This window comes from Mustela lutreola, chromosome 9, assembly GCF_030435805.1.
Source record: "Mustela lutreola isolate mMusLut2 chromosome 9, mMusLut2.pri, whole genome shotgun sequence".
Taxonomy (NCBI): domain Eukaryota; kingdom Metazoa; phylum Chordata; class Mammalia; order Carnivora; family Mustelidae; genus Mustela; species Mustela lutreola.
This window is the reverse complement of record NC_081298.1, coordinates 110,729,411-110,784,886: the sequence shown is the minus strand read 5'-3', so window position 1 is coordinate 110,784,886 and position 55,476 is coordinate 110,729,411. Positions and strand designations below refer to the sequence as shown.

The 55,476-nt window shown below is 48.9% G+C and overlaps 2 protein-coding genes across 5 annotated transcripts; one reads left to right on the top strand and one right to left on the bottom strand.

Moving 5' to 3' along the window:
- The first annotated feature begins 21,896 nt into the window (after positions 1-21,896).
- GPAT2 (glycerol-3-phosphate acyltransferase 2, mitochondrial) lies at positions 21,897-34,685 on the top strand. 3 transcript variants are annotated; one of them, XM_059188437.1, is made up of 22 exons: positions 21,897-21,986; positions 24,643-24,757; positions 24,892-25,005; positions 25,677-25,750; positions 26,161-26,265; positions 26,509-26,637; positions 28,906-29,005; positions 29,389-29,525; positions 29,840-29,939; positions 30,029-30,241; positions 30,580-30,699; positions 30,868-30,950; positions 31,293-31,411; positions 31,807-31,877; positions 31,955-32,213; positions 32,303-32,451; positions 32,637-32,714; positions 33,204-33,335; positions 33,418-33,538; positions 33,629-33,694; positions 33,915-33,970; positions 34,282-34,685. In XM_059188437.1, exons 2-22 carry the CDS (start codon positions 24,704-24,706, stop codon positions 34,396-34,398), a joined length of 2,397 nt encoding a protein of 798 aa, XP_059044420.1. In that variant the 5' UTR covers positions 21,897-21,986; positions 24,643-24,703; the 3' UTR covers positions 34,399-34,685. The 3 variants fall into 3 exon arrangements, with proteins under 3 accessions (XP_059044420.1, XP_059044421.1, XP_059044422.1); XM_059188438.1 differs by having other exon boundaries at positions 29,392-29,525; positions 34,282-34,684; XM_059188439.1 differs by lacking the exon at positions 24,643-24,757 and having other exon boundaries at positions 21,903-21,986.
- On the bottom strand, positions 34,680-43,628 carry LOC131840464 (fumarylacetoacetate hydrolase domain-containing protein 2A). 2 transcript variants are annotated; one of them, XM_059188440.1, is made up of 8 exons: positions 43,430-43,628; positions 40,936-41,204; positions 39,228-39,444; positions 36,566-36,625; positions 36,210-36,372; positions 35,182-35,290; positions 34,983-35,070; positions 34,680-34,877 (listed from the first exon to the last, which is right to left on the bottom strand). In XM_059188440.1, exons 2-8 carry the CDS (start codon positions 41,175-41,177, stop codon positions 34,815-34,817), a joined length of 942 nt encoding a protein of 313 aa, XP_059044423.1. In that variant the 5' UTR covers positions 41,178-41,204; positions 43,430-43,628; the 3' UTR covers positions 34,680-34,814. The 2 variants fall into 2 exon arrangements, with proteins under 2 accessions (XP_059044423.1, XP_059044425.1); XM_059188442.1 differs by having other exon boundaries at positions 40,936-41,183.
- Between the last annotated feature and the right edge of the window lie 11,848 nt (positions 43,629-55,476).

The following is a 55,476-nucleotide window of genomic DNA, read 5'->3' as shown; positions in this document are numbered from 1 at the left end:
CTGGCCATTAGGTCCCCCGTCACCAGATGAAAGGCCAGGGCACAGCGCTGGGGAATGGTGACCCAGAATGCCCGCCTCCTCACCTTTCTCTCCTGGGCTGGGCATCTCTGTGGAGGCGGACAGGGGGCCCCTCCCCAGGTGCAGGCTCGAGGGGGCGGGAGATGACAGTCATGCTGATAATCGGCACTTCTCCGTCACAGCTAATGGCATGTTTAGCTTGCCAACTCCTCTGTTTGCCTGGTGCCTCCCACGGCCAGGAGCCGCAAGTCTCTTAGCTTCTGCTTGGGGCAGGGTAGCTAGGACAGAAAGGCTGTTCCCTAGCCCTGACTGCAGCTAGCAGTCCACCTGGACCCAGCACTTGGCAGGGTGCCCTGCAATTCCTGGCCTGAGCTCTGCTCACCCCAGGTAGCTCCCTCGGGGTGCTGGGGAAATGGAAAGGGCCTCCTGTTCTTGAAGACTCAGCTGCTCCATCCCTCTGAGCCTTAGTGCTTTTTGCATCTCTCGCCCCAACGACCTAGTGAGGGAGGGCTCTGGGTCTGAACGGCTTCCCTGTGTTTGGAGAGGGCCTCACAGAGTGGGCAGGACCCAGGCCAGCCCACATCTACCTTATACTTCCGCTCCTCCTTCCTAACCCTGTACCTCCGCAGGACACCAGGGGACCCAGCTGAGATACAGATCTGTCAGAATGGACCCCCAGCCCCCAAGGCAAGGTCAATGCTGAGCTCCCACTTTCCAGGTTAGTGGAAAAGTTAGCTCACACTCTGGGAGGCTGCTTCTGCCCCGGGCTGGTCCACAGACCCCAGAAGTTCATGAGCTTCCCAAAGGCACACTGCCAGATTTCCCTCCGGCGGGGAGAAGGCCCTTCGGCGGGCTGTGCCCAATGCCCTTGGCCCGCTGCCTCATTGCCACACAGTGGTCCTGGCCTCTGCACTCCTGGACCTAGCACCTTCCTGATGAAGGGCTTCTCCCTTGGCAGTCCACGGCCCTCTGCTGCTGGGCCACATCCTGGTGACCCATTTGCTCAGACAGGAAGGATGCCCCCATGGGCAGCAGAGGGCACCTGGTGCAGGGGAGCTGGGGGTGAGGCACTTACCTGATGGTGTTATGATTCCTTGTTTACTCCGGCTCGCCTCTGGAACGTTCCCTCCAGGAAGGCAGAGACCACCATCCATGGTGGTCTCTCCAGTGCCTAGAGCAGTACTACATGGTTGAGACCCAGTACTGTCACCATTTGTCGACTGAATAAATGGGTACACATTTTTGTTCTCTTTTCTCTTCACCTTATTTTGCAAAGAAATCTCCAGTTTCCCATTTTTTCTTAATAAATAAATAAATATCCTGCCTTATTGACACATCACCCATCCTCTATCCCTTGCAGACCGTTTTGGATGGCTGCAGTTTTGTCCTATTATAAATAATGTTGCTGTAAACAGCTGTGCACAAATAGCTCTTTTCCCCCTTGCAAATTATGTCTTTGGAGGAATTCCAAACAGTGGGATTATGGGGTCAAGGAGCATGGCATATTTATGGCCTTGGTTATGGTGGGACTGGCTGGTTCTCAGCCCCCAGGCTGGCCTCCTGGTTTGTCTCTGAGTGCTGGCCACAAAAGCCCCTTCCCCTTGGTGCCTGAAGAGGGGCTCTCTCTGGCTCCTGGTGGGCCACGGGGCCAGGCACAGGGGTGAGGGAGCTCGTGTGGGGTTTGTGGAGGGGTCAGAAGGAGGTGGCTGTGGGAACAGCAGAGGTGGGTCATGTCCCCCAGTTCCCAGAGCATGGGAAGGCTGCTTCCTCTCACAGACCACCTTCCTTCTCTGGGATCAGCTCTCCCCCATCCTGGGGAACCCATTCCGGTCTCCAAGAGGGGAGTAGGACGTAGCTGGAGGCTGCAAGAAGAAGGGGTAGACTGTGAGGCCTCAGCGATTTCTGGCTTTCCTCCTCAAGGCCCTTTGGTAGAGGGCTGTGTCTGGGGAGGAACAGGAGATGTGGAAGCAGATTTTGAGCAAAGGTCTGCATTGTCCTAGAGAAAGGGTCTGTGATCTCAGGTCTCCCCCCAAATGCTCCGTGCATTTCCCCATCCCTCGGCCCTGCACTTCCTCACCCTCTGAGCTCCCTTAATCCATCAGCAGTCCCCGGACCCAGTGTCCAGGATGGTAGAGGGGGGAGGCTTCACAGCAGATCCTGCTGAGCCCGAGCTTGAATCTGCCTCCTCCAGGCACACCTGTCCAGTCTTAGAGAGACTCACTCACAGTTGGGGAAATCAGCCTGGTCCCTGGATGCCTGCACGTCCAGGGAACCTCTGAGGCTTGAGCCCACTGATAGAGTGGGGCCCCAGGACGAGGGTGTGGTGGGAGGAGGGGCTGCTGTTTCTGAGAGCTGGCTGAACCCACACTGGCAGCGCTGGGCAGCAGAGGCCTGCGTGCCATCAGCACCAGGAGGGAGGGTTTGGGTCTCCCAGTGTCCCTTGGCTCTCCCTGAAACTCTTTCCCGGGCCCTCTGGCTTCCACACCTCTAGTGGCAAGAAGTTCTGGGAAACAGTGCAGAAAGAGCATGGAATTTCTCATCCTGTCACCAACAGGCTGTGTGACCCACACTTCTTGCCCTCTCAGCCCGCAGCTGTCACACCAGGGCACTGACACTCACTCCTGCCTTGTGTGGCTCCTGCAGTGGCTTGGGTCAAGGCCTCAGTGGGGAGAGCCTCATGCTGTAGCTGACCCGACACAGAGCTGGCTTCGAGGCTGGACTCAGGAGGGGCAGGAGTCTGGAAGGGCCCTGCATCCTGAGGTCAGCCGTTGGACTGGTGCTAGAAGTGCCTCTGATGTAGGGGTGTCAGCCCTCTTTCCTCAGCTTCCCCTCCTCTTCCAGCGTCGCACTGTGCTCCACAGAGATGGGGAGCTTTTTGCTGGATGATGAGGGAAACAATGGCTTTGGGAGTGTGTGGGTGCACATGGGGGGGACTGTGTGGGTTGTGTGATTTTTCCCGGACAGGCAGGCATGAGAGGGAGAAGAAATTATTCTGTCTAAAATCTCAGAGACGAGCTCTTCTCCAGATGAGCTGTCAGAGTGATTATTTCATGGCTGGGTGGGGAGATAGGAGATAGGGTGGGCCATTCCCAGAGGCAGGCATAAGGCAGGTCAGGGCCAGGCCCTAGTGAGGATCCCATGGCCATGACAACAAATAAGCATTTATGTTTGCCCAGGCATCGTCACTTGCAAAGAGCCATGACATGCACAAGAGTGGCCGGTTCTCACAAGAATCTACAGGGACTGGAGAGCCAGGCTTCTGAAGCCTGAAGTCCACCTCTGCCTGGCACCCTTCCTAAGTGACCCCATGGAAGCAAGTGTTCTGGAAGATGAGGGCAGTGAGGGAGCACCAGAGCAAGGAGCTACAGCTATGGTTAATGTTCTTGGTCCTCGGGTAGAATGTGCCAAAGGTTCCCTCCCATCCCCCACTCCAACCTGGCCTCAACCTTCAGAAGTTCGTCTTCCATGTTGGCGGTGGGGGTGGGGGGTTGGGTTGGGGAGAAGGCTGTCCTCCTGGGACCTCAAGTCCTAGAGTGTGGGGGGGGTGGGGAGGCCTTGGCAACCCCGGGACTCACAGGCAGTCTCCAGGGATCTGTTGGGACTTCTTGCTCTGCCATGATGATTTTTTTTCTTTTCCCCTCACCACAGAAAAGGAGCCAGGCAACAATGGCTAGAAACTGAATCCTTCCCCCAAGAATCTCTGCCTCCTTTGCTGGCAGCATTTTCTTAGCAGAGGGGGAATTCCTGTAGGGATGGGGCAGGTAAAAGGAGAGTGGGCAAGTTGTCACTCTGGTAGTCGTTGGGGCTGTCCCTTTTATCCCAGGCTCCTTGTGGGAGCTGACTTCTCCACCCACTGGCTCCACCTGACTTGCTCTGCCCAAGAAAATGTCACTGGAAGCATTATGTGTGTGTGACTTCCAGGAAGAAGCTTTAAGAGTCCATGTTCATTGGCCTCGTCCCTTTCCTTGTCTCTGAGGTCCTGGGTGCATCTGTTGAGATGAAGTCTCCATCATCTCGGGCCACTGAGTGACTTTACCCACAGTGAGCATGTTGTGTGTGTTAAGAAATAAAGTTTACTGCTTTAAACCCATTGAGATTTGGGGACTGTTACAACATACTCCTACCTAATCCTGACTGATACAGTCACCAAGCTGGCCAATAGGAACCTTGCCTAGGACCTTAGAATTAAGATCTAGGCCTTTCTCATGGGCTAGACCCATGCTGTGTAAACCTGACTGCTTTGTTTTCCTCCATGGGAATGTGGAAGCAGAGAAATCATTCTTTTTTTTTTTTAATGTATTTTTTTTAGAAAGTTTATTTATTTATTTGACAGAGATCACAAGTAGGCAGAGAGGCAGGCAGAGAGTGAGAGGGAAGCAGGCTCCCTGCTGAGCAGAGAGCCAGATGTGGGGCTTGATCCCAGGACCCTGAGATCATGACCTGAGCTGAAGGCAGAGGCTTAACCCATTGAACCACCCAGGCACCCGCAGAGAAATCATTCTTTAAAGAGAAAGAAGAAAGCAGGAACACAGTAAGGAGAGATGGAGAGACATCTCCAGCATTCTATTTCTTTCTTTCTTTCTCTCTCTCTTTTTTTACGATTTTATTTATTTATTTGTCAGAGAGATAGAGAACATAATTGGGCGAGTGACAGGCAGAGGGAGAAGCAGGTTCCCCACGTAAGACTCAATCCCGGGACCCTGGGACGTGAGCCAAAGGCAGATGCTTAAACCAACTGAGCCACCCAGGTGTCCCACCAGCTTTCTATTTCTTGCTGAAAGACACCCCCCCCCCCGTCGTTAACTAATTAACTGCTCTTTTGTTGTGTAAAAGTACCCCTCCTCCCCTTGCAGTGAAAATACCCTTCCCCCAGGGTTGAATTCAATGTAACTGCTCTTTTGCCTTTCTGTAACCGCTTGGCTTTTAGGGCATGACACTTGACTCCTGTTTGAACAAGATACCCTCTCCTAATAGCAGGGGCATGGTCATGTAGGCAAGGGGGCTGCATGGTCACATAGGTCACGTAGACAGGATGCCTTTCTGCTGAGTAATAAGGTTAAACTTCCCCTCTTTGTTTCCCCTTCCCGCCTTTCTCTTCGCGCGAGGGGGTCTTCCAGGGCCAATCCACTAACACCAAGTATGCCTTTTTCAAAAGTTCTAACTGTCAACCAATCAGTTGCGCCCCACCCAAAACTTGTTTGTACCTGTCTATAAAAACCCGGCACCACCCCAGCCGGGTGTGCTCAGCTAGCAAGAGCTGCTGACCACCCGCAGGCGCCTGCGTAACAATAAAGAACCTCTTGCTGATTGCATCCAGTGGCAGTGTTGGATTCTTGGGTAAGGGGATCCGCGGGTCTTTCATTGCCAAATATCTGGTTGCATAAAAACCTCATGTCCTTCTGATGAAGTTCTAGAACCGAGGTGAGGTTTGGTGGGCTGAGGTCCGGAGCCGATGACCAAGAAAGAATTCTTGAGACATCTTTGGTGCAAAATGGTGGTTTATTAAAGCACGGGGACAGGACCCGTGGGCAGGAAGAGCTGCTGCCGCGGGTTGTGAGGGATGGCAGGTTATGTACCCTGCAGTTGGGGGAAGGTGAGGGGCAGGGAGGTGTCAGTGGAGTTTTCATATGCTAAAGAGGGCCTACAAGGTGCCAGGATGTTCCAGGCCTGCCGGAGGCCTTGCCCTTGCTGCTGGATCAATGTTGTCTTTAGACCAGCCATTAACATTAAGATAGTTGGGAGACTTTTTGGTGGGGTGTCACAATCCTGCTATCAATCGTCTTTGTTAGTGGGATTTAGAACATTTGTAAGCCAAGGGAGACTCCTGTCTAGCAGGATTGTGAGCTCTGCAAGTTAACTATTTGCTTATTGTTCATGGCAGTCAGGGCTGCCTGAGGGATGCTACACTTATGGAGGGGAAAGGGTGAAGAGGGGGTGCAAGGCGCCAGCTTTTGCTTTGTCCTCAGCCAGCCTCCTGCTCCCTCATCACTTCTATGAAACGTTTCCCCTTTTTATTATACAAGCTTGGGTTGGTTTAAGTTGCTTTTGACCAAGAGTCCTAACGTAGAGTGAAAAGGGATTTGGGGCAAGTGTTCATTATTCTGGTGAGGCTCAGAGTGGTCAAATGGCTTGTTCAAGGTTATACAGCCATTCAGGACAAATGTTCACATGCTCCCTTTCTTGGTGAAATAATTCAAATAGTAAACATAAAAATGATGATCTTCCTTTCTTCTTCCAACGCCACCCTCCAAAAGTAACTGTTCACCAATTTGGTAGGCATTTTACCAGAACTTTAAAAAAAAATGTTACCAGCCTATATGTGTACCACACTCAGAGTTTTATTAGAAAAATGGGATCATATTATCCCCATTTTTCTGAACTATGCTTTTTTCACTCATCAGATTCTTGACATTTGCAAATTCTATCTGTGCCTAGCCCATTTGGTGACGTCCCAGGGAGAGAAAGGGTGAATGAGGCCTGGGTCCAGACTCACAGGACTCAGGTAAGAGAACCCCATAGGCAGGGGGTGTGGGTTGAGGGGAGACTCAGCCAGGGTGGGAACCTTCCAGGCACCTGCACAGTCTCCTTGGAGCTGGCTTTACTCTAAGGAGTCTGGTGTTTCGTTTATGTTAAAACCTGCACACACACACACACCACCCTCCAGTAGACCCAGCAGGAGAGGATGTGACCCCCTGAGTCTCAGACTGGGCTGCTGAGGCCCTCCCTGCAAAAGGAGGTTGACAAATGCCAGGAAGATACCTAAAGCTCAAAGACCTAGAAGCAAAGGCCCTGGGGCATGCAGAGAATGGAGAGCAAACAAAGACTGCAGAAGGCTGGCAAGCAGGCAATTAAAGGAGGGGGCCGAGTTTTCAATTAACAGTCTCCTCTGCTAGCAGTGGATAATTAACAGATTAGCAAGGCTGGGAGCACTGCTGCTAGCAAGGATTGGGGCAGGGACCAGGCGTGGGGAAGAACTGGAGCTCCAGATTCCACAGAAATGAAAGGAATCTTCCAGCTCAGGAACCCGTGGACAGCTGAGGGTCCCTGGACTGAGCAGGCTGGATGGCAGGGGAGAGGCCCAGAGGGCGTGGGTGGTGGTGGTGGGGGGGAGCGGTGGTGTCGTCACACTGTCTCCTGGCCTGGCCTGTAAGGGCCCTGGGTTTGCAGAACCCTCTGTCTGTGGAGGGGCTGACGAGGGGATTTATGAGATTATTGCAGAGTCCTGGTGTGGATGCTCCTTGAACTTGGCAATGGCCCTACAGCTCACAATGAGCTTTCAAAGTTGTTTGCGGGCCAAGCTGCATAATATAGGCAGGAGAGCAAAGCCTGTGACATTGGACACTCCTGAATGAAAATCTTGGTCTGGTTTCCTGACTGGGTGTGGCTCATCGGACATCCCTGCTGCTGTCCTAGTCTTCGCAGCTTCGTTCTCATTAGGCAGGACCACACCAAAGCATGGAAGAGCCAGTGTCCAAGCCTCCAGCTGTGTGTTTCTTTGCTGAGCAAAGAGTTTAAAGGTTGAATGTGGGGATAGGCAAGGCCCATGGGATGCTGGAGGCCTAGCCTGCACCCTCCTGGGAGCGGGGAAAGCCAGGCCAGCTCCCTCCCTGTCTGGCTTCTCTAGTTCTCTTCTGTCTGCAGGGCTGAGGGCTGGCTGGACCTACATAGGTAAGTGCTTCTCCCAGAGCTGCTGGTCCCAGCAGGCCTTCCTTGGTTCTCTCAGGCCCCAGGTCTGTCAGCAGCACATGGGTACCCGAGACCCTCCCTCAGCGCCCCCTCCTGCAGCAGCCCCCCCTGGCCTTCCGCTGGCATCCCCTTCAGCCCGCTCCCTGCCAGTCCCCCCTTCCCCCGTACAGCCTTGGAGATAGATGGCTTCTGTGCTCCTCCACTCTGTTTTTGGCCTGTTCCCCACTGTTCCTCTTTGGTCTAGAAGATCAAACCTATTTTTTTTTTTTTTCAGCTGATCTCATTCCTCCCAGAGTTTCTGATGCTCTGCCTCCAAAGGCTGAGCCACGGTTTCTGTCTACTTTCCAAATATGAAGCTGTCTCACACTCTTTCTGTAGCTGGCTCCCTGCTCCGAGTTCACCTGATTCTTCGGAGGTAGAATGTTCCAGGCACAGGCTTTTAAAATTTCTTTCTTAGCCTGTTCATGTTCCCATGGGACCATCCCCCCTACCTCCCCCCATCCCTACCTCCCCCACCACAATCCAAGGAGCTGGCATTTCCCCCCAGCCAGTAGCCACGCCCCTCCTCTCTGGGCCTTCCGGACTGCCATGACTGAGCCCACACAACCCCCTGGACTCTGAGATGAGATGTACAAAAACAATCAGGATGCTCCCATGGCCACTGAAGATGCTGATTAGGAAAGAGTTTGACTCTAGGGTGTCTGACACTGGGGCAACAGATCAGTAGGCGGCCACAGCTTCCCTTGGCTCTCTCACAAATGAGTCCCTGTTATGGCTGTTGCCACCAAGCCAACTGAGGAATGGCCACTATACAGTCCAGATCAGTAGCCTCTGGCCATGTACCACTAATGAGCACTTAAAATGTGGTGAGCAAAAGCGAGATGTCCTGGGATGCCTGGGTGGCTCAGTTGTTAAGTGTCTGCCTATTGCTCAGGTCACAATCCCACAGTCCCGGGATTGTGTCTTCGGCTCAGGTCACAACCCCAGGCTTGATCCTGGGATCAAGCCCTGTGTCAGGCGGGAAGCCTGCTTCTTCCTTTCCCACTCCCCCTGCTTGTGTTCTCTCTCTTGCTGTGTGTCTGTCTGTCAAATAATTAAATAAAATCTTTTAAAAAAGGAAAAAAAGGGGGAAAAAAAGGGAGATGTTCTGTGAGTGTAAAATATACACTGGATTCCAAAGACAGGATGAAAACAGAACACGAGCTATCTCAACTAATTAATAAATTAATTATAATGCCATAAACTATCTCATTACTTAATATCATAAATATCTCTTGTATTTGTATTGATTACATGTTGAAATGATAGTATTCTCAATATATGGCATTAAAACATATTATTGTTATTCTTTTTTTTAGAAAAAAAATTTTAAAAGATTTTATTTATTTGTTTGACAGAGAGAGGCATAGCAAGAGACGGAACACAAGCAGGGGGAGTGGGAGAAGGAGAAGCAGGTTCCTGGCAAAGTAGGGAGCCCGATGTGAGCTCAATCCCAGGACCCTGGGATCATGACCTGAGCTGAAGGCAGACGCTTAACGACTGAGCCACCCAGGTGCCCTTAAAACATATTATTGAAACTGATTTTACCTGTTCTTACTTTTTAAATGTGGCTACTAGAGATGTGAAATTACTTCTGTGGCACACATTTTAGCCCCACTGGCCAGGGTGGCCTCTCCATCACTCACCCCACGTAGCAGGCTGCCCTTGAAATGCCACGTATTCAGTTCCCACAGTTGTGGTAAGCCCTTCCTGCCAACTTAGCGGCTTAAGGCAGCACAAATATCCTATCTTACAGCTCTGGGGGCGGAAGTGTGCCACAGGCATCACTGGGGGAAAATCACGGTGGCACCAGGGCAGCATGCCTTTCTCGAGGCTCAAGAGGAAACTCTGTTTTCTACCTTGTCCAGCTTCTGTGAGCTGCCCGTCCTTGGCTGCTTGTGACTGCCTTCCATCTGCAAAGCTAACCGGGGCCGCTCAAGTCTCAGACCTTCTCTCTCCCACATGGACTTTTCTGCCTTCTTCTCCACATTTCAAGGACTCTGGTGAGTACATTGTAGCCCCCACCCCAACCCCCAATCAGGATAATCTCCTTATTTTCAGGTCAGCTGACTAGCAAACGTTATTCCTTCCACAGCCATAATTCTGTCCTGCCATAGAATCTAGCATGTTCCCAGTTTTCAGGGATCTGGACGTGTAGCCCTTTGGGCTTCATTCTTCTGCCTCCCACATGCCAGTAACCTTATCCATCTGCTTTCTTGTCCCTGTTCAAACTGGCATGTCCTGGAGGTGACTGATGTGGGGACATGTTTCACTTTCCTAGCTTCCTTCCCTACAGGCCCCTGGGAGCTGTTGGGGGATCATGGTATCCCAAGAAGTCTATTCTGTCTCGAAGCGGGGCAAGGGGAGCATATGACCTGATGGCAGTGAAGCTTCAGACACGTAAGAAAATTCTGCCTTCAACCAGCCACTCTTCCCATGGGTTGCTGAGGCACAGGTACAGAGGTCTACACTCACCCCTCCTGTCACCCCCAAGAAGGTTCTCCTGTCTCTGCGTCTCCCCTCCCTTGGCAGAGAGTGCTCTGTTTTGAGTGTGTTAGCCAGCCTCATCCAAGCCCTCTTTACTGGGATCTGCTCTAATCCTAGGGCTGAATTGATGGGGCAAGAGATGGACACAGGGATGAGCTGGACCATCAGATTGTCTCTCCCATAGATCTGAAAGAAGAATGCAAACATGCCATTGATCCATTGTCCAAGGGAACTTGGGAGCTGTTGGCTGAGGAAGCCTCCCTTCCCAGAGAGATAGAGGGTGCAGGTAGCATGGGGAAAAAAACCAAGGCAGGCTACCATGAACCCAGGAGAGCAGAGGGGGCAGCTGCTTCCATCTCCAAGGGCTCTCCAGCTTGGGGTCCAGTCCTTCCTGAGGTCTGACTGCTCCCCTTGCCCTGTGGGTTTGCCACACATCCTCAAAATAAATCCCCACCCCCCTCTTTTTTGTCTGTAGAGAAGTTCAATGAATTTTTATCACTTGAAATCAAAAGAGTCTTGAGTAAGACATCTTTCCCATTCCCAACCAGCCCTAGGTCCCCAAGCTAGTACCCCAGTCTTTTGGGAACCCTCGTGGATGTGGTCTTCTTCTCTCCCTTTGTGCCAGGCCGATGAGGCTGCTTAAACTCAAGACTTTAACTGAATCGCCAGGGTCACAGAGGGCAGCAGCAAGCAGTGCTGCACTGTGTCCCAGGTCTTTTGACTCCAAACTTAGTGGCCCATGTGGCTAGTTGTCCACCCAACAGCCATTCTCCCCTTCCTCTCCCTCAAAGCCACAGTTACACGACCCAGTATGACCAAAGATAAGTGTCCTCTGAGTGGTGCTTTCCTGTCAGACCCAGTGGCTCTTCCCTTTGGTCCTTCACCTTCTCCTCATTCCTCTCTGGGACACAAAGCTCTGCTTGAAAGGGCGTCGGCCATCTTGTGGCCATGAGGACAAAGGCAATTGCCAAAGATGACAAAGTAGAAAGCTGAAAGGACCCTGGTCCCTAATACCCTCACCCCAACCCCAGTGGCCTCCTGCCTCTGGACTTCCTGTTACTTGAGGAAAAAACACCAAAGGCTTATTTGTCAGGTTTCTGTGCTTCTGTTATATGTAATTTTAACTGATCCTTACTTGTATCCTTTGGGAATTTTGGTCATGGGTGGTTTCCTGGCAGGAAAGGAAAGGGCTTCAGAGACTCTCTAGTGTCCTCTCAGGTTTTGCAAGGAAAGATGGAAGGTCATCAGGAACTTGGACTTCTTGGTGTTCTAAAGTTCTAAAGGGTGAATTCTAGGAGGATTCCTTCATCAAAGAAGAGGAGAACCCAAAGGAAGATGGCCACCATCGGAGCCATTCTTTCATTTTACTGATGAAGAAACTGAGCTCTGTGTCAGTTAAGGTATGTTCGGCTACAAATAAGGAGAACTCAACCAATGGAGACTTAAATGAATAGGAGTTTTACTTACATAACAAATCTAGTGGCTTTAAGACTGTCCCACAGCCCAATAAAGTGAAAGTGTGAGGTTGGCAAGTCTGAGATTTTCTTGGTATTTCCCACATTGTTGCACAATGGCTGCCACAGCTCCAAATGTCACATTCTCACTTACTGGTGAACAAAATTAGAAAGAAGGGAGAAAGACAGAGGGGAGAAAAAAGGAGGGGGCTTTCCTTATAGAAGCAAATCTTTTCCAGAAGGATCACAGCAGAGTCCTCTTTCTTTGTCATCGCCTGGGAATGGGTCACATGGTTACCCCTGGTTGCAATGGGGGCTGCCCAGGCTTGTATTTACCAAACAAGTTTACACAATTTTTATCCCTCCTCTGACTTCACACATTGCTACCAAGCCAGATCAGGGTTATGTTTGTAAGGTGTGAAGAGACAGTGCCTGCCAGGCAGGTGACTGACAAGGGGTCTGACTTGTCCAGGGTCAGATGTTCACTAGTGAAGAAAGCACCAGGGCTAGAACCCCAAGCCCCTCTCCCCTGATATCTGATGAGAAGAACCTCTGCATCCTGATGCAACTGATGCTGCTGGAGTTTCATTGGGATAGTCTACACCTTTTAAGCCAGTGCCCTCTGCTGGAGACTGGCCAAGAATGAATGTGGGAAGAAATTCTGGCCAGTGAGATATGATAGAAAAGCAGCTGGGGGGATTCTGGGAAAAGTTCCCTTACTCTTAAAAAGATGTAGCCAAGGGCGCCTGGGTGGCTCAGTGGGTTAAGCCGCTGCCTTCGGCTCAGGTCATGATCTCAGGGTCCTGGGATCGAGTCCCGCTTCGGGCTCTCTGCTCAGCAGGGAGCCTGCTTCCCCATCTCTCTCTCTGCCTGCTTCTCTGTCTACTTGTGATTTCTCTCTGTCAAATAAATAAATAAAATCTTAAAAAAAAAAAAAAAAAGATGTAGCCAAGAAAAAAATTTTTCAAAAAGGTAATCAGGAAGAGGTGACCTCCTCTGCTGTGTGCAATCTTGTCTAGATGTGATGCCAGGAACTGTGGTAGCCATGTTGTGATCATGAGAGAAGCCCCTCTGAGAACAGAGCTGGCCCAGTGAGGACAACATGGGAAGGGAGAGGAAACCTGCTACTCTGCTGATGTCACTGTAGCACTGAACTGACCAGCCCTGAGCTCTCCAGCCTTAGGGCTTCTTTGTGTAGGAAACAACTCTCTTTTATTGTTTAAGCCCCTTTGAGTTGGGCCTTCTATTCTTTCCAGCTGAAAGCATTCTAACTAATCCATACATCTCCCTCTGCTCCATTTCCTGCTCCAGAGGCAGGTGCAGACCAGCAGCAATCAGCTCCATTCTGGGGAAAAGCTATGCTACCTGTTTTTTGCCCACACAGTTGGAGCTCAGCCTCTTACGGCTGGCTGCTCATTATACAACCATGCTGCCCACCAGGGCCATGAAAAGAGCTGAGAACTCTGTTTAAAACCCCAGGCAGCAGGGAAGAGTGGTTTGAGGGGAGGTGTTGTGGGGGCCGCATGAAGAAAGGTCTTCAGATCCCCCATGCCTCCCCCGACCATAGCCCTGCCCAGCCCAGCCCAGCATTGCCCCCAGTGCCCCCGGAGACAATGCCAGAATCCACCCGCCAGCTGCCTGTGGGCCGGATGGGGTAGAAATGTTAGTGGTTAAATGCTGGAGAATCCCCAGGTCCTGGGGCTGGCGCAGAATGGGTTTTTGTTGAGGGATTGTGACCGTTCTGTCTCTGCAGTTCTCCTGGTGCAGGATGAATACAGGTCCGTTAAGTACTTTTCTGGCAACTGATTATATAGATTTGCTTCTATATGAGCTCTCTTTCAATGACCCAGGACCCCAAGAGGGCCCTCCCTCAGCCATTTGTGTTGAAAACACTTGGAACATGCTAGCTAGCCTCTTTGCTTTCTGGGAAAGGGACTCTGCCAGGGAGAATGGCTTAGAGGGAGGATATTTCTTATTTTTTTTTAATTTTATTTATTTATTTGACAGACAGAGATCACAAGTAGGCAGAGAGGTAGGTCGGGGAGGAGGGGGGCTGGGGAGGGAAGCAGACACCCTGCTGAGCAGAAAGCCTGATACGGGGCTCGATCCCAGGACCCTGAGATCATGACCTGAGCCAAAGTCAGGGAGGGCACTTCTTTTTTTTTTTAAAGATTTTATTTATTTATTTGACAGAGAGAAATTACAAGTACACTGAGAGGCAGGCAGAGAGAGAGAGAGAGAAGGAAGCAGGCTCCCTGCTGAGCAGAGAGCCCGATGCGGGACTCGATCCCAGGACCCTGAAATCATGACCTGAGCCGAAGGCAGCGGCTTAACCCACTGAGCCACCCAGGCGCCCGGGGAGGGCACTTCTTGAGGCATTTTCTTTCTCAGAGGAAATGCTAGAGGAACTGAATATCACCAGCCTTCCCCCAGGCCACCCACCACTAACTGCCAAGTGGTCTGCAAATTGCAGATCTAATAATTCTGCTCAGAGGCCTCAGTGGTACCTGCCTCCCCGGGACGGCCCTGCCTGAGCCAGTCAGCAAAGAACCTCAGGTCCTGCTCTTCCATCTTCCTGTTGCTAAGCTTTGACCATTCCCTGTCTCAGGCTTTCCACTGTCCCAGACGATTCTGCCACCCTGGTGTGGCCATCAGAGTTACAGAGATTGCTTCAGGCATGGGCATGTGACTCTTTCCTGGCTTTAAAAAAAAAAAAAAAAGTGTGTTAGTCCTAGGCCTTTTGTAGGAAACTCTGGGCAAGGGACACCCACTTCTGGTTTTGTTAGCTGGAGAGCGTACAGTTGACATTGCTGGGGACCGTCTTTGTCATCCAAGGGGGATCAGAGGAGGAAGGAAAGCAACCCAGAGGAAAGCAGATCAGAAGAGCACCCACCGACACCCTGATCCTGATGACATTCTCTGAGTACCTGAATCCGTCTCTACCTGAAACCTTCTTGTAGACTTTTCAGTGATTTGAGTTAATAAATTCCCTTTATTAAAAAACAAAACAAAACAAAACAAAAAACAAAACCTAGGGTGCTTGAATGGCTCAGTGGGTTAAGCCTCTGCCTTTGTCTTAGGTCATGACCTCAGGGTCCTGGGATCGAGCCCTGCATCGGGCTCTCTGCTTAGCAGGGGGTCTGTTTGCCCCCCTCTCTCTCTGCCTGCCTCTCTGCCTACTTGTGATCTCTGTCAAATAAATAAATAAAATCTTTTAAAAAATGTACCATTGTAGCTGGGCTCTCTGTCATTCCCATTCAAAGTCATTACTCATATAAAGGCATGACTCCCTCGCAGGCAGAATTAATCTCTCCTTCACTGTTCTCCACACGCTAACAGCACTTACCCACACTGCCTGCTCCTTTCTCTCCTGGCCCCGCGGAGCCAGCCCCTTTGGCGGGAGCAGACCTTGATCCGTCTCAGCCCCTGCTGGACCTTGGGTACTGAGTACCGTTCATTATACTCTCAAGTGGAGTTAAATTCCTTGGTGCATTGTAAGCTTTGGTCAACATAAAACCCCTCTCTCGTTTTCTTTATTCTCTTTCATCTCTCCCCCACTTCCATCCCTTCCTCCACAGAGGCAACACACTAATGGGACTCCTTCTTCCACCCCCTTGTCGGTGTTCTTGTAAAGTGCATATTGTCTTTAGGGTTTTTATTTTTGCAGTCGTTCCCATGTTGTTTCTTACATTTTAAACTCAGCATTAAGGCCCATCCGTATTGCTGTGTGTGCATTTAATCTCTCCTTGCTGCTGCACAATTGACGGTGGCTGTCTTTCCCATTTTTTTCTTTCCACTCTCCCAGGAAGCAGTAGCTCTGTTATGGCTGTTCTGGTCTACCCCCACAGCACCACATCCCTGTGTTTCCACGCAACACTGACACTGGTCTTTATCTGGCGAAGTTTGGCCTAATAGATTGCATTAGTTCTCTGCTGCTGGGTAACAAGTAGACTGACAGACTCAGTGGCTTAAAATAACATGCTTTTTTTTTTTTTTTTTTACCCTCCCATTCTCTATGGGTCAGGAGTTTGGGTCTAGCTTAGCTGGATCTTCTGTTCAGCCTGCAAGCGAGGCATTGACCATGATCATCAGAGGCTCCAGTAGACAAGGATCTACCTCTAAGCTCTTTTGGGCTGTTGATAGAATTTCTCTCCTCATGGCTGCAGAACTCAAGTTGACTTGCTTCTTTGAGGTCAGCAGGAGAGTCTCGGACCCTACATCCTTTTAAAAGAACAACTCACCAGATTAGGTTTGGCTCACCTAGGATAATCTCCCTTTTAAATTAAAATCAGTGCTAGGGGCTTTCATTACATCAACAAATTCTCTTCAACTTTTCTATACTGCTTAATCTCATCCTGAGCCGACATCCCATCCCCTTTGTTACATTTCATTGGTTAGAGGCAAGTTTAGACAGTCCTGCCCTTATGCAAGGGGAGAGAATTAAATAGGGCTTGGGCTCAGGAGCTCAGCTTAGAATTCTGCCTACCACATAGGTATAGTGTGATATTTTAATTTTGCTGCTGGTTTTTAAATTGGGCTAAAGGATCCACAACATAAATCTTCCCATCTTAACACTTTTAAGGTGTACGGTTCAGTAGTGTTAAGTACATTCGCACTATTGGGCTGCCATCACACCATCCATCTCCAGAGAGCTTTTCACCTTGTAAAATAGAGACTCTGTACCCATTAAACACTGACTTAGCATTTCCTTCTTGCCCCAGCCCCTGGAAACCACCATTCTACTTTCCGTCTCTATGGATTTGAATACTCTAGGTATCTTATATAAGTGGAATCCTATTTGTCTTTTTCTGGCTGGCTTATTTCACTTTGCACAGCAACATCAAGTTGCATCGACATGGTAGCATGTGTCAGAGTCCCCTTGCTTTTTAAGGCTGAAGACTATTGCATTGTGTGCATGTCATGGACACTTGGGTTGCTTCCATTTTGTGGCTGTTGTGAATAATGCTGCTATATGAACATGCGTGTGCATACATGTCTTTGACATCCTTCAATTCTTAGGGGTATGTACCTAGGATTAGAATTGCTGGGTCAGATGTCAGCTCTATTCTCAACTTCTTGAGGAACAGCCATATGGCTTTCCTAGTGGCCACACCATGTGATGCTCCCACCAACAGATGCACACAGATTCCGGTTTCTCCACATCCTCACCAACACTTGTTTTCTGTTTTCTTAGCAGCCATCCTAAAGGGTGCAAGGTGGTAGCTCACTGGGGTTTTGATTTGCATTTCTCTAATGATTAGCAATGTTGAGCATCTCTTCATGGGCTTATTGGCCATTTGTGTGTCTTCTTTGGAGAGAAGTCTGTTTGGATATCTTATTACAATCTTCATTTCTCTACTATTGATTTTGGCCACATCTTCATATGTTTCTTATCTTTTGGGGGGTTTCCTCTTCCAAAAGTCCATGCTTACAGCTTATGTTCATTTATTTTTCATGCTAATTTGCAGGAAATATACTTGTATACTGAGGTTGTATTAATTTTGTCAATTTTAGGCTTTGCACCTGTTCTCTCATTTTGTCAGCTGTCATCAGGAACAGGTATCTTTCATTTTGACATAGTAAAGTCTTTCCTCCTTTTTTTTGCATTATGGACTGTGCCTTGAAATTTTGTCTACTAAATCTTTTCCTCACTCTGAGTCTCAAAGATGTTCTCCTCCATGTGTTTTTTTTATTTTTCTTTTCTTTTTCTTTCCTTTTTTTTTTTTTTTAAGGTTTTTACTTCTTTCTTTATTTGACAGAAAGAGTGAAAGAGGGAACACAAGCAGGGGAAGTAGGAGAGAGAGAAGCAGGCTTCCCACTGAGCAGGGAGCCTGATGCAGGGCTTGATCCCACGATCATGGGATCATGGGATCATGACTTGAGCTAAGGTAGACACTTAACATCTGAACCACCTAGGCACCCCTTCTATCAATGTTATAATTTGGCCATTCACATGGACTCTTTAACCCACCATTTGAGTACCTACTTTGTATGGGATAATATTGTTTTTCTTTATAAGGTGAGGCAGAGTGTTCTCAGTAAGAACAGGTGGCTTTGGTACACCTTTTGTTGTATATTAAGCTTTCCTAGAACTAGGGCTCCATCTCTACCCTCTCCATGTTGTGCCAATGGGTTGTCTATTCTTTCACTAACATCATGCTGGTTTTCTGTTGTTGTTTGTTCGTTCTTAAACAATGTCACTGTAGTATGCCTGAATATTTAAGGGAGAGAGGTTCCTGCCTACCCATCTTCTTAGGTATCTGTAGAACTTTATTCCTTCTCACACATTTCAGGGTAAGTTTTCATAGCTGGAATTTTTATTGGGATTACAGTGACATTATAGATTAACTTAGGGAGAAGTAACATCACCATATATTTGGCCAGGCCTCCCAAGAGCACGAGATGACTCTGCTTGGAGGGTGTCTACACCCATACTTTTCTCCCACCTAGCAATTAGCAAGCAATGGTTGGAGTTTGCTAAATCAGGGCTAGAGAGGAAATCTCCAAGGAGGAAGAAAGAACAGGTCTCAAATGTTCCTCACCACCGCTCCCTCCATTTCCAGCCAAGCTGGGCAATAGGAAGGAAACACCCTGTTACAGAACCTATGTTCTCCAGGTAGACAAAACCCAGATATGATGGAGGAAATTAATATGGTGGGAAGTTGAGCTTTGCACTTAGAAGGATTTGGCTCCCCTGAGGTGGGACGAGGGGCAAGGGGATCACAGAACAATAGAATAACTCCTGGTTTTCCCCCAAGGTTGCCCTGGCCAGCATCACATGATGGCACTGGCTGGTTCACCACCATCAATGATGTTTGGAGGATTGGTCATGCTTTTTTCCCCCAAACCATCCACTCCACAATCTTCCTGAGCCACATTCTAACCATATGAAGTAGGTAGATTATTATTTCCATTCAGCAGAAGAAGAGAACTATGGTCCACAGAGAAGGAAGTTCACTCATCACTCAACAAAGATTTATCTGGAATCCCCAGTGCTGGGGCCTGGAACACAGCAGGGACCAGACAAATAGTCCCAGTCTACTATTGGTAAATCAGCAGAAACCATGATGGGCATGTTGCTTTTGTCAGCCAGCACCCCCTCCCTGAGGGAACCAACATCTTTACATCCCATTCCTGTGGTGTTAGTCAATCATGGTGTTCTCTCCACTTTGCAAAGTTAGGGAAAGGGGCCAGTGGTCTATGTGGAGCCAATATGGCACCATACTCCCTAGACAGTGATTGGTCCAGAGGGTGGACAGACGATCCACCAGAACCAATCAGAATCTCCCCTGGGCTTTTCATATGGATGGTGGGGGACAGACATTTCTTTCTAAGGTTGCTAAGGCAGGTGGGTATGAGTCTTGGGTTGTTGGCAGTCATCTTGGTACTGGAGAGAGCTGTAAGGAAGAATAAAACTGATCAGACACAAGTAGTACAGACACATGACAATCAGAGACTGACAACATTGTTTGATCACTGGATCTAGCCATGCCTGAAGTTAGCACACCTGTACTTTCTAGTTATGTAAGCCACCCCATCATCTTTTGGCTTGGATTTGAATTACAATCAGTGGAAAGGAAAAGAGTCCCATTGGACAGAGAACACAGCAATAAGTCCAACTTTCCGCTCACTCTACTTGACTGTCATTCCTCAAGATCACCAGACGCTTTTAAGATGGGGCCTTTTTTGGTCCTAATTTCCCTTTTCTCAGAATCTCTTTGAATCCTAATTCTGTCAGCAAATAACCTTTATTCCTTATTGTTTTATGGCATCTTCTAGAATGCCAAATGTGCCTTCTGGGTCAATATTCAAATTGCTGATAAAGATGATGGGTTGGAGAACAGAGCCCTGTAATACAAAACACCCTCCTCCTTCAGGCCATCCACTCCTTAGCTTTTCACACGGTTTCTGGTCTTCACAGAATCCCAGATTCCTGTTACTATACAAGGACTTCATATTCCCACTGCCCATTCCCCATCCCCCACCTCGGCTTCTTGGCTCAAGTTTTCCTCCACAGAGCTGCCAACCTTGGCCAGAGAGCAAGTGGCCTGTGCGGTGAGCATCTGTTTGCAGCTTCCCAGCATCCATTTCCCCACTTCCCAGCCACGAGCACCTAGATTCCTCTCCTCCATTCTCAACTGTGTGCTTTATTGTAATATTTAATAAGACTTTATGGAAGTTTCTAGAATAATGGAAGGAAAGTACAACACAGAGCACAACCAATGGTTACCTCTAAAGATGACTGTGCTGAGCTCCTAGACAGGGGAGGAGGGAAAAGTCATGTGGTAGTAATTTGAAAAAAGGGTCCTTTCTCCAAACCCCCTGGTAAGCCCAAGAGAGAGGGCCCAGAGCCCCTTTGCCCAAATGAATGCCACTCTAAGTATCATCTTTTCCAGATGATACACGGCAGGAAGGCCCACCTCATTCAGGGAACACCAGCAAGCCAACCACCACAGGGAGGGCCTTTGTCTCTGTGGGCCCAGAGAGTCAGCTACATGCATCAGGGCATGCTGGGTGATGTGACCTGGCCTGAACCCAGGGTGAGGCTCCTGAGTTCCAATCCAGGTTGGGTATGGCCAGGCCCAAATGAGCTTCTCTGTTTCTCCCAAGGTCAGGCCAGCTGAAGTCATTCTCCATGGCAGCTGGCCTACAGGTCCGGCTGCATGGCAGCCCCAGGTTTTCTGCACCTTCTTGAAGAAGAGCTCACTGAATCCTCAATACCCCAACTCTGATCCAGGTCTGAGAGCTGATGCTTCTTTTTAAATGTCTAAATTACAGCAAACAACAAAAACAAAACACATTTCTTCCAAAGAAGCAACATCACCAAGAACAGAGCTCTGCTTGCTGACACGTCTGGTTTCCACTGTCACAGTCTGTGCAACTTTCCAGTCTGAAGCATCCTGGGATGCTTGCGGCTACATCTCAACAATAAATCTCCCTCAGAAGGACAGGTGGGAACCCACCTTAGAAAACTGTGAAATTCAACTGCCTATACAGATAGCGTTCCCAGAACGAGGGAGGGGAGTGGTCAGGTAAGTTCAAGTCTGTACTCTTTGGAGGCAGCTCACAACTTCTAAATAAAGGTAGTTTTGTTTTTGTTTTGTTTCAGATTCAGAGTCTCAGGGTCTAGTTGTGGCCAGTGCACCTAGATACAAAAGAAAGCAAGATGGAAAACATGGATTTTGAAAGTGCTGACCCGACACCACAAACCCGGGTTGAAGTCAGTAGACACAAAACAAATATGGTCCAGGTAGCTACACACAAAGTGGCACAAAGAAGGCATTGAGATGGCTGCACCCTGGAGGGGATGATGGGGATGACTCACATCAAGGGCGGTGAGTCAAGGAGGAAAGGATGTGACACCTTCTCTCCTGCCCAGACCGGCTTCCACGTGGTGTTACTCAGGCAGTGTCAACAATGTTCTGAAACCATGGAATTCTTTTGTGCAGCAAGGGAGCTGATTACACGGGGCAGGGGGTTGGGGGAGCAGCGCAGGAACATAGCAGTTTTTCCTTTCCTCACTTATTCTATATGGTTTTGCCTGCTACTTGCTGCTCCCCTGGTATGTGTTGGGGACAGTCGAAAGATGAATGAACCAGTACAGTCTTCACTCACCCGGAGCTTAGGGCTAAGACAGGACTCAGGTATTAATCAATTAACCACACCAATAAACGCATTGGTCACAGGGATGCCTGAAACCCAGGAACCCGGTAATCGCCGCACGTTCCTGGCTATGCTCTAGAGTTCTAACCAAGGAGGGAAATGACACTGGGGAGGCCTGACTTGTTTTCCCATGATCTGTAACCAGCTCCTGATGATTCTCTTGTAAATGTTCCCAACTCGAAATTTTGCCAGACTCTGAACTCCAGCTGGGAGGCCATGTGTATCCTGGGAAAGAAATTCTTTCATTGGAACCTGGTTGCCCATTACTTCTTGTTCAAACTTCGGGTACTCCCAGGTCTCAAGGACACTTCCACAGGTTCCCTTGAAACCTCACGACCTGCCTGGGAGGGCGAACAGGGCCCAGCACACAGCCGGCTGCGGACCTACAGGACCGTGCTCTGCCAACAGTCAGCTGGGGGCGGGGCGGGCCGCCCACAACAAGGGTCACGTGGTCACGCAGCGCACGGAGCTGCGTGGTGAGGGGCGCCAAGGGGTGGGGCTTCGAGCTCGACGCGTGTCCCAATTGGTTAAACGCGGCTTTCTTTTAGCCGGGAACGCAGAGTCCGCCAGCGCGTGCCTTCGTGCCTTCCGGCTGCCTCACTGGCAGCTGCTTTGGCGGGAGTTGGTGGCGGGTGTGAGGTGAGAGCCGTGCGTTTGCTCCCGCGCTCGACCCGGTCAGACCAGGTCCAGGATGGTCCGGGGGCTTCCCAGTTTGGGAACCAGCTCGGACGACTTTTTTGGGGGTTGGCAGGGATTGGACGGAGTGCCAAACTTGCAGGGCCTGCAGAGCAAATTCGTTCCTTTGTGGGGTCCGTCAGGGGAGCCCCGTCAGCCTAGACTCAGGGCAGGCGTCCATGTCCGACATTCAACCCTGCCATCGGTGCAGGCCCCTTTTCTTCTATCTGGGACCAGCTCAGGGAACGCTGGCTAGGAGTGTAGTGAGAGGCCGGAGTTCCGAGCGCCCCCTCCCCCACCCCTCCCCGGCACGCCATGTTCTGGCCGAGGTTCTCTTTAGGGAACAGACATTCCGGACAGGGACCGGGTTTGAATGTCAGCTCTTGATGAAGTGCTGCAGACTCCGCTGCGCACACGGGTGGGCATCAGGTGTCGTTGATGAGGCAAATGGAAAGGCACGTACTGCGGGTCTCTAGCCAGCCCAGGCCCTGGGGGGTGGGGCTGCAAGCCAGAGATGCCTGGTCTCAAGTTTGGGGGTTTGGTTTTGTTTTTATTTTTTATTTCTAAATAGATTTTATTTATTTATTTGACAGAGAGAGACAGGGAGAGAGGGAACACAAACAAGCAGGGAGTGAAAGCAGGCTCCCCGCTGGGCAGGACCCTGGGATCATGACCTGATCCGAAGGCAGCTTCTTAATGGCTGAGCCACCCAGGCGCCCCTTGTTTTGTTTTGTTTTTTTGTTTTTGTGGTTTTTTTTTTTGTTTTGTTTTGTTTAGAGATTTTATTTATTTACTTGACGAACAGAGATCACAAGTAGGCAGAGAGGCAAACAGAGAAAGAGGAAGAAGCAGGCTCCCCGCTTGTTTTGTTTTTAATAACAACAGCTGGAAACCCCTTTTTCTAATAAAACACGCCACTGGTTTTAAATGGTAAGGTTAATTCATCAAGTTTTAGAATATTGTATGGCCAAAGAAAATACATGTATGAACTACATTTGGCCTTTGGGATGCCAGTTTACCAGCTCCGCTGTAAGTGTCCCTGGAGGAGTGGTCATCCAGGCAGGAGCTACAGACAGAGATCCCCATTTTGGGGACTTGAGCGCTAGAAAGATCTACCCCAGAACTGACCTCTGGATCTTACAAGCTGGGAGTAGTTGACTCAGTTGGTGAATGGGCGTTACCCCTTCATGGTTAGCACAGATCTAATGGGGTTAGATTTTGAAAGCGGTAGTTGAGGCTGGGAAGCAGACATCCGTGCAAAGGAGGCAGAATCCCTCAAATTGCAGCCTCAGCTTGGGGACTCTGTGCCAAATGTCTGTGAATGGGTGTGTGAGACATTTTTCAAAGTAGGAAGTGCCTTTGGAATGAGTCTAGCAGAGCTTGGGCACTGTAGGAATTTCGATCTTCCTACCTCTTGGCTTCAGAGTTCTAAACTGTGCTAATTGGGGAGAGGAGGAGAGGACCCAGAGGAATTCTGGGAGGGTAAGTTACAGTCTCATCTAGCACTTCCTGGATCCCTTCTCTGTGCAGGGCTGACTGCTGCACATATGGAGATGTAGCCACTGCAGCCCTTGCCCCCAGGAGACTTTCAGATGATGTGGGGAAATGAAACCTTAGTCCTAGAGGAGGCTTCTTGCCTGGCAAGCTTGGGCTGGGGGAACCAAGAAAGAGAGGGGAAAAACTAGAGGGTGATTCAGAGACATCACGGATTTAGAGCCACGGACAGAATTTGGTGGGATGGTGGGGAAGGGAGAAGGCAGTTCCCCATGGATATTTGCATTGTGTGGTGGGGCAACATAAGTAATTGGATCAGCCTACCCACCAGGGACATGGTGAGAAATCAAGGTAGAGGGGTTTTTAGCATCCAATTTCTAGGCTAAGAGGGGTTCAGTGCTGTTTTTTGGAAAATGGGGGTTTGTTCAGGGGAATATTGTGGTGGGAGGGAGGGCCTGAAGAGATACCAACTGAGAGCTTTTGTGGAGAGTGCTGTACAAAAGGGGATCCACTTTGGAAAAGTCTCTCTAGTCCCCAACCAGATGAGCATTTCTTGGGAACAGGTCTGTGTGGCATTTCTCTGTATACTGACGCTCCAGCTATTCTCCCACTTCATACCCTATACTCACATTCCTGTAATGATTTGGATGGATAAAGTGCTGTCTTTTGCAAGGGAGAAGAGCCACTAAGCAGAACGTGGTGGCCTTGTGGCAGTGGTCCTGTTTCTCTTTGGCAGTCTGATGCCCTCTTCCTGCCAATCCAGCCTTGTTCTTTCCCTGTGCACAGAAGGGGTCTCTGTTCATTACAGCCCCCATCTGTGCTGTGAGATGGCAGGGTGGCTGGTGATGATAAGACAGCTGATCCCCTTCATGTTAGCCTGAGGGAGCCCCTGATCTGGACACGAAAACCTTTTGAGGACATCTGGCTCCTTTGTGGGATCTGTCGGGTATGGGGTGGGGCTTTGATCTGAACCAGAGTCCCTTTAGCTTCCAGCGCAGCTTCTCACCACTGCTGGCTTGGGTGTTGTCTGTCCTGGGGTTGAGGACTTGGTGGTGGGGCTCACTCTGGGAACTTCTGGTTATTTCCCAAACTCCAGTTCTTCCTCCGTCCTTCTTCCTCTCCCCAGGTCGGGTACCTTTGGAGAGAGAGAGGCAGAAGTGGCTAGTTCCCAGATTATATAGGCCCCCATGGTTACCATGTTGGAAGCCAGACTCCAAACCCAGCAGAGGAACAGCCAGGAGGTAGTGTGACCCCTCCCATTCCCCAAATTCCCTCTGTCCTCTCACCTCCCCTTTTGTGCCCCCCACTTCTGGAGCCTCCTTCCCTCTGCCAAGGATTTGGAGTCCTCTAATTTCTTCCTGTGACCTTTTTCCAGACTGGCCTGTGGTCCTCAGGATTTGGGATGAAGCTGGAGGCTGTTACCCCATTCCTGGGGAAATATCGCCCCTTTGTGGGTCGCTGCTGCCAAACCTGCACTCCCAAGAGCTGGGTGAGTGATGGTAGGGGTAAGCCCCACCAGGGAAACTTGTGGGAAATTGACTATGGGAGCCATGGCTCTGGGAAGCAGCTTCCTTTATGTTCAGCCTTCCTTGACCCATGCCTGTGCTCTTGTCTTTCAGGGGAATGGATGCACTGGTGTTGGTTGTGTTGTTGGTCAGTGCCTGGCCTTCAAGAGCTGGGAAGGGTAGTACAGAGAGAGGAGATAGGGCTTGGCCAGAGGGCTGGGGTCTGGCCTGGCCTGCATGGATCCTGTTCAGTTCTGGGGACACTACTCACTTAAAGTCACACAGCACTCAGAACATGGTTGAAGACCTCCTAAGTCCATACCATGTTCTGATGCTGATGAACCCCAGGGCACAGGCAGAGATCCATGCTACACGTTCTCTGCTGTTGACAAGAGAACTTCTCAGAGACTATATGCTACTCTCTAAGAGGGGAATTCTGTACAACATGCAGCACTTTCATTTTGACTGTGGGACCCTTTCTCCTGAGTGAGTCTTGGGATCTGAGAAGTGAAATGCTGTACTATAATTTTGTCTCCTGGTATACTCAATACTCCCATCAGGGAAAGCCTACAGAATATACTGGGGGCAGGGTGCTTTCCTTTGTTGGTTTGCAAAGGCCCCCAAGGACATGCTGTCCCTGGCCCCTCTCTTGCAGGAGTCCCTCTTCCACAGAAGCATAATGGATCTAGGCTTCTGCAATGTGATCCTGGTGAAGGAGGAGAACACCAGGTAGTTAGAACTGGGAGGTACGGGAAGGTGGTGGGCAGGGTCCTTGGGTGCAGAGCTGTAGGGGCCCTATTCTGTGGTGTCATTATTTTTTCCTCTGGTGGAAAAGGGCCCCTGCCCCCTGCCCCATACTCACAGGTGGGGAGAGGCGGGCTTGGAGCTCTCCTGCAATTTCTTCTGTGAGCATTTATGGATTGCCCCCTGTGTGTCAGGCCCTAAATCTGTATCCTACTCAGGGAGAGGGGAGGGAATGGGGCACAGATGGGCAGTACTGCTTCACGATAAGCCAAGTTCATGTGTTCCCAGGCCATGGGATTCAGGTATGATCCTTCCTGGTAGAATGCCCTCTGTAGACACTAGTGGGGTATGGGCCCTCTGAAAGATCACCCTCCCTACTCTGGGGGTTTGTCCAGGTTTCGGGGCTGGCTGGTTCGGAGGCTCTGCTATTTCTTATGGTCACTGGAGCAGCACATACCACCCTGTCAGGATGCTCCACAGAAGATCATGGAAAGCACTGGGTGAGGAAGCAGGGATTGGAGTCTGGCTGGCACTTTTGAGACCCTTGAGGGGATGATCAACGTTCTAGGCAGGGGTGGTTTAGAGGGCTGGCTTCTAGACTGTTAGCTTTGCCTGGGGCCCTTCCTTAGAGATGGAGCATAAATACAGGAGTCTGTGTTCTGGGGATGCTGTGGTGCTGAGGGAAGTTACCTGAGGGATTTTAGGCCTGCCCCAGCCTGACACCACTCCCCCTCACTCCACAGGGTGCAGAATGTCATCTCAGTGAGGGCTCCAGGAGGGGCTGGGGAAGGCCAGGTACCAGGACTTGTGAAGAAAGAGGTACAGCACATCTTGGGCCATATCCAGGCTCCATTCCATCCCTTCCTGCTCAGGTAACTCTGTGCTGAGGGGTGTTCTTTTCTGGGCTGGGGACTCTGCCCTTCTGGAGAGCGAGTATTGGCTACATTTGGGGAAAGACTGGATTCCCCTCCTGGAAGTTGGATGGTGTGTTTCCCAGAGAGCCTGAAGGAAGGCCTTGATCTGAACATTGTGGGTTCTTTCAAGGACGGCTGGCTCCTTGATGGGCCCAGTCAGGTATGGGGTGAGGCTTTGATCGGAGCCCAGGTTCTCAACACTGCTGACCTGGTGTTATCTGTCTGTCCTGAGATAGGGGCTTAGGGGTCACCCTAGGAACCACCACCCTGGTTGTGGCCCAGACTCCATTTCCCTCTCCATCCTTCCTTCTCTCCCCAGATCAGTTTCCTGTGGAGAGAGGCGAGGTGGCTGGCTCCCTCATCTTATAGGCACCATGCTCTCTCCTGCACTCATCAGGCACAGGTTTGAGCTCCTTTTAGATGCAAGGCCTTGTTCCTGGAGAATGAGGGGATGCACAGGGCAGAGTAAACATATAGCTGCAAGAAGGGCAGAACAAGGGTTAAGATTGAAAATAGGTGTGGGGGGAGCAAGAGATTTGTAAGACAGGGACAAAAGGGAAAGGAGCCAAACTTGTGGGGGCAAGGATGGAGGGAACAGTCCTACTAGACGGAATAGCACAGGCTATGGCCATAGGAAATCGGCACTTTTGCTCATGAAGCTGTGGTTGGAAGCTGGTGAGTGAAGGAGAGAGCTGTTGGAAACAAAACTGAGAGTAGAAGGGACAAGATAGGGAGGGCCATTAAAGAAGTTTGGATTTGAATTCTAAGTGCAGTGAAAACCAATGGAAAGGCTTTAAACAGGAAATACCAATAAGGTGAATTGGGATCAAGAGTAGAAAACAGAAGACCATTCTGGGAAGTTTTTGTTAGTCCAGGTTAGATGCCATGATGAGGCATGTGGTGGTGACAGTAGGTTTGGAAAAATGGATTGAAAGACCAATGTGAAATTAACGGGTCACGATGGATTGCAGGTTGAGGGTGGGGGCAATGAGGAGAAAAGGGAGAAATCATGGAAGAGCCAAGGTTTTGGCAGAGCATCCGGTGGTGTGGATGGAGGAGGCAGGCTTGGGGAGGAGTGAGTTTGGCCCACAAAGGGTATTTTGGACATAGAGTTTCAGATACCTCATGTGTCAGTGGAGACACTCAAGAGGCAGTTGCTCATAAGTCTGGAGCTCAGAAGAGGTTGGGGCCAGGAACATAGATTTGCAAAAGCTTGAGCTTATAGATGAGTCACTGAGGCAAAGAAGGCACAGCTGTCTTGAAAGTGCTCAGTGGTCAACTGCTTAGTTAGGACAGGAAGTAGAGGTTGTTGGTAATTTTGACTAGCTTTCCATGTGATAATTCTTTGACTTTGCTGAGACTTCCAGTCCCTTTACCTGACTACCTTTATACCAGCCATCAGCCCCCTTCTTGTCTTTTCTTCTCTCTTGGCCTTGCTTTGATTCCAGAGCTCATCGTGATGATAACGCCCTTGGGAAGGGGTCACTGGTTCTGTTTGAATCCAGCTACTTGCCTTCTCTGCACCTAAGCAGTCATGTGTTTGCTTTGTGAGATTTTCAGAGAGACACACAGCTTCTGCTGAGACTCTGATCCAGACTGCTCCTTCTCAGATTTACCTGCTGTTAACTGATGGTCCCATCTCATGCTTCATGGAGAAGTAGAAGCCATCGGACGAGGGCATGCTGCTTGTCCCCCATATCTCTGTGCTACTTGCGTCTATGCTTCTGTCCTCGTTCAACACCAGTCCTCCCATTGGGCCTCTGGGAGTGCCTCCTCAGAGACTTGGCCCTTTCAGTTAACCCCATTTTGTATCACGAACTCCTTCCTTTGTATTTCACCTTTCCCAGCAGTTTCCAAAGACCAGGTTGGGTTATGCCTGGACAGTCTTGATCCTCTAATTTCTTTTAAGGTAAATGGCAGCAGGGAGATGCTCTGAAGCTGATTTGAGGCAGCTGTACCGTGAGGTCTTAGGAGAGTAACAGCACCTCATAGGCATGGACTTTGGTGTCAGGCCTGTCTTCCAGTCTCTGCATCACCACTTCTTAGCTTTCTCTATTACTACTCAGCCGCTTCTGTAACCTCCTCAAGCCTCTCTTGCTGCTTCTATGAAGTGGGGACAGGAATAGCACTTGCCTCACAGGAGTGCTGGGTAGCCTTCTGAGGTGCCATGGGCCCTGCCTCCTGGGTGGGGCCCTGACATACCTCAGACTGGGTGTCACTCTCCAGGCTGTTCAGCTGGGCACTGCTGCGGTTCCTGAACTGTGTCTTCCTGAACGTGCAGCTCCACAAGGGTCAGATGAAGATGGTCCACAAGGCCACCCAGGCAGTAAGGCCCGCCCTCCATTGGGATGGGGATGGCGGGAACAGAGGAGCAGAGGCTAGGCCAAGTCCTAAGTTGGGACCAGCCCCATCAGCTGGTGGGAAAAATCCACTGCTCTTTGACGACCTTCTCTTCGTGTCTCACGGTCTTGCTCCCTCGGGGCTCCCTCTAACGTCTTTTCATCATGGTCTTAACAACCATTACGTCAGTGCATTACCTTAAAAGTTGTTGACAGAGCTCCTCTACTTTTGGGAAATGTGCTCAGAGAAACAACTGCTCAGCTGAACCCTCCCTCCCTCTGGGGCTGCCCTGGGTCTGGAGGTGCTGGGTTTCAGCTTCCTGCATTTTCAGGGTGGGGGTTGATTGGCACTTCCCTTGCTCTCCCCAAGCAGGGCTTGCCGCTTATCCTCCTCTCTACCCACAAGTCCCTCCTGGATGGGATCCTGATGCCCTTTGTGCTGCTCTCCCAAGGCCTGGGTGTGCTCCGTGTGGTTTGGGACCCCCGCACCTGCTCCCCCACCCTCAGGTAAAAGCCTTGTGCCTCTAGATATACAGGGGAGAAGTCCCCAGCCCGGGTAGGGGTGTGTGGGGATGTGTACAGGGGTTGCTGGTGGCAGTTCCGCAGAGGCCCTCTTCCTGGTTTTTCTGCTCCCGACTCTGTCATCTCAGCCTGTGGGACTCAGCTGGAGGGTCAGTTATGAGCCTTAGAGCCATGCCTGGCTTCACAGTGTTCAGGCAGGACCCAAGTTGACCTTGGTGGGCTGAGGCTCTCACTAGCCTCCTGCCTGGTTCCATCTCCTGCGCCCCTTCTCTCATCAAGCTTTGCCTTGTGCCCCACAGAGCTCTGCTAAAGAAGCTTGGGGGGCTTTTCTTGCCCCCAGAGGCCAACCTCACCCTGGACAGCTCTGAGGGGGTCCTTGCAAGGGCTGTGGTCCATGCTGTAAGTGCCCCCAGTGGTACCAATGGGGTCAGACCAGGGGCTTGTTGCTGCTCTGGCCTTGATACCTCCCTCTCCCAACCCCCTTCCAGGCTATGGAGCAGCTGTTGGTGAGCAGGCAGCCCTTGCTCATATTCCTGGAGGAACCCCCTGGGGCCCAGGGGCCTCGGCTGTCAGCCCTGGGCCAGACTTGGCTGGGACTGGTGGTCCAGGCTGTCCAGATGGGTGTCATCCCGGATGCCATGCTAGTGCCAGTGGCTATCACCTATGACCTGGTTCCAGGTGCACCCTGTGATGTATACCACGTGAGTTCTGCCCCTGGTGACTCCCAAGTGGACACCATCTCTAGAGAAGAAACACATTATTGTGTCCTCTGGCCAGCTCTCCTTAGGGTTAGAGTTAAGGGGAGACTGCAAAGTTCTACCGCTCTAGTCATCATCCTGTGGCATTTGCCAAGGCCCTTATACTTACACAGTCATTTCGTCTTCTAAAGACCCAGTTAGAAAGGGATTTGTCCTGTGTCATGGATAAGAAAATGAGCTTGAAGAAGTCATGGTCATGGACCAGTTTGGGCCCAAGATAAAGCAGAGTAGAAAATAGTGCCCTCAGGCAGTTTGCTCACTCAGCCCCTCCCTCCCTGCAGAGCTTGGTCCCACTGGGGTTGTGGACAGGAGCTCTGGCTGTCCTGCGGAGCCTATGGAGCTGGGGCCACAGCCCCAGGGTGTGTGTCCGTGTGCACTTAGCCCAGCCCTTCTCCCTACAGGTATGTAGCCTGCTGGACAGGGTTGGCAGTACCTGGGGTCTGTCCTGGGGCTTCTGGTGGCCTGGCCCTCAGAGCCCCTGCAGGGATGGCCTTGCCTACTTCAGGGAGGCTGTGTGTAGGTTTATTGGTGGGCCAGGGCAGGCTATCTAAGAGTCTTGTCCTGGGCAGGAATACACCACCAACGCCAGAAGCTGCTGGGGCAGCAGGCAGACCCTGGAGCAGCTGCTGCAGCCCATCGTGCTGGGCCAATGGTAGGGGCATGGGAGTGTGTGGGTCTTGGGTGCAAGACAGGCAGCCCTTCAGCCCCAGCCTGTGAGCTGACACCCTCTCCCCCCATGCCCACCATCATCACCAGTTCCAGCCTTACCTCTCCAGATATCCATGGGTCATGTCAACAGAGCCAGCCACCCCACCTTGCCAGTAATCTGTGGGATATGGCACACGGACCTGGAAAGGGCTAGAATTACATGAACCACCTCCTGCCTTGGGAGTGGGGATGGGGAAACACGCTCCCTTTTGAGAAAGCTTTGGGCTTCCCTGCAACTGTTTTGAGGTTTGGTCCCTTAATCCTGTATTCTGTGTCTCTGTCCTAGTAATGTTGTCCCAGACACTGAGAAGGAGCAGGAGTGGACTCCAGCGACTGGGCCCCTTCTGGCCCTTAAGGAAGAAGACCAGCTCCTGGTCAGGAGGTTGAGCCGTCATGTCCTGAATGGTGAGGGGGAGCTAGGTCTGGGCCTTTTAGGGGAGACTCCTGAGTAGTCTCCCTACTGGGTCAGCCAGTCTTTGGGGCCCTCCATTCCAAATGGGTTTCTGCACTTGACATCCATTCCTGTATGGCCCACTTGGGACGTGTGAAGAGGACTGGAATCCTCCCTGCTTCTGGGAAGCAGGGCAGCCAGGGAGAATCCGAGGGAGCCACTAGATGAGTACATAGGCTGGCTAAGCTGTGGAGGGTTCACTGTGCAGGGGGCAGATGGCTAGATGAGCGCCCTGCTGCCAGGGGGGTATGGGAGGAATGTTTTTGACTAAGACGACTTGCTGGGATGGTGGAGGAACTAGGCCTCTGGCCCTTGGGCCCTGACCAGCTTCTCCCACCCCCGGCCCCAGCCAGTGTGACCAGCTCGGCAGTGATGAGCACAGCCATCATGGCGGCACTGCTGCTCTTTAAGCACCAGAAGGTATGGGACAGGGTGGTAGGGGGCTGGGGAAAGGGTGTGGCCCTCTTCCTCAGCCCCTGTACTGCCTTGCCCCCCAGGGTGTTTTCCTGTCTCAGCTCCTGGGGGAGTTCTCCTGGCTGACTGAGGAGACGCTACTGCGTGGCTTTGACGTGGGCTTCTCAGGGCAGCTGCGGTGCCTTGTGCAGCACACGCTGAGCCTACTTCGGGCACATGTGGCCCTGCTGCGCGTCCATCAGGGGGACTTGCTGGTGGTTCCTCGCCCAGGCCCAGGCCTCACACGTCTGGCACGCCTGAGCGCCGAGCTGCTGCCTGCCTTTCTGAGTGAGGCTGTGGGTGGTGAGTCTCCAGGGCTTCGGCTGGGTGGGACATGTGTTGGGGTGAGGTGAATGGCTTCCCTCCTCGTGCCTGGCCCTTTCCTTCCCTAGCCTGTGCTGTTCGGGGGCTGCTGGCGGGCAGAGTGCCACCTGAGGGGCCCTGGGAGCTACAGGGCATTGAGCTGCTGAGCCAGAATGAGCTGTACCGCCAGATCCTGCTGCTGCTGCACTTGCTGCCCCAGGACCTGCTGCTGCTGCAGGTCAGGCCTCTCCCCGCAGCTCTGCGTGGTCCTGGGCCTCCCCTCTCGGTTGTGGAGATGGGGAGGGACTGGGCAGGCATGGGCCCCTAAATCCCCCTATGGCATTAGGTCTCCCTTGCCCTGCTTCTGATCAGGCCCCTGCTCATTGTCTGATTCTGAGGCCACGTGAATGCTTTTTTCCTCAGCCCTGCCAATCTTCCTACTGCTACTGTCAGGAAGTGCTGGACCGTCTCATCCAGTGTGGGCTCCTGGTTGCTGAGGAGGTAGGCAGGGCAGCTAGAGACAAAACTCAGGTCTGGGGCCTGGCCACCGATTCCCACCCTGAGTGACAGCTGCCCCAGACTGCTCCTGCTGCCCCGACGAGCTGTGGGGGTGGGCGTGCCCCTCGCCTGGCAGACAGGGAGGCCTGGGTGCTGCCTCCACCAGTCTCTGCTTTGGGCTTTATCCCACCAGCCCTATCATGACAGGACTGGACAACTGGACTTCTGAGGTCCTCTGGAGGCCTCCTACCTGCTACAGTTCTTGTCCCACAGAACTATGGCCCTTAAGGGTCAGTGCTCACTTCCTTTCACCCTGCAAGTTGGCTCAGCCAGTGCTATGGTCTGGCGTGGCCCTGGGTGTCCTCTTGGGCTCCCTAGGTCTGCTTTTACTAGTTTCACCTCCACGTGCCTGGTCTGCCATGTACCTGGTCTAGGGAAGTTGGGGGCTCAGGGCTGAACCTGTCAGGGACCAATGGCTCCCATGGCCCCCAGACCCCAGGCTCCCGGGCAGCCTGTGACACAGGGCGGCAGCGTTTAAGTGCAAAGCTACTGTGGAAACCGAGTGGGGACTTTACTGATAGTGACAGTGATGACTTCGAGGAGGCTGAGGGCCGGTACTTCAGGGTAAGTTGGGAGAAGCCACGTTGGGGGTGGGGGAGGCAGGCAGGCAGTCGGAGCTACCCTCATCTGGTATGTGCCCCTCCAGCTCAGCCAGCAGTCACGCTGCCCTGACTTCTTCCTCTTCCTCTGCCGCCTGCTTAGCCCACTGCTCCAGGCCTTTGCACAGGCTGCCGCCTTTCTCCACCAGGGACAGCTGCCAGATACGGGTAAGGCCCACGCTTCCCTGACCAGCCATAGGGGGACGCTGAGCGCTCTCAGGGCAGGGGCCCCAGGCCTACCTCTTTTCTCTCCCACAGAGTCCGGCTACACTGAGCAGCTCTTGCAATTCTTGCAAGCCACTGCCCAGGAAGAAGGGTTCTTTGGTGAGTCCCAGGCAGCCAGCCCAGGCTCCCCAGAGGCAGGGAAGGGTTTGCTGGTGGCTGCTGCCCCCTGCTGGGCAGTAACCTTGCAACTCTGGGAGGGAGGGTTGTAGAAAAGAGGGTCTTTGCAACTAATCCAAGCCCTAGCTAGCCTTGGCTAGTTCCCTCTTTCAGCACAAGAGAAACTTGGGTCTTATAGCCTTCACTTCTCTCTTCCTTCCAGAGTGTGCAGACCCAAATCTTGCCATCAGTGCTGTCTGGACCTTCAGAGACCTGGGGGTAAGAGGAGCCAGTTTCACCATCCTCCTGCTTCCATCCCTATAACCCAACAGGGCTGCCCAGAGAAGCCTAACTGTGCCCACCCTGGGGTTTACCTAGTATCTCGAATAGGCATGGTGGGTGGAATAGTTGAAGGTAGGATGGTTTTCCTGGTCCCTTTTGTTTCCTAAACTTGAGAATAGGATGAGACAGTGGTTTAAGAGGCAGCACTTGCATGCAAGGCCCAAGGGGCTCAAGGTCTCTCTTGCAGTTTGCTGGGGCACAGGCACAGCCTGCAGGGAGAGCACTCACAGCCCTTCCCTGTGGCCTAGGTGCTACAGCAGATGCCCAGCCCTGCAGGCCCCATGCTCTACCTGTCCCCTACATTCACTAGTCGGGAAAATCAGGAAAAGCTGGAACAGTTCATCCGGCAGTTCATCTGTAGCTAGAACTGTGGGGTGACTTTTCAGCCTGAGAATACAGCTGTGTCCTGGAGTCAGAAGACTGAGGGGGCTGCACACCCTTACCTGAACTATAAAATAGTTTGTGCTTCATTGTCCCTTGCTGTCTATTTTTCATCCTTTGGTGTGTTAAATAAGGGGACTGGACAACTCTTTTCCCAAGCCCAGAAGTGTCTTTTTTGGGGTATGTTTTCCCCTTCCCCACCTTGTGAGAAGGCCCTGTCTTGTTCCCTAAAACCCTAAAAGAAGAACTATAGCAAAAGTCAAGCTGGCTGTTTTGGCTGAGAATTTTATTGATGAGGAGAGTAAGCTTTCTCTCCTCTCACTCTACCTGGAAGAGGCTGCTGGCACTGGGAGAGAATGGATGTCCCACCTCTTAAGTCCCAGGCCTGTGTGGAGAGCCCTCACACCACCTTGTTGATGATGATGCCTAGTTCTTCAATTTCACACTGGACTTCATCTCCTTTCTGTAAAACAGAAGGTCAGGAGGCCATCAGTCCTTTGGCCTGGATTTTATAAGCCCAGCAGGAATTCTGGGTATTTGTTCCCTTTCCACCTTTTAGTGAATCTACCTTGAGAAAGACTGGAGGTTTCCTGAAGACACCAACACCTGGGGGGGTCCCAGTCAGGATGACATCCCCTGGGTAAAGAGTAACGAACCTGGGGCAGAAGAGACAGCTGAGACCAGGGGCCGAGGGGGCCAGAAACGGGGCTGGAAGGCTCAGCCCAGCCGCAGGTGGGTAGTGGGAAGTAAGGCCCCATCCCACTTACTGGGAGATCCAGGCTATCAGCTCTTCCGTCTTAAACACCATCTGGTTGGTATTGCTGCTCTGGACCACCTCCCCGTTCACTCGGCAGCAGATCTTTAAGTTGTGTGGATCTGGAAAATGTAAAAGCACCACCTTGGGGTTGTTTTCCCATGAACCCCTCCCTTGACTGAGAAACCAAAGGCACAGGGTGGCTTTGTGACCACAGTGAAAGGTCTCACTGGACGTGCTCCTGGCACTTCCTGCCCACCCAGCACTCCCCACCCTGGAACTTTCCATATGGACACTGGGCTCCTCAGGTCTCCCTGCACATACCACCTAGCAGAGCATCTGCCTGTGATCACTGGGGTGGGTTAAGGAGGAAATGTCCCAGACCCTCCTCTACTCAGAGCAGAGGCTGACCACTGCAGATATGGAAATGACTGGGTATCTGTACTGCAAGAGGGTAACGATTCAGACGGGCACGGCACCTCCTGCACCTGATGGCAGGGGACAGCTTACCTCTAACAGTGTTTTGGTTAATGAGTACCTTCAACTTTTTTGCTTTATACACTCACATCCCCCCTCAGAACAGCTGGAACACAATTTCACGTCACCGTGTCTGCACAAGGGGGTGTAAAGCTGGGGTGCATGGGCATACCCCCACCCAAATGGCTGTGCACTGCCCTCTTCGTGACGGGCCTTCCTCCGGGCTCACCTTGCCCTTGCTGCTTAGAACGGGTGCTGCCCTGCAGCTGTGCAGGTGCTCTCCCTCTCCCCCACTGGGGAAAGGCACAGGCTTTTGATAGCCAAATTCTGATGTTTTCCGACTTAAAGACTCAGGGATAGTGACAGCTAGAGGAAGTTCTCCCACCTCTGCAGTAAGGGATGTGGAAGGAGGCCTGTGGAACTTGTGGCCTAGGCTGAAACTTGCTCTCTAAGGAATCAGAAAAAGGCAAGTCCACATTCCAATTTCCTGAGTGTGGCTTTTTGTTTACTCATGTGTGCATGCAAGAGCAGGAAGAGTCACCATGTGGGCTATCCAAGACCTACCTGCTATACTGTCCTTGGTCACCAAGGCAGGGCCCAGGGGGCAGAAGGTGTCAAAGGTTTTTCCCAGCAGCCACTGTTTTCCATTGCGTCTCATTTGCCAGTCACGAGCACTTACATCATGAGCCACAGTGAAGCCGGCCACATGAGCCATGGCATCTGTGGCCTTTAGGGGACAGGGGATTTGGCCAGATTGGAAGTTAGATCAACATGGTGACACCAACCCTCATAACCAAGACTTTATCCCATGTTAGTCACCAGAACTAGCCAAAGATGGGCAAAGAGTAAGGCAGTCAGGGAACAGGTAGTAACCAACCATTTCCCAATGCCAGAAACAGACGGCACCTCTTCCTCCTTACCTTGATGCGCTTGCCTTTCTTTCCAATGACTACGGCCAGCTCTACCTCCCAGTCCACCTCCTGTAGAGAAAGCAGTGAACTGCCTGGGTTCTGGGGCCTATTGCCATGCTGAGGGGCTGCACACCATTCTTTAGGGCCTAGGTCTCTAACAGTGGGGCTTGGCTGTGGGCCCACAACTGTAATCACTATGAACTACATGTAGTAAATGAGGGGAGAGGTGTGGCTTATAGACCCATAAATGTGGACAGTGGCAGGCAGCTCCACTGTGTGTAGGCATAGCTCCCCACTGTGGGGAGCGCCTGGTGGGCTCAGCTGGTACAGCATGTGACTTGATCTTGGGGCTGTGAGTTCAAGCCCCACAGTGGGTGTAGAAATTATAGGTAAATTATTATTATAGGTAAATTTTTTAAGAAAGACAACAGGAGGGACACCTGGGTGGCTCAGTTGGTTGGACGACTGCCTTCGGCTCAGGTCATGATCCTGGAGTCCCAGGATCGAGTCCCACATCGGACTGCCAGCTCCACGGGGAGTCTGCTTCTCTCTCTGACCTTCTCCTTGTTCATGCTCTCTCTCACTGTCTCTCTCTCAAGTAAATAAATAAAATCTTTAAAAAATAAAAAAAAAAGACAACAGGAGTCTGGGCACTGAATTTACAAGTCACTCGATACTTTCAAAAAAGAATGAATATGGAGTACTAACAGCTAATCCTACTGTGTGCCAGTAGCATCCTAAGTACTTTTACGTATTAACTCACTTAAATGAAAAGAAATGAGCACAGCCACAGAAAAAGGAAAACATGTACAGCCTTTCCCATAATCAGCGAAATACAACTATAAGATAAAACTTAGCCTTTCAAACTGCCTGCTCTTTCTAATGGTAATAGCCAGAGTTGTTCTGAGCACAGCTGACACCTAATCTTGATCTCCAGCATTGCTACCCACTAGACAGAACTGGGTTCCTTGGGGGAAATGGCAAATTCCAGGTCTGAGACAGTACAAGATGAGCCTAGAATATCTTGGTCAGAAAGGAAGGATTCAAAAAGTGACAGGGCCGGGGCCAACTTGAAGACAACCACTGGCTAAACTGAGACCATTTGGCTATCAAAAAGAATGTAAATGATGGTCTACAACATATTGGATAAAAATGAAAAATATACAGTGCTACTAAAGGGACAGGAGTTTAAAGAAAAAAAAAAAAGGAAGCTTTTCTTAACAGAATGGTAGCCTAATAGGAGCAGAAAAAAGCATGATAGAAAAATTGCCTTTTTCTAACTCCCAATACAGTGATGGATTCAGGTGAGGATCCCTGAATGAAAAGCTGTGGTACAATAAGATAGTCACAAGGTCTCAAAGTCCTACCCTGTAGACTGCTTATTAATTACCAATGAAATGTACCTTTCCGATGAGATCTAGTGAACATTAAATAAACCAAGTGATCAAACTTTAGCACCATCTGATAAGCCTCCCAATGGGGTGCAATGTATATCTGTTCCTTCAGACTGAACGCACCCCTCAACCCTGAATTTCATATGTTGAAACCTAACTCCCAATGTGATAATATCAGAAGGTAGAGCCTTTGGGAAGTAACTAGGTCATGAAGACAAAGCTCTCATGAATAGGGGTAGTGTCTTTATGAAAGAGATCCCAGAGAGCGCCCTTGCCCCTTCTGTCATGTGAGAAAACAGCGAAGACCATCATCTGAACCAGGAAGCGGCTCTCCCCAAGCACCAAATGTATCAGCACCTTGATTCTGGACTTCCTCACCTCCAGTACTATGAGAAATAAAGTTGTGGTTTATGAGCCACCCAGTCCGTGGTATTTTGTTACAGCGGTCCAAATTATCTAACACGTATGTGTTAGATAGAATCCTTGACAAAAATGTTTAACTCAAATCTAAACATGAGGAACCAGAGAGTGGGATATGCTAAGGCAACTTGCCAGGATTCTTCCAAAAGTCAGCGTCATGAAAGACAGAAAAGGGCAGGGGTATTGTCTGATATCAGAAGTCAGTAAACTATGGCCCATGGGCCAGATCCAGCTTGCTGGCTGGTTTTCTAAATAGCTTTCTTAGAACACAGTCATATTCACTCATTTATGTATCAGCCACAGCTGCTTTCACTCATCAGGGGCAAAGACGACTTGTTGGAACAGACTCCATGGCCTTCAGAGTCCATTATTTACTGACTGACCCTTTGAGAAAGTCTGCAGATCCCTGTTCTAGAATAAAGGCACTAAAGAGACCAACCAAGTACACTGTGTGGCCTTGACCGATCCTGGTTCAACAAATAAAAAATAAAACAGAATCCAAATTATCATCTTTGGGGGCAACTGGGTATACTCCCAATTGGACTATATATGAGATATTATTCCTGTTAATTTCCTTAGTGGTGATAGTGGTTATTATGGTCATGTAGGACATTGTATTTACTCCTAGAAGATGCATCCTGAATTTTATTATTTTTCCACAATTAAAGTGTATTATTTTTGCAATCGGTAAAAAATGTTAACTTTTTTTTCCCCGAGTCCAGCCTTACACAGTATAACCCCCTGTAGTTTCTGCTGATCACACTACTAAGCAACAAGTAGCTCCTTTAGGCTGGCTGCTGAGTGCTAAGCACCCCAGTGATGGGAAGGTGACTGGGGGCCTATGAGGAGGCACTGACCTGGCTCTCTGGCGGGAGGATGACCTCGTCGTAGGGCCCCACAATGGAGCTGGCAAACTTGCTGAAGATGATGGGCTCCTTCGGCACTGGAACGTTCTGCTCTTTGCAGTGGTCCACATAATTCATTCCCACACACACCACCTTATCTGGCCTTGTGACTGGGGCCAGGAAGGTCACCTCTGACCGTGGTAAGACTGGCAACTGGGCAGTCAGGGCTCTGTAGAGATCAGAGCAGGAGAGAGGGACTGGGTAGGAGCAGGCCAACAACTACTGGGCATGCTGGAGAGGCACTGCAGCAGCTACAAGTTATGCTTTATCAAATGTATTTTCTAGATCTATCAACCATCCTAATCAGTGTGGAAACCAAATCCAGGTATTATCCTTTGATATTAAAGTACTGTTTATTTTTTATCCAGTGTTGATTTCCTTTCCCCCATTAGGTAATACATGTCATGTAAGGGAATTCAAAAGGTGCACATGAGAAGACTGGAAAGGCCTCTCTTCTGCCTCTTCTCCACCCTTGGACACAGCTACCGTGGCCCTGGCCCGTGTAGCTCTTCACATCCTCTTCTCCTCCCGTCCTTTCTTACGCAAATGACTGCACAATGAATACACCTTTTAGAAAAAATACGTATTTTTTTGGGAGATCTCTCCATAACAGCATATACCTTTCCCCTTTTTTGATAGGACTGTGTATACCTGCACAGTACAGGTAGACCCAATTACCTGATGAGGGCATGGAAGTAGTTTCCAATCTTGTGAGACTATGACAGTATTAGAAACATCCTGTTTTGGTGTTTTGTTTGGTTTTTTAAGATTTTATTTATTTATTTGACAGATCACAAGTAGGCAGAGAGGAAGGAAAGACAGAGGAGGAAGCAGGCTCTCCGCTGGGCAGAGAGCCTGATGTGGGGCTTGATCGCAGGATCCTGGAATCATGACCTGAGCCAAAGGCAGAGGCTTAACCCACTGAGCCACCCAGGTGCCCTGATTTGGGGTTTTTTTAAAAGATTTTATTTGTTTGACAGAGAGACAATGAGAGAGGGAACACAAGTAGGGGGAGTGGGAAAGAGAGAAAGTGGCCGATGGGGGGCTTGATCCCAGGACTCTGGGATCATGACGTGAGGCGAAGGCAGATGCTCAATGACTGAGTCACCCAGGTGCCCCTGGACATATACTATTACCAATACTGTGAGCTGTCAAACACTTGCATTTTTGCCAGTTTAATATATTTACTGTTTATCAGATTTCAAATGGCTCCTGACTTCAGGTAAGTCCCTACCTTATCTAGCCCAAACCCAAGGACCATCTCTAAGAACACCTTTTTACAGTTCTCTCTCTTCTAAGGAGCTAAGCGTCCAAAGACTTCCCCCAAGCTTCCCAAGATGTCTCCTAGGATCCCAGATCCCAGACTTCTCAGGCAGACAGAAACTTAATCCCTGGGAAAGGCAGGATGATGAAGCAGAGTACTGGCTCCACCACTGAAAGTATGGCCTTGAAACAGTTAATCACCATCCCTGGGCCCAAGGGTGCTGTCATACAAGATTTCTAAGACTCTCCACTAAGAGAAGAGATGAGAAAGGAAAGGTAGAGTCACCCTGCTCACCTCTGAAAGAGCTACCAGCTGGTTCTGTTTCCCAGGGCAGGGATGGGGATGGGAAGAGGGAGGGGGTAGCAGGGCAGCCATTGTAGCTGCCTGCTGATTTACCTTCTTGCCACTGAGAGAGTGGCCTCTCCCTGCTCTAGGAACTCCATCATCGTCTTGGGCAGTGTGGAGTCAAAGGTGTTGAGGTTGATGACGCCCCCGCCATTCCCTGACTCCAAGCCCAGGTGAGGTCCCGTCAAGTGGGGTGCCTGAAACTGCACCAGTCTCATACTTCTGGAGGGTTGAAAGGGCCACTTCTGAGCGTGCAGCAGAGTTGTGAGCAACCTTCTACAGGAGACCAGCATCAGAACCTATGTAGAAAAACGTGGGTCCTAGGAGACAGAAGGAACTGAGACCACCATCAGGATCCACAGAATTCTCCAAGCTGCAGCCCAAGCCCTCTCACCCCATCAGCCATCCCTGCCACAGCACAGTCCTGGAAGTGGTCCACATTTATTAGTTATTTCATCCTGTTACACTTTATCAGGTGATTGTTTTGCTCAATTCAACACATGTAATGAAACATTTCTAAAGGAGTGACTACCTCATGCCAGGCACGAGTCTAGATGGCAGGGGTTCTGGCATTCCTTGAACTGTTGCTTCCTGCAGGCTTATGCTGTACCTGCCACCACCGAGGCACTGGGCACACTATAGATCAGACACGCGCAGGCCTGCCATCCTGCTCTCAGGGGAGATGGATATTAACAACTGACGTCATAAGTAAGATCCAGCCATTGGGACTACTGATGTGAAGATAAAGGGTCCTGCCTTTATCTAGTTTCTTGAGGAAGTGATGCTGAGCTGAGCTGGGTTGGGCTAAAATAAGCAGGACTAGAAATTAGCTAAGAGTGGGGCCCTGCATGGAGAAGTGACCACTGGTAAAACTGGCTTCACAGTAGTTACAGGCAGTTTTTAAAAATACCAATTTGATCCTATTACCCTTCTATTGAAATATTTCCCACTGCTCACATTACCAAGCCAAAACCCCTACGGGGCTGTTCTAGTCTTCTAGAAGTAGCCCCCACAAACATCTCCAGACAGTAATTATTTCGTTTCTCCTGCTGCAGTTCAGACTACCTGAGGAAAGAGGCTGCAAAGGGCATGTCCTCAGCTTGACAGACTTCACTGGGCTATCTCCTCTCTGGGTTTCTGGACTGCATCTTTCTCTTTCACTGCTGAGTCCACAGTGCCAAGCACTATGCTGGGCACACAGGAGGCTCTACACTACACTCTATTGAATCAACCAATGCCAGGAGCCGCAGCTTGACTTTTCACTACTTAGGAAAGCTTGGTGATTGCCAACATGGCTGTCTTTCCTCCTCAAATCACTTAGAAGATATCAACAGGGCTCAGGTCCTGCTCTGAGCTCCAGGCTTAACTCAAAGACAAACCCCATTCTCTTGTTTTGTTTCTAATCTAAGCCTGGCCTTCATTCCGAACAGTCCCTGCCCTGCATGGGTCCTTGCTTTAAAAAGTGCCCCTTTATGCTCAGGCACATGGAGGTAGTCCCAGATTCCTGGTCCTCATTCAATTTGCCATGTTCAGTTAAAGACTCATTAGACCCAGATTACTGATCTGACCACTGCAGCAGCCAAGGAGTTCCGCCAGAAAATCAGCTTTGAAACTTCCGCCCTCCCATCTTACACAAAGATGCTGTCAAAAAGCTATTCAAGTCAAAATGCACGCACTCAGACACTCCACACACTGAAAAAATAGTTACAGCTCCCATTGAATGCCAGGTCTTATTTTAAGAGCTTTGCCTACAATGTCTGATTCAATTCTCTTGACAATTGTGGAAAGTACGTACATTAGTTCTATTTTACATGGGGGGGGGGGAGGCTCAGAAAGATGAAGGGCTTTGCCCAAGTTCCCAAGGAGAGAAAATAGCTGGGACTTGAATCCAAGTCCAGGTGACACTGAAATTCTTGGCTTGGGCGAAAGTGTCCTAGAGGTGGTGGGGGTTGGATTTCCAAGAGGGTATGTCCTAGAGGTCTGCTGTCAGTCAGGGGAAACGTGGCCACATCCTGGCTGCTGCTTCAGGGATAAGGCTGGTCACCTGCTTTCCAAGATAACTCCAGGCCCCATGGACTATGCCCTTTCCACATGACAGATACATTCCGGTTCTCATTCTGCCCTACAGCAATATCCTCAGGTACAAGGTCCCATTTTACAGAAACGGGTAATGAGGCTTAAAGAAATCATCTGCCAAAGTACCAGTTAGAAAGTGGTCCTGGTGCTTCTGTGGTAATCAGGACGCAACAAGAGCATGAGCTCAATTCAACTCCTGGAAACATGTCCTGAAGCGAAGAGGCTGGGATTCAAGGCGGAAACAGCACAAGCATCGCCGACTGAGGCTTGGGATCGTGTCCCACTATCCACTTGCTTGGCACCCTACACCAGTACCCCGGCTTTGTCTCCTGCACTCTGTGGGTGCTCACGAGTACCCACCCCCCGGGTCCCCGTGGTCGCTGCGGCCGGGGATCCTGGTCCAGTCTTGACCTCCGCGGAAGACCTGCCCGGAGGCTGAGACCCGGCCCGGCCCACAACCTCAACGTACCTGGCCGCCGCGGCCGGTCTTGCCGGGTGCCCTGTGCTCTCGAGCTCGGGCTCACCGATTTGGGGGCCAAGGTCAACAGGCGTCTAGACACCTGCACCGCGTTCTAGGAGCCACGACTCGCCCGGGGATCAGCAGGAGTAGCGCGCCCAGCGGCTCCACTAGGACTTTCGCTCAGCCGGGCGCTCCTTGCTGACGCCAGAGAGCAGCAGCCAATAGAAGGGCGCCTCATTCTGTCCCGGAAGCAGGTCAGGGAGGGGGCGGGCCTAGTGCCGGAGGGAGGCCAGGTGGCTTCTCTAGGGTACCTTCAGGCGTCTTGGCGCACGCAGGGGAGGCCAACCGTCGCCGAGACCAAATTCCCCGATACTCATAGTCCGGACCCCCTGCACCTGCAAGAATCTGTCTGCAAGTGCTTCCTGCAAATCTGTGCTTTGGGCGACTTGCAAGCCTCACGTACGTGGGGCCCTGCTTGGCGCCACATACCGTTTTGATTGTTGGGAAAAGGTGGTGGAGGAGGCCAAATTATGGCATCCTGGTTCGCAGTATTTCGACGAGTATTTTTGTCTTATGATTCTGATATATCACTGAGAAGGGAAGGAATGATTGCACCCATTTTGTATATAGGAACCCAAGGCAGAAGTGTTTTGCTCAAGGTGACACAAGGAGTGTGAATAGTGGAACCAGCATTCTTGACCCCCCAAATGCAGCCCTTTACTCCCATTCTCAAGCAGCCTTGTCTTCACATGCACTGTTTTCGGCCTAGGGCAGGATAGTGGGAAGCAAAACCTCCAGCATCAAAGAACAGGCATTCTTGTGCATAGGTGGTTTTATTAAATAGGCAGTGACAATCCACTAGGATTGTAGGCCTCCGGAACATGGAGACATGTAAAGGGCTCTGGGAAAGATGCCCAAGACTTAACCATAGACCAGATCATCCAGAGCTTTACTTGTCCCAAGAAAGAGTCTGGCCTTTTCTAAGTACACAGGAGACCTCACAAGGAGTGTGCCATGGTTAGACTTGCATTTGAGAACTTCTGCCCAAGCCACTCCTAGAAGGCAAAGTGTCTGGATAAGAGTGGTGCAGGTGAGGGCAATGGTGTAGGTGGCTTGGTGTGTGGCTAAACATCCAGAGATGTTTAGAAGGTAGAACTGACAGCCCTCAATGATGATGACAGGAGGTCCAAGGCCAACTCCTACATCTCTGGCCAGTAAAGGGCACTGCCATTCATGAAGTCAAGGGTTCTAGAGGAACATCAGGTCTGGAAAGAGGATGGTAAGCTCAGTTTTGGATGGGTTGTATTTAATGTCGCTGTGATACATTCAAGGAGGTTCTGCAGGGTGGGCGGTTGGAGACACAGGTCTTGGAACTTAGGGAATTAGCTTGCATGTAGAGGTCAGCATACAGACAGAAATGAAACTTGTGAGGGTAAGTATGATCAGGAGGGATGTGGCAAAGAGAGCTTGGCACAAACCCTAGTCAGGAGACCCATCGTGTAAGGATCAGCCAGAAAGACTGAAGAGAAACAGGGAGACGGTGGAACATATAATTTAGGCAGAGATTCGGAACTGCACTTTCCAAATTTCAAGGAGAGGACTTCTGTTCTTGGACAAGAATAAAACAGATGATGTCTTTAAAGACCATGATCAAAAAAATAATAAGAGGATACTATAAACAAATCTATACACATAAATTTGACAACTTCAATGAAATGGACCAATTCCTTAAAATAGAGCCTAAAACATTTCACCCAAAATGATATAGGTAATTTGAATAGCACTGTATCTATTAAGGAAATTGAATTTGTAAGCTAAAAACTCCTGAAAACCAGTCCCAGATGTTTTTACTGGAGCAATTGTGCCAAATGTTTAAAGAATGAACACCAATTCTACCTAATCTATTTCAGAAAATAGAATAGGAAGGATCATGTCTCAATTCATTTTATGAAGCTAGTATTACCCTGGTAACAGAAAACAAAAGACAGCACAAAAAAAGGAAACTAAAACCAGTAATTCCTATAAATATAGATGTAAAAGTCCTTAAGAAGGGGCACCTGGATGGCTCAGTGGGTTAAGCCGCTGCCTTCGGCTCAGGTCATGATCTCAGGGTCCTGGGATCAAGCCCCGCATCGGGCTCTCTGCTCAGCAGGGAGCCTGCTTCTTCCTCTCTCTGTGCCTGCCTCTCTGCCTGCTTGTCATCTCTCTCTATCAAATAAATAAATAAAATCTTTTAAAAAAAAGTCCTTAACAAAATATTAGCAAATATAATTCAGAAATACATAAAGAGAATTCTCTACCATAACCAAACAGGGTTTTATTCAGGAGTGCAAGGCATGTTCAATATCCAAAAATTACTCACTATAATCCAACATATTAATAAGCTAAAGAAAAAAATCACAAAGTCATATTAATTAATTTATTAAAAATGTGACAAAATTCAACACCCATTTATGACAAATACTCTCAGAGAACTCAGAAGGGAACTTCTTCAACTTGATAAAGAACATCTAACAGAAAGCCTATAGTTAACATCGTAGTTAATGGTGAAAAACTGAATGCTTTCCCCCGGAATTGGGAACAAAGAATGCTTGTTCCTAACTTGATTGATTGATTGCACAAGTGGGGAAAGGGGCAGAGGGAGAGAGAGAAACTCAAGTAGACACCCTGCTGAGTACAGAGGTTGATCCTGGTCTTGATTTCAAGAGCCTGAGATCCTGACCTGAGCCGAAATCAAAAGTAAGGCACATGGGGTGTCTGGGTGGCTCAGTGGGTTAAAGCCTCTGCCTTCGGCTCAGGTCATAATTTCAGGGTCCTGCGATTGAGCCCCGCATCCGGCTCTCTCCTTGGCAGGGAGCCTGCTTCCTCCTCTCTCTGGCTGCCTCTCTGCCTATTTGTGATCTCCGTCTGTCAAATAAATAAATAAAATCTTTATTAAAAAAAAAAAAAAGTAAGACACTTAACTGACTGAGCCACCCAGGCACTCTGCTGCCACTCTTAATCATCATAGTACTGGAAATTCTAGCTAGTGCAATAAGGCAATGAAAGGAAATAAAAGCATATAGATTGGAAAGGAAGAAATAAAACTATACCTTACTTACAGATGAAATGGGTTTCTTCATAGAAAATCCATAGGAGGGAGTCTGGTGATGGGTATTATGGAGGGCACGTATTGCATGGAGCACTGGGCGTGATGCATAAACAATGAATTCTGGAACACTGGAAACACTGGAAAAGAAATAAAATAAAATGGAAAAAAAAAGAAAATGAGGTTAAAAAAGAAAAAACAAATACAGATCTTTGCATCACAATATTTTTAAAAAGATTTTATTTATTTATTTGACACAGAGAGAGGGATCACAAGTAGGCAGAGAGGCAGGCAGAGAGAAGGGGGAAGCAGGCTCCCCGCTGAGCAGAGAGGCTGATGCAGGGCTCGATCCCAGGACTCTGAGATCATGACCTGAGCCAAAGGCAGAGGCTTAACCCACTGAGCCGCCCAGGCACCCCTTTGCATCACAATAAAAAAAAAAAGAAAAGAAAATTCGTAAGAGGGAAAACCTCTTGGGAATAAGTGAATTCAGCAAGGTCACAGAGTACAAGATCAACATAGAAAAATCAACTGTATTTCTATATACCAGCAATGAAAATGTGCATCCTGAAATTTAAAATATAATACTATTTCCTCAGATAAAAAGAAATACTTAGGTGCAAATCTAACAAAACATGTGCAGGACCTGTATGCTAAAAACTATAAAACACTGATAAAAGAAATCAGACATCAAAATAAATAATGAGATATACCATGTTTGTAGATTGGAAGACTTAGTGATGATGTTAATTCTCCACAAACTAATATACAGGTTTAACACAATTCCTAGCAATATCCCATCGAGAATTTTTATACATACAGACAGGACTATTCTAAAATTTGCACTGAAAGGCAAAGGAACTAGAATAGCTAAAACAATTTTTTAAAAGAATAAAGTGAAAATAATCGGCCAACCTGATTTCCAGATTTATTATGTAGTTACCATAATCAAGATCATGTGGTATTGGCAGAGGAATGGACAGATCAGTGGAACAGAAAAGAGAACCCAGAAGTGAACCCACAGAAATATGCCCAGCTGGCATTTGAGAAAGATACAAAAGCAATTCTGTGGAGGAAGGATAGTCCTTTCAACAAATGGTACTGGAGCAACTGGACAGCCATCTCTTTATTTTTTTTTTTAAGATTTTATTTGACAGAGATCACAAGTAGGCAGAGAAGCAGGTAGAGAGAGAGGAAGGGAAGCAGGCTCCCTGCTGAGCAGAGAGCCCTATGTGGGGCTCGATTCCAGGACCCTGAGATCATGACCTGAGCTGAAGGCAGAGGCTTAACCCACTGAGCCACCCAGGTGCCCCCAGCCATCTCTTTAAAAATGAACCTTGAGGGGCATCTGGGTGGCTCAGTGGGTTAAGCCTCTGCCTTCAGCTCAGGTCATGATCCCAGGGTGCTGGGATCGAGCCCCACATCGGGCTCTCTGCTCAGCAGGGAGCCTGCTTCCCTTCCTCTCTCTCTACCTGCCTCTCTGCCTACTTGTGATCTCTGTCAAATAAATTAATAAAAATCTTTTTTAAAAAATGAACCTTGACCTAAACTTCAGAGCTTATACAAAATTTAACTCAAAATGGATCAAAGATTTAGATTTAAATTTTAAATGTAAAATTATCAGGTTTTTAGAATAAAATACAGGAGAAAACCTTTGAGACATATGGCTTAGTGACTTAGTGAAAGGTTCTTAGACATTACCCCAAAAAGCATAACACAGGGAGAAAAAACAAAACAAGCAGAGGACTTCATCATAAGTAAAAACTTTTGCTCTGCAAAAGGATGTTATGAGGATGAAAGAACAAGCTACAGACAGGGAGAAAATATTTGCAAATCACATAGCTGACAAAGAACTCATATCTAGGTTATACAAAAAATCCACAGCATAGAGACTTGTTGCATCACTATGTTGTATACCTGAAACTAATGTAAAATAGTGCCAACAACACTTCAGTTAAAAAAAAAAAAAGACAGACTTGTATCCCTGAAACAAATAATACATTATATGCTAATTTAAAAAAAGAAAGAGGGGATCCTGGGTGGCTCAGTGGGTTAAAGCCTCTGCCTTCGGCTCAGGTCACAATCCCAGGGTCCTGGGATCGAGCCCCACATCAGGCTCTCTGCTCAGCAGCGAGCCTGCTTCCTCCTCTCTCTCTCTCTCTCTGCCTGCTTCTCTGCCTACTTGTGATCTCTGTCAAATAAATAAAACCTTAAAAAAAAAAAAAAAGAAAACCCCTGAAAAATCAACAGAGGGAAAAAACCAGTCTAATTAGAAAATGGATAAATGACATGAAGACACACTTTACTGGAGAAACTATACAGATGGCAGATGGATATGATCACATGAAAAGATGTTCAACATCTCTATAGAGATTAGGGAGATGCAGATTAATACCACAATGAGATATTACTGCCTTATTAGAACAGTTAAAAAAACAAACAGAGGCAATACCAAATGCTGGAGAGGATGCAGATAACTGGATCGCACACGTTTCTGATGGGAATGTCAAATGCATTAGCCACTCTAGAAAACAGTTGGGCTGTTTCTTAAAAAACTAAACATGCATTTACCATATGGCCCAGAAACTGTAATCCTGGGCATTTATCCCAGAGGAATGAAAACCTCCATATGATTGGTCATAGCAGTTTTATTTGTAGTAGCTAAAACCATGGAAACAACCGAAGTGTTTTACAATAGGTGACTGGTTAAACAAAATGTGGTACATCCATACCACAAAATACTACTTGTCAATAAAAAGGAACTGACTTTGAATATTTACCAAAACTTGGATGGATCTCAAGGGCATTATACTGCGGGAAAAAGGCCAGTCTCAAAAGGTCACATTCTGTATGATACCATTTATAGAACATCTCAAAATTACAGAGATGGAGAACAGATTAATGGTTGTTAGGGGTTACAGATGGGCGTTGTTGGTCCTTCGCACAAACAAATGAAAAAAAAATTTTTTTTAAGCCACTGTTCTTTTAGATTCCTGTTACTTGCAGCCAGACATTATCTGAACTGGTAAGTCTCCTCCCATACCACATTTTAATTTCCTTCTCCACCTCAGTCTCTTTTAAACTCACCTTCTTCAGCTGAGAGGCAATGTGGTGGGGGGGTTGGGGGGGGTAGGAAAGGAATAAATCAAACAAGATGGGATTGGGAAGGAGACAAACCATAAGAGACTCTTAATCTCACAAAACAAACTGAGGGTTGCCAGGGGTAGGGGGTCCGGAGAGGGGGGTGGGGTTATGGACATTGGGGCGTATATGTGCTATGGTGAGTGCTGTGAAGTGTGTAAACCTGGCAATTCACAGACCTGTACCCCTGGGGCTAACAATACATTATATGTTAATTAAAAAAATTAAAAAAAAAAAAACTCACCTTCTTCCATCCAACCTACAAATGTTGCATCTCTCAAGGCATGTGCCTTACTGCTCTTCTCTCCACTCAGCAGGATCCCTAAGCAATCTTCTTCGTGTGTGATGGCTTAATTATCACCATAGAATGAAGACTCACATGAACCCAACTGACTGTTGGACATCTCCACTTTGATGTCTCGAAAGGACCATAAACAACATGTCCAAGACTGAGCTTAAACGATTTTTCCACATCAAACACAGTCTTTGTCTCTCAGAAATGTCAGGAGCTTCTGCCCTGCTGGGCAGTTCCCAAACCAGAATTCGGTCTTTGCCCTTCCCACACTCTCACTTCATTTCTAACCCATCCTCATGTCCTACCAACAGTACCTCCCCAAATCTGAATTGTTAGACTTCCCAGAAGCCCAGGCTGAACCACTAATATACCTTCCTGGCTGCCGTACTGATGGGCCTATGTGTGGGCCTCATGTCCACAAATTCTGACACTCCTTCCATCAATAAGAGGTATCTAATTTCTTTTTTTTTTATTTTTTATAAACATATATTTTTATCCCCAGGGGTACAGGTCCGTGAATCGCCAGGTTTACACACTTCACAGCACTCACCAAAGAACATACCCTCCCCAATGTCCATAACCCCACCCCCCTTCTCCCAACCCCCCTCCCGAGGTATCTAATTTCCATTCCCCCTTTCTGTGGGCTGGACTTAGTGACTCACTTCTACTCAACACAGTGTGTGGATGACCCTGCCTGAAGCTGAGGCTAGTCCGCTGGGGCGGCCATCAGAGCAGCTGGCTTAAAGAACAGACATTTGTTTTCTCAGTTTGCAGGGGGGGAGGTGTAGAAATCTGAGATCAAGGTGTTGGCAGGTTGGGGTCTTTGCAGGGCTCTCTCCTTGGCCTGGAGATGACCACCTTCTTACTGGCACGTCACATGGTCGCCCCTCTGTGCACACACCCCTTGTGTCTGTGCGCCCAACCTTCCTCTTATGATGACACTGGTCACACCAGATTAGCGCCCACCCTAACAGCCTCATTTTAATTTATTTACCTCTTTATCTCCAAATACAGTTCTGAGGTACTAGGAGTTGGGACTTCAGCATGCAAATTTTGGAAGGACCCAGTTCAGCCTATAACAGCTAGGTAATAAAAGGTAATACAGCCTCTTCTGGGCTCTCTCAGGACAGCGTATCAGTCTGGGTCCAATCAGGAAAGAAACCACACAGTAATCTGAACAGATTTAAGTTTAACATAAGGAAGTATTAACTATAACAGGGGTCTGGAGTCATGAGGGGTTGCCCAGGCTCTAAAAAATATAAAAGTATCAGATTAAAGGAGAAGTCAAACCCTTAAGACTCAAGGAAAACACCCAAGGAAGAAACCCGCCAGGGCTGAGATCCAGGCCTTGTTGGAGATGACAGAGATGTTTAGTGCTGGGCTGGTGAAACCAACTAGAAATCTGGAGCTCCAGCGAAATCCACCCTCTAGGGTACCGCAACGTTTTGCTACAAGTGCTCTGTTACAAAGCCACTAAGGGAGGAAATGTCAAGGGAAGCTGTTGGCCACAGGTGCTGCTGGTACCATGTACTGCAAGAGCTGGGCCCTGAGGAGAGCTGGAGAAGCTGCCCATGCTGCAGGAGCCAGTCTAGTGAGAATCTGACACCAGGAAGCAATTCCTCCACTGGAGAGACATTCCTCCTGGAATGTGTCTCCAGTGCCCTCCGAAGACAATGCTTCAGTGTCAGCTGGCAAGGAGAAAATATTTAAAGGGCCTGGGTCTGTTTTTACAGAGTAGGCAAGACAGGTAGATCTGGAGCTGACAAGCAATAAATATGTAACTGTATAGCCCAAACTTTTGACCACTCTGCTTCCATATGCACCCTTGACAAATATTTAAATTCTGTACATCAATAAAACAACTCTTGACTGCTATCTAATCTGAGGTTATGCTTCCTAGGAGTAAAGAAGTTCTCACCCTTTCCCCAAGAGTCATGGTATCCATCACAAATTGAGTACCAGCCCTGGATTAGAACATTCTGTTGCCTAAAATGTAAAATTAAGTTTTGATAACTTGTGTATAAAGGAAAATTGGGAAGGAGAGAGGAATAAATGGTTAGCATATCCAAATGTAACAATCAACTAGAAAAGAGACAAAACTTTTCACAGAACTAGAACAATCCTAAAATTTGTATGGAACCACATGAGATTTCAAACACCAAAACAAATTTTTAAAAAGATTTTATTTATTCAACACAGAGATCACAAGTAGGCAGAGAGAGAGGAGGAAGCAGGCTCCCTCCTGAGCAGAGAGCCCAATACGGGGCTCGATCCCAGGACCCTGAGACGATGGCCTGAGCCAAAGGCAGAGGCTTAACCCACTGAGCCATGCAGGCGTCCCATCAAAGCAATTTTGAAAAAGAAAAACAAATCTGAAAGCATCACAATTCCATATTTCAAGTTCTATTATAAAGCTATAGTAATCAAAACAGAATGGGACTGGCATAAAAAAAAAAAGACACATCGATCCATGGAATAGAACAGAAAACCCAGAAATAAACCCACAATTATATGGCCAATTGATCTTTGGCAAAGGAAGAAAATGCATACAATGGGAAAAAGACAGTCTCTTCAACAAATGAGTGTTGGGAAAATTGGACAGCCACATGCAAAAGAATGAAACTAGACCACTTTCTTTCACCATACACAAAAATAAACTCAAAATTGATTAAAGACCTTAATGTTAGACCTGAAGCCATAAGAATCCAGAAGAGAGCACAGGCAGTAATCTCTCTGACATCAGCCATAGCAACACTTTTCTAGATATGACTCCTGAGGCAAAGGAAATAAAAGCAAAAACAAACTATTGGGACTACATCAAAATACAAAGTTTCTGCACAGCAAAAGAGCAATAAAACTAAAGAGCAACATAATCAATGAGAGAAAACATCTGCAAATGACATATTTAATAAGGGGGTAGTATCCAAAATATACAAAGAACTGATACAATTCAATAACCAAACAATAATTAATCCAATTTAAAAATGGGCAGAAGACATGAACAGACATTTCTCCAAAGACATCCAAATGGCCAACAGACACATCAAAAGATGCTCAACAACACTCATCATCAGGGAAATGCAAATCAAAACTACAGTGAGATATCACCTCACACCTGTCAGGATGGCTAAAATCAAAGACATAAGAAATCACAAGTGTTGGTGATGCTATGGAGGAAAAGGAACCCTCATGCACTGCTGTAGGAATGCAAACTGGTGCAGCCATGGGGAAAACAGTGCGGAGCTGCCTCAAAAAATTAAATATAGAACTACCCTATGATCAAGTAATTACACCACTGGGTACTTATCCAAAAAATATAAAACCACAAATTATTTAAAGGAATATATGCACCCCTATGTTTACTGCAACATTATTCACAATAGCCAAACTACAGAAACAGCCCAAGTGTCCATCAACAGGTGAATGGACAAAGAAGTGGTGTGCCTGTGTGTGTGTGTGTGTGTGTGTGTAATAGAAGATTATTCAGTCATAAAAAGAATGAAATCTTGCCATTTGAAGCAACATGGATAGAGCTAAAAAGTCAGAAGTAAATCAGAGAAAGACAAATCTACGATCTCACTCTTATATGGAATTTAAGAAACAAAGAAATGAACAAGGAGAAAAAAAGACAAACCAACAAACACACTCTAAACTACAGAGAACTGATTGCTACCAAAGGAGAGGTTAGGGAGAGGGAAGAGGGATGGAGAAAATAGAGAATGGGAATTAAAAAGTATACTTATTTTGATGAAAAAGGTGATTTAAAAATCCATGAATCCCCCCCCCCAAGCAAAACTCCTACAGTTCTTTCTGTAGTTTGTCACAAGGCCTTAAACTGATATTGCTAGCTTTCTTCTTTCACTGCACACTCTGTATTTCCCCTGCCCTCAATAAGAACCTCAGCTGGTGGGGTTCTTTACCTAAAGGAGTGGCCTAAACTCTCATTCCCAAAAACTTTGAGCCCACAGTTGTCCTGCCTTTTTTGGTTTCTGTAGTTTTCCATTAACCTTTGCTGTTGTTGCATTTTTCATTAAACTTTACTAATATGGGTCCTGTGAGGGCGAATCTCTGCCCCTTCCATGCTGGAGGCAATCCAATGGAATCCACCTGCCAACAGAGGACTAGCCAGTACCCGCCAGGAACGGTGCCATATCAGGGATTAACATGGATCTCTGTGATTAGGCACTCAGCAGCAGTGTTCGGTCAGTCTTGGTAAGAGGAAGTACACGTTGCTGAGACCATGCGTAGACCCTATGCCTACCACCCTGGTCCCTCTGTTCATGGGCCCACTGAGCAAGCACCAGGGTGGCTGTGGAGAGAGGCCGACTGACATCCAGAGTATGCCATTTTGTCCACCTATTGTTAAGTGTCTCCTCGGCAATGGATGCCTTTTGGCGGGCATTCACACTACACTACTATCTTCATAGTCTGTGTCCTTTCAGGGAGGTTCATCCACATGCCTCTTCTCCAGACTTACTTGTCATCAACTGTGATGGTGGTAATTTTATGTGTCAACTTGGCTTGGCCACACAATGCCCAGAAATTTAGTCAAACATTATTCTGTATATTTCTGTAAGAGTGTTCTTTGGATGAAATTAAGATTTAAATCAGGGGCGCCTGGGTGGCTCAGTGGGTTGGGCCTCTGCCTTCAGCTCGGGTCATGATCTCAGGGTCCTGGGATCGAGCCCCGCGTCGGGCTCTCTGCTCAGCAGGGAGCCTGCTTCCTCCTCTCTCTCTGCCTGCCTCTCTGCCTACATGTGATCTGTCTGTCAAGTAAATAAACAAAATCTTTAAAAAAAAAAAAAGATTTAAATCAGTGGAGTATGAGTAAAGGAGACTGCCCTCCATAGTCCAATCCATTGAAAGCCTTACTAGAACAAAGACTGATATCTACCCGCCCCCACTCCAAGCAAGAAGGAACTTTGCCAGTAGATGGCCTTTCAACTCAAACTACAGCTCCTCCCAGAGTCTCCAGCCTGCTGGCCTACCCTGTTAGATTTTGGACACAAAAAGCCTCCGCAATCACATGAGCCAATTCCTTAAAAATGTCTATCTGTCTGGGCACCTGGGTGACACAGTAGGTTAAGCATCTGACTCTTGGTTTCAGCTCAGGTTGTGATCTCAGCATCACGGGATGAAGCCCCAAGTTGGGTTCCACACTCAGTACAGAGTCTGCTTAAGTTTCTCTCTGCCCCCTCGACCTCTACCCCTCTCCTCTGCACATATGCATGCTCTGTCTCAAAAAAAATGCTCTTTAAAAAAAATCTACCTACCTATTCATCTACCTATCTGTGTTGGTTCTGTCCTCTGGAGAACCATATTACTCCAGTCTTCCATTCCTGCTCCTTCCAAGTCCTTGCCCATATGGCCACACCATTAACAACTGATCATGAATCAATAACCAGTAGATTCATAGTTCTGGCCATCTGTCACTCCAGAAAAATCAAACACATTGTTGAAAGTTCTGGCCACAGGGAAGATTTTTTTCTTTACCACTGACCTTCAAGTTCATCCCTGAATGAGGGTCATGCT

What these genes read in the sequence shown, in the direction of transcription:
- GPAT2 (XM_059188437.1), top strand. Translation starts at nt 24,704, where the DNA reads ATGGTTACCATGTTGGAAGCCAGACTCCAAACCCAGCAGAGGAACAGC. An exon ending in GTGAAGGAGGAGAACACCAG is followed by an intron (nt 25,751 to 26,160) that starts GTAGTTAGAACT and finishes GGGTTTGTCCAG; the next exon opens with GTTTCGGGGCTGGCTGGTTC. An exon ending in CACCCTGTGATGTATACCAC is followed by an intron (nt 30,242 to 30,579) that starts GTGAGTTCTGCC and finishes CCCTCCCTGCAG; the next exon opens with AGCTTGGTCCCACTGGGGTT.
- LOC131840464 (XM_059188440.1), bottom strand. Translation starts at nt 41,177, where the DNA reads ATGCTGGTCTCCTGTAGAAGGTTGCTCACAACTCTGCTGCACGCTCAG. An exon ending in TCCTCCCGCCAGAGAGCCAG is followed by an intron (nt 36,626 to 39,227) that starts GTCAGTGCCTCC and finishes CTTTCTCTACAG; the next exon opens with GAGGTGGACTGGGAGGTAGA. An exon ending in GACCAAGGACAGTATAGCAG is followed by an intron (nt 35,291 to 36,209) that starts GTAGGTCTTGGA and finishes TACATTTTCCAG; the next exon opens with ATCCACACAACTTAAAGATC.